We start from the raw sequence: 72,089 nt of genomic DNA on the forward strand, positions 1-72,089 counted from the left end.
TTGAAGAGTTTTTAGCAAACAGAACACAGCATGTTGTTATCAATGGAGAGACGTCTACAGACGTTAAAGTAACCTCTGGCGTGCCACAGGGGAGTGTTATGGGACCATTGCTTTTCACAATATATATAAATGACCTAGTAGATAGTGTCGGAAGTTCCATGCGGCTTTTCGCGGATGATGCTGTAGTATACAGAGAAGTTGTAGCATTAGAAAATTGTAGCGAAATGCAGGAAGATCTGCAGCGGATAGGCACTTGGTGCAGGGAGTGGCAACTGTCCCTTAACATAGACAAATGTAATGTATTGCGAATACATAGAAAAAAGGATCCTTTATTGTATGATTATATGATAGCGGAACAAACACTGGTAGCAGTTACTTCTGTAAAATATCTGGGAGTATGCGTGCGGAACGATTTGAAGTGGAATGATCATATAAAATTAATTGTTGGTAAGGCGGGTACCAGGTTGAGATTCATTGGGAGAGTGCTTAGAAAATGTAGTCCATCAACAAAGGAGGTGGCTTACAAAACACTCGTTCGACCTATACTTGAGTATGGCTCATCAGTGTGGGATCCGTACCAGATCGGGTTGACGGAGGAGATAGAGAAGATCCAAAGAAGAGCGGCGCGTTTCATCACAGGGTTATTTGGTAACCGTGACAGCGTTACGGAGATGTTTAGCAAACTCAAGTGGCAGACTCTGCAAGAGAGGCGCTCTGCGTCGCGGTGTAGCTTGCTTGCCAGGTTTCGAGAGGGTGCGTTTCTGGATGAGGTATCGAATATATTGCTTCCCCCTACTTATACCTCCCGAGGGGATCACGAATGTAAAATTAGAGAGATTAGAGCGCGCACGGAGGCTTTCAGACAGTCGTTCTTCCCGCGAACCATACGCGACTGGAACAGGAAAGGGAGGTAATGACAGTGGCACGTAAAGTGCCCTCCGCCACACACCGTTGGGTGGCTTGCGGAGTATAAATGTAGATGTAGATGAACTACAGTCACAGCGTAGGCAATTATCAGCATGAGCTGCGAATTGTAACTCAGCCCCGTCCTGCTGAATCTTCATTATTTGATGAAGCGTATTCGTCTTATTCCTAGATACGCCAGGGTAGCCGAGAGCGCTAATGCGCTACTTCTTGGACTCGGGTAGGCGCGCCGGCCCCAGCTCGAACCCGCCTGGCGGCTTAACGAAGAGGGCCGGTATGCTGGCCAGCCTGGCGGTTTCCAGCTTTTGGCGGTTTCCCACATCCAGCTAGGTGAATACTGAGCTGATCCTCACGTCCCGCCTCAGTTATACGACTCACAGACGTTCGCAGTATTTCATGGCTTACATTAGACGCAGACAGCCGGGGTACAATATTTACGTCCCAGGGGATTCGAGGTGGCAGCAGGAAGGGCATTCGGCCACCCACTGTAACCAACACTGTCAAATCCGTAATAACAAGACCGACTCCACGTTGGGGCAGGATAAGGAGCAAAGAAAGAAAGGAAGGAAATTCATCTTCTTCATACCTTCACCAATAATCAGTGCTTTTCAAACATCCTACAGGTGGATGCCGACACAATCCTAGCTCCATGACTACAGCTAATGCACCAGTTAAACTCCTCCTTCTCCAGCACAGACAATACGTCCACTGAACACCTAGTACACACAGTAAACAATTACGTCCATCGACAGAGTCCACCAGCTTTTCCCTCCATTTTCCCCATCTTGGACTACGTCATGGGAGGGCAGAGGGGGAGGGCCAACAACGGTCTCTAGTGGTGGTGTTGTGAACTAGAACTGTAGGACTCCAGACCTCATCATGACCACACTGGATGGAGCTACTATGACGACTCAAATTGCTTAAATAAACAATGCATACGGATTAAAGGTCATCACGCTTGGTCTAGCGGTAGCGTCCTCGAGTACCAATCATAACGTCTTCGTTCCTGTGTTAGTATCCAACCTCTGCTTAATTTTTGATTAATTATCAGCACTAGCGGCCGAAGACTTCGGGCTCATAAGAAGTCATCCTCATCCTTCCAACGGACTTGTCAAAGTGGGAGGAACGGACAAGGGTTAATAGCGCTCACTTGTCCTACGTTTGGGAAATCGCTTATAAATGCGGGGCGTATCAGCAATGAGCAACGGCATGAGAATGCAGAATGCAATGGAAACCACAGCACTAAAGGCACGAAACATGTATCCACAGGACATGTGACTTTTACTTGAAAAAGAAATTTCATGGTGATCTCTCCATTGACAAAAGATTCCGTGACGGGACTGCCTAGGTGGAGGTGATCATGTGAAAAAGATTGAATAATCAACGAAAGGATTACGTTCTACGAGTTGGGGCGTGGAATGTCAGAACCTTGAACGTGGTGGAGGAACTAGAAAATCTGAAAAGGGTAGTGCAAATGCTCATTCCAAACATAGTAGGGATCAGTAAAGCGCAAAATGGAAATGAGCGTATGACATTGTTTGCCAGGAGGCCCCATCCGGGAAGTTCGACCGCCAAGTGCTAGTATTACTTCAGTCGACGCCACAATGGGCGATTTGAGCGCCGGTGATGAGGATAAATGATGATGAGGACAAAACAACACCAAGTCCCAAGCAGAGAAAATCTCCAACTCGGCCGGGAAACGAACTCAGGCCCGCTTGCATGGAAATCGAGCGCGTAACCATCCACTAAGCAGGCGCACAGTGAAGTCAAATGGAAATAAGTCAAGGAGTTCTAGTCAGATGAGCGCAGGGTAATACTGTTAACACCAGGAAATGGTGTAACGGCAGTAGGACCCGTTATGAATACAAGGATATGGCAGAGAGTGCGTAACGTCAAACAGTTCAGTGATATAGTTGTTCTTATCAGAATATACAGCAAAGCAATGCAGTCAACGATAGTCCACACACACACACACACACACACACACACACACACACACACACACACATATATATATATATATATATATATATATATATATATATATATATGAAGACAAATTGTATGAGGATACTGATAGCGTAACATAGTAGAGCTCTGTCATAAATGTTAGGAAGTACTGGCAAATACTCTGCTCAAGAAACACAAGAGAATCAGGTATACTTAGAAAGGGCCCGGTGTTACGAGAAGATCTCAGTCAGATTTCATCATGGTCAGGCAGAGATTCCGAAATCAAATACTGGATTGTATGGCTTACCCAGGATGAGTTATAGAATCAGATCACAACGTAGTAGTGATGACGAGTAGGTTGACATTTGAAACGTTAGGAAAAATCAATACGCAAAGAATGGGGATAAGGAAGTGCCAATGAATGGCGACATATCCTTCAAGTTCTCTAAGGCAGTATAAGAAGCAATAAGGAATAGCTCAGTTAGCTGTACAGTTGAAGAGGAATGGAAATCTCTAGAAAGGGCCATAACAGATGCTGGAGAGAAAAACATAGGTAGAAAGAAAGTAATTGCGGAGAAACCATGGGTAAAAGAAGATATACTTTAGTTGATCCATTAAAGGAGGACGTAAAACAATGTTCCGGGAAACTCAGAAATACAGAAATACAAGTCACTGGGGAATGAAATAAATTGAAGCCAAGACGAAATGGCTGCAAGAAAAATGTGAAGATATCGAAAAAGAGATGATTGTCAGAAGGACAGACTCACTATGCAGGGAAGTGAAAACAACAAATTAAAATCAAGGGTATTAACTTTGAGTGCAACGGGAATTCCACTGTGAAATGCAGAGGAGAGAGCGAATAGGTGCAAAGAATACATTGAAAGCCTCTATGAGGGGGAATATTCGTCTGATAGAAGAAGAAAGATGAGTCTATTTTGAAAAGATTGGGAATCTTGTATTAGAATCAGAATTTAAATAGCTTTGGGGGACTTAAGATCAAATAATTCAGAAGGGATAGATAACATTCCACCAGAATTTCTAAACTCATTCTGGGAAGTGACAACAAAACGACTATTCACGTTGGTGTGTTGATTGTATGAGTCTGGCGACATACCATCTCACTTTCGGAAAAGCATCATCCATAAAATTCCGTAGATGGCAAGAGCTGGCAAGTGCGAGAATTATCACTCAATAGGCTTAACAGCTAAGACATCCAAGTCGCTTATAAGAATAATATACAGAAGAATGGGAAAGAAAACTGAGTTGCGCTAGATGACGATCAGTTTGGCTTTAGGAAAGGTAAAGAAACGGGAGATACATTTCTGACGTTGCGGTTAATAACAGAAGCAAGACTAAAGAAAAATCAAGACACGTTCACAGGATCTGTTGACCTGGAAAAAGCGTTTGACAATGTAAAATGGTGCAAACTGTTCGAAATTCTGAGAAAAGTAGGGACAACCTATAGGGAGAGACGGGTCATATAGAATATGTACAACAGCCAAGAGGAATAGTAAGAGTGGACGCCCAAGAACGTAGAGCTGGTATTAAAATGGGCGTAAGACAGGGTTTTAGCCTTTCGCCCCTACTGTTCAGTCTGTACATCGAGGAAGCAATGATGGAAATAAAAGAGAAGTTCAGGAGTGGAATTAAGTGGAAGGTGAAAGGATATAAATGATACGATTTGCTGATGACATTTCTATCCTGCGTGAAAATGAAGAAGAATTTAATGTTCTGCAGAATGGAATGAACACTTTGATGAGAACAGAATAGGGATTGAGAGTAAATGGAAGAAAGACGAAAGTAATAAAAAATAACAGAAACTGGAACAGCAAGAAATATAGCATCAGGATTGGTGGTCATGAAGTTGATGATGTTAAGGAATTATACTACCTGGGCATTCAAATAATCAGCCAGAATGACATCAAAAGCAGACTAGCAACGGCAAAAAGGGCATTCCTGGCCAATAGAAGTCTAGGAGTATCAAACGTAGGCCTTAATTTGAGGAAGAAGTTACATAGGCCTCAATTTAACGAAGAAGTTTCTAAGAACGTACATTGTATGGTAATGAAACACGGGCTGTGGGAAAACCGGAACAGAAGAGAATCGAAGCATTTGAATTGTGGTGTTACAGACGAATGCTGAAAATTAGGTGGACTGATAAGGTAAGGAATGAGGAGGTTCTGCGCAGAATCGGACAGGTAAGGAATATGTGGAAAACACTGGCGTGGAGAATGGACAAGATAATAGGACATCTGTTGAGATGTGAGGGAATGACTTCCATGGTACTAGAGGGAGCTGTAGAGGGCAAAAACTGTAGAGGAAACAGAGGTTGGAATAGATCCCGCAAATAATTGGGGATGTGGAATGTAAGTGCTGTTCTGAGATGAAGAGGTTGGCACAGGAGAGGAATTAGTGGTCGACAGCACCAAACCAGTCAGAAGACTGATGAACCAAAAGAAAAACAGGATAAAGACTTATGTCTGTCCCATACGGCAGCCCAGCATAGAGTGCATCGTTTTCTCGCCAATTTCCTGAAGGGGGGGGGGGGGGGCAGGGGTAACGGGAAGGGTAGGTGATCGGGGACTGTTGGTAGGTTAGTGGAGGTAGCCTAATTGACCTATTTTCGCACCAAAATGTCAACTTTCCGCTGTTTTGGGTCTGCCATTTTGAATAAATTTATCAGCAATTTAGAGTGGATCCACAACACTGTTGCCCTATTACTCCCATTCCCCCACACTGTCGCCTCAACTCGCTAACTGCCTACACCTGGAGTGGGGGCGCTCCACTAGTATAAACTATCACACCATCCTCATAACTAAACACTTTGCCTGAAGATGATGAGTACGACATCCATCGATACGTTGCAGTATTTTAACACTGCCAGCCTGCTGGATACTGAGACCTTTCCTCTAAAAGTACACACCAAGGGAGCCCACTTTCAAATATTAATTTTGGAAAAACATTTTCAAAGCTTAAGTCCTAGAAACTTACAAAAAATGAGACTAAATTAATCCATATGCAGGCAAAACGTCGAGTGCGGCAGTAGTGATTATGGACACTGCTGCCGGCAAGTCACATTGACTACACAGCGTATAAGTGTATCAACGTTTATAGAATCAGGGAGACATAAGGCACTGTGGATTTACCATAGGACGTAATTGTGTATACCGAAACTAGCATTCCATGATAATTCGTTATGCTGATTCGAAAGTTTTCCTACACCTGTCCTGTAGCGTAACGTAGGAATATATCAGCTTCGTACTACTGTATCCACTTTGTTTGCTTTTTCAGTATTTAGTGTATCTGATAATGACCAAAGATGGCCGAAACCAATTACCTAATAGACATACACGATGTTGGTCTTTCTTGGCATTGGAAGTGTTCACGGTGTGCTGTGGACAATATGTCTTTTATGTTTGGAGATGGGGATATTCATATGCCAAATAATTGTTAAAATTCCTGGATAAACCTGCAACTGTCATTTATTTTGCATGATTCTATACAAGTTTCGGTCAATAACCTTTATCAAGCTTAGCTGGTATTAGGTATTTCAGTACTGTATAAGGAAGTGTTTCTAATTATGGTTGATGTTGTTGTTGTTGTAGTCTTCAGTCCTGAGACTGGTTTAATGCAGCTCTCCATGCTACTCTATCCCGTGCAAGCTTCTTCCTCTCCCAGTACCTACTGCAACCTACATCCTTCTGAATCTGCTTAGTGTATTCATCTCTTGGTCTCCCTCTACGATATTTACCCTCCACGCTGCCCTCCAATACTATATTGGTGATCCCTTGATGCCTCAGAACATGTCCTACCAACCGATCCCTTCTTCTGGTCAAGTTGTGCCACAAACTTCTCTTCTCCCCAACCCTATTCAATACTTCCTCATTAGTTAAGTGATCTACCCATTTAATCTTCAGCATTCTTCTGTAGCACCACTTTTCGAAAGCTTCTATTCTCTTCTTGTCCAAACTATTCATCGTCAATGTTTCACTTCCATACATGGCTACAGTCCATACAAATACTTTCAGAAATGACTTTCTGACACTTAAATCTATACTCGATGTTAACAAATTTCTCTTCTTCAGAATCGCTTTCATTGCCATTGCCAGTCTACATTTTATATCCTCTCTACTTCGACCATCATCAGTTACTTTGCTCCCCAAATAGCAAAACTCCTTTACTACTTTAAGTGTCTCATTTCCTAATCTAATTCCCTCAGCATCACCCGACTTGATTCGACTACATTCCATTATCCTCGTTTTGCTTTTGCTGATGTTCATCTTATATCCTCCTTTCAAGACACTGCCCATTCCGTTCAACTGCTCTTCCAAGTCCTTTGCTGTCCCTGACAGAATTACAATGTCATCGGCGAACCTCAAAGTTTTTATTTCTTCTCCATGGATTTTAATACCTACTCTGAATTTTTCTTTTGTTTCCTTTACTGCTTGCTCAATATACAGATTGAATAACATCGGGGAGAGGCTACAACCCTGTATTACTCCCTTCCCAACAACTGCTTCCCTTTCGTGTCCCTCGACTCTTACAACTGCCATCTGGTTTCAGTACAAATTGTAAATAACCTTTCGCTCCATGTATTTTATCCCTGCCACCTTTAGAATTTGAAAGAGAGTGTTCCAGTCAACATTGTCAAAAGCTTTCTCTAAGTCTACAAATGCTAGAAACGTAGGTTTGCCTTTCCTTAATCTTTCTTCTAAGATAAGTAGTAAGGTCAGTATTGCCTCGCATGTTCCAGTATTTCTACGGAATCCAAACTGATCTTCCACGAGGTCGGCTTCTACTAGTTTTTCCATTCGTCTGTAAAGAATTCGTGTTAGTATTTTGCAGCTGTGACTTATAAAACTGATTGTTCGGTAATTTTCACATCTGTCAACACCTGCTTTCTTTGGGATTGGAATTATTATATTATTGTTGAAGCCTGAGGGTATTTCGTCTGTTTCATACATCTTGCTCACCAGATGATAGAGTTTTGTCAGGACTGGCTCTCCCAAGGCCGTCAGTAGTTCCAATGGAATGTTGTCTACTCTGGGGGCCTTGTTTCGACTCGGGTCTTTCAGTGCTCTGTCAAACTCTTCACGCAGTATCGTATCTCCCATTTCATCTTCATCTACATCCTGTTCCATTTCCATAATATTGTCCTCAAGTACATCGCCCTTGTATAGACCCTCTATATACTCCTTCCACCTTTCTGCTTTCCCTTCTTTGCTTAGAACTGTGTTTCCATCTGAGCTCTTGATGTTCATACAAGTGGTTCTCTTATTTCCAAAGGTCTCTTTAATTTTCCTGTAGGCAGTATCTATCTTACCTCTTGTGTGATAAGCCTCTACATCCTTACATTTGTCCTCTAGCCATCCCTGCTTAGCCATTTTGCACTTCCTGTCGATCTCATTTTTGAGACGTTTGTATTCCTTTTTGCCTTCTTCATTTACTGCATTTTTACATTTTCTCCTTTCATCATATGAACCGTAAACGTATTTCGGAAATTGAGAATTTCAGAGATACGTTCTACCCCCTGTATGAAAGGCCTTTTGTGGTTATGAAAACACCACACACAAAAAAATGACGATATTAAATGACCCAGAAATTAAAAAGATGAAAGGACCATATAGATCGCAAGAGCTACAATTAACATTTGGTCTTAACTTTTCCTGCCGTTTAAGACAGCTAAGCTTGATAATAGTCATTGACCGAAACTTGTACCGAATTCTGCAAAATAAATGAAAGCTAGAGGTTTCACCATGAGCCTTAACACCAGAAATAGGCATTACATCATCATTCATCACTTAGACTAGTGAAAAGTTCGATGACGATGGGATGCTGCTCCGGTAGTTATACAGAAAAAAAGATAGAACATATTAGTGAGACAAGTGAGTCTATGATCGGGATCATCTTCAGCTGTGGTAGTACATTTTATATCGGACACTCCCTAAAGAGCTGTATTTGAACCATTTAATTATTGGGCACTGCCGGTTTCTTGGGTTCGGCTGCGCCACAACTATAAGTACAATGTAATTTCATTTTGCGTATATGTCCATCCTATGGATGTTCCTTAACTTGATAAGTACTTCAATTGTTTCGATTAACGTGTCAAAATTTATGTAACGAAGCCCCAACATTCCTAGTATGTTCAGAGAATAGAGGGTGTGGTTTAGGTTACTCTTGTACCACAAGACGATGTTGCACTTTGAGCCAGGGACTCATGTGCCATACAATGGCTTCACTGCCTCGCGTGCAGTGTGACGAGCGGTCGTTGCGGTTTACCTGTGTGTCTGTGTTGTGTTGTCTTGCTGGTAAGCTTTCTACTAGTGGCCTCGACGACAACTCGCCTTTATTCGATTTTCTAACTTTCATTCTTTGGCTTCAGGCACGTCCTTGTAATATCCCACTGGATGTTTTCCTTTGAGCAACTCTTTATTAACTACCTGCCATGCTGGTGGAATGGTTTCAACCGTAAGGGCTGGATCTTTTATATTCAATGTGTACCATATTTTAATGTTTGCAAGTACACTTGTGTTTTTATCCATTTTCATAAGTAGGTACTTATGGCCCTGGTATGACTTTGACGTTTTGGAGTCGAATAACTATCACTGTTGCTTTCTTGTTGTTTAGATATGCAGATATGCACCATCATCATTTTATTCATTGATTTTAAGTTCTGCGGAGATTATGGTAAAACACTGAGGTGACAGAAGACCTGGAATAGCGATACGTAGACTCACAGGCAGGGGTAGTATCATGCAGACAAGGTATATAATGCAGTCCATTGGCGGAGCTGTGATTCATGTCGCAAGGTTCCCGACGTGAATAGGGCCGCAAGTGGAATGGTAGTTGGAGCTACACTCATGGCATTATCCCTCACCACAGACAACACAGTGGCCAACGGCCTTCACTTAACGACCGAGAACAGCGGCATTTTCGTACAGTTGTCAGTGCTACCGGGTAAGTGATACTTCCTGAAGTAGCAGGAGAAATCAATGTGGACGCACCACTGACGTTAGTGCTACGAAATTTGTCGTTAGTGGGTTATGGCAGGAGACGACCGACGTTAATGCCTTTGCTAACAGGACGAAATCGCCAGCACCACCGCTCCTGGAATCATGACCATATCGGTTGGGCCCCGCATGAATGAAAACCATTTTCTGGTCGGACGTGTCCCGATTAGAGTGGGTAAGAACTGGTGGTAGGGTTCGAGTGTGGCGCAGAGCCCATGGTCCAAAGTTGCCAACGAGGCATAGTGCTGGTGGCGACTCCACAATGGTGTAGACTGTGTTTGCATGTAATGTAATGGATCCCCTAATCCATCTGAGCAGATCATTGATTGGAAATGGGAGTGTTCGGCTACATGGAGACCATGTGAAACCTTTTAACAACTTAATTTCCAAGAAAATCAGGTAATTTTTGCGGATGACAGTGCGGCATGCCACTGTTCCACAATACTTGGCCACTGGTTTGAAGATCGTTCTAGACAATTCGAGTGAGGTATCTAGAAACTCCGATACGAATCCCATCTAACGTTTATTGGACATAATGTAGAGGTAAGTTCACGCACAACATACTGCTCCAACAGCAATTTCGCAAATTTTGGACGGCTATAGAGGCAGCATGACTCAATATTTCTGCAAGGGACTGGCAACGACTTGTTAAGTCCATCGGATGTCAACTTGCTACACTACGTCGGGCCAAAGGAGGTCCTACCCGACCTTACGAGGTATCTCATGACCTTTATCACCTGGTTGGGCTTTCTGTATATTTCGCCATATTCTTGACAATGTTTTGATACTGATAAGTACAGGGTTTTCATCTATTACTATAATTGGTTCTTATGGCTCTGGTATTACATGACGTATAGCGGTGCACTTGCTATTATAGTTTATTTCTTGCTCTTCAGATATGCATCTGAGGCCACGAAACAGTTTCTGGTAGAATATCGATTCCAATACAGCTGTTTCAGATATAATACATCAAATGGAAGTGAATGAGACACACAGGAACGTTTATAGCACGAAAGATCTCAGAGAATTCTAACGCTGTAGGCTGGCATCGAGAACACACCTCCGCGTGGGAGGCGCGTGGGAACTTGGGTAACCTGACGCGGTGCAGCGCGGCTCTGGCGCCAGCTTCCGCACTCGGCCCTTGTAATTCTATATCCCGATAACTGGCGCCCAGAGTAACCGTGCAGCGCAGAGCAATTTCACGTGAGGGGGCGCCAACTTCCGAGACTCGCAGCCACTTGGCAGCGTTTCTGCTCCAACTCACTTTAAATATTCCTTTCGGCTTCCTCGGCGCTGCAAACTCCCGTCCTTATTGAAACTTCTGCCCCCGCCACGGAGGCTACGAGAGGTGGTCGGGCCTCGGCAGCTGAGGGCGTCGTCTCCTGGCGAAGGGGTAGTGAGGGAGGGTGGTGGGCGAAGTGGGCAGGGGTGCAGGGACTCGCCAGTCGCAAGAAGAAGACGCCGGCCTGCAGCTAGCGCCGCGAGACCCTTATCTTTCTTTATAGATGTTCGACTTAGCGAATGTCTAAAGCTGATGAATTCCATTCTGTGCCTCGCTCAAATTTGATGCGTGCCTTCTGAATGTGCGTGACTAAAGATAAAGAACTCCGCGACGCTAAGTTCGAGAAAGGCCACTGGGCGTGAAATGGTGATTAGTTTATTTCCAGCAAACGAAGTAGCACGGTTTCCAGATTTAATTTGATTAGGGGAACTCAGTTTCTGGAGAGTGATAAATTTTCGTCACAGAATAGGTTAACAAATCCAATAAAAAGCCTATCCGGATTACAGGCTCATGACGAGGGACGTAGCAGGGTGTTCTCATTTCCGATAGGAGTATTCAGTGTGCTAAAGTTTAATCGAATCGTTGATTAAATCAGATTGCTTTCACAATTAAATAAAAGGTAAGATTACTTTTATAAACGAAAGTGCCCTGGTAATTAAATCGTACCGCTGTAAAATTCACTAGTATTACAGTTTCAGTAAGTACTCATCTATCATAATGCTCCAGAATGCTACGCTCATGATGACTCTCATACATTGCAACAGACAACGGAAAAATTGACTCTTCTGTACAAAGCTTCATTTAGACGTGAATGGAGCTGAAATAGATCCGTAAACTTCGTCCACAGACCCTGGAGGACCTAGCTCTACCGACCGGCCGCCGTGTCATCCTCAGGCCACTGGCGTCAACGGATGCGGATATGGAGGGGTATGTGGTCAGCATACCGCTCTCCCGGCCGTATTTCAGTGTCCGAGACCTGAGCCGCTACATCTCAGTCAAGTAGATCGTCAGTTTGTCTAACAAGGGCTGAGTGCATTCCGCTAGCCAACAGCGTTCGGCAGACCGGATGGTCAACCATCCAGGCGATAGCCCAGCCCGACAGCGCTTAACTTTGGAGAACTGACGTGAACCGGTTGAAGCAGACTAATTATTTTATTTTTTGAGGTAGCTACGTATCTAGTATCGAGTCTTTCTAGTCTGATGATCTAATGGTGTACGGTAAGGGTTCGAAGCTGAGTGACTGTAGGAGGCTGCAAGATGACTTATGTACAATCCCAGGTAGCTCCAAATATAGAATAATTTGAGTTAGTGTATGAAAAATATACGTACAATGTTCGAATAAACTGTTTGTAGTGTGCAGCTTGACACAGTCACGTCGATTAAATATCTAGGCGTAGCGTAGCAAAGCAGTATTAAACGGAGTGAGCATATTGGCATTGTGTAAGGGATGGCGAATGGTATACTTCAGATTATTGGGAGAATTTTGGTAAAGTGTGGTTCATCTGGAAGGAAAGTCTCTTATAGGACGCTAGTGCAGCCTAATCTTCAGTAGTCCTCGACTATTTGCTATCCGTACCAGTCGGATTAAAAGAAGAAACCGAAGGAGTTCAGTGGCAGGAAACTAGATTTGTTACCAGTAAGTTCGAGCAATACGCAAGTGTTATGGAAATGCTTCGGGAATTCTAGTAAGAAATCCAGGGAGGAAGACGATGACGTTTGGTGGAGAACACTACTGAGAATATTTAGAGAACCGCCATTTGAAGCTGTCTGCAGAACGATTCTACTGCAGCCAACAGTCATTTCTCGTAAGGACAGAGAAGATAGGACGCGAGAAATTAGGGCTCATATGGAGGCATATAGACAGTCGATCTTCCCTAGCTCCGTTTGTAAATGGAAGGGAAAGGGAATGGCTAGCAGTGGTACAGGATACCCTCCACCAAGTACCATACAGTGGTTTGCGCACTATATATGTAGATGTAGAAAGTTTTCATGCAAAGTAAATCGGTTTTATTGTGCTTATTGTTATGGTTTCTTGTAGAATCTATTACTTATTCACCCATACGTCCATTATCGGATTCACAATTTCATGATGTCTCCGGATATGTTTCATCAGCCCGTCACATCCCTACCCAACAATCTCCCTAAAGGAGCAGCTATGGTACGCACAGGCTGTAGCTACGATGTGGCCTGTAATGGGCCTCAGTTGTGACTACCGACAGCTATCCACCATGGACATGAATGCAAACAGGACCGGATGGTCAGCACTAACGTAGTTCTACCTATAACTGATGACATCAGCCACTGTTCCGTTGCTCAGAAATATCGAATGTCGCTGGATGTAGGATTGCTTCCTGAAATGAATGCTGTGGTGGCAGTGGTTCAGTGCTGCTACAAAATAGTTTGAGACTTTTGGATGTCAAGTGATTTTAGGAATTAAAGACAATCAACATTAAGATATTGTGAACGATATACCTTAACAATCCTAATTAGCGCCAATTTTCATTTAAACACTCTGTCTGAATTATTGATTCTTCAGCTGACACGAACCAGATCATAGCTGTATACCACATTGTGTTTGGAGATCAAGTTCGTCGTTAAATAAGTGTGTAAAATCATAATAGAAATCCAACGTTATGACTAACTGCAAACAAAGGAAATAAGATGGAAACTTCATGTATATAATTCTAATGAGTCTGTTTCGTATCGAATATCCACAAAAGCATTATCTGGTGTTGTTTACTTATTCTAACCAGAGTCAGTTTCATCGCAGCTAAATTTTGTATTACATTTTGATGTTGATCCCATAGATGTACATAACTTCAAAGATAATATTGTCTCATCTTCAGACATCTATACCACATGTACTTATACATAATTATATTTATCCGGTAGCTTCAGATATTGGTCGTGTGGATCAGTTAACATACACACAGGTAAACACGACTCAATAGTTAAATCTAATGATTGCAAATAACACAGGCTGCCGGTTACGAATGAAATATCTGAAATTCATATTACGATATATCAATGTAGTAAGACCATACCGCAGTATATAAAAACCGTTAGAAGGGTTTTTAAATAGGAATACCTTTAAGGAGATTGCAGTAGATCCTCTTACATGCTTTGTTCTTATCAGGGGTAGGAAAAGGGAAGGACAATAATTCTGCAAGCCAAATGCTTACAGCGGTGGAAGAATGTATGTTTGCGCTTCATATGTTATATATACCACTTTGACTGTTGGGAGCAAATGATACCAATGTCTCATAATCACAATCGTGATTACTGCGGTTGACGGGCGTATTAATTGTCTTCAGCGATCAATAGCGTAAAAGTAAGCTTATTTTCGTCCGCCCCTCGTGGTCTCGCGGTAGCGTTCTCGCTTCTCGAGCACGAGGTCCCGCGTTCGATTCCCGGCGGGATCATGGATTTTTCCTGCCTCGAGATGACTGGGTGTTGTTGTGTCGTCTTCATCATCTTCATTCATGCACATTACGGTCGGAGGAAGGCAACGGCAAACCACCTTCATTAGGATCTTGCCTAGTAAGGCGGTGCGGGTCTCCCGCATCGTTCCCCTACGCTCTGTAAAGAAGCATGGGACTTCATTTCATTTTCAAGCTAATTTTCACTATTAGCAGGTTTCAAATGTCGTACATTTAAAGAAGTCCATATTGTGACATGCGAGGTGATTTAACGTGTGTCGCACTAGGAGGAAGATTTCATGTTCTTCGTGTTCATAGAACGCAATGCCGACGATATTACGAAATTTTTGGCCTACCGCCAAATACAAAATATGTCTTTGTGTGCTGCGAAGATCTTTAGAGGTTTTGTAAGATGCCAGCTCTTGCCAGCAGAGCGCTAAGCGTTCTTGATCTCATTTGTGTTTGGAATTTTTTTCAAAATGGTTCAAATGGCTCTGAGCACTATGGGACTCGACATCGGAGGTCATCAGTCCCCTAGAACTTAGAACTACTCAAACCTAACTAACCTAAGGACATCACACACATCCATGCCCGAGCCAGGATTCGAACCTGCGACCGTAGCAGCAGCGCGGTTCTGGACTGAAGCACCTACAACCGCTCGGCCACAGAGGTCATAAATTATTTTCCCTCTGTGTCATTTTCGTATGTTCACCATCCAGTGGTGCTAGAACATGTCCATGCCACACTCTCTGAATATGTTGCGCATAGCACTCATGTAACTTAGATCAACACGTCGACAGGCTAATGGTAGAGCAACAGAAGATTGTTAAATTTTAGGTTTTTTGGCGGAAACGATGTTTGTTGAAGACGTGGTTAGTGAAATTTTCTTTATGAGAATTTGCACTTAGTTGTGGAAGCTGTGTTATGCTGTGCCTTGATCCGCAATGAAATAAGTTATCTACAGACATGGAGCTAATGTCCCTTTATTCTAGTTTTGCACGGTAACGTTTCATAGCATTGTTTCTGATGCATACGTATGGGAAAGACTTCATACCTGCATCATCATGTGCTGTTGTAGCATTGTCTGCAGTGGTTAAAGTTGCTAATTAAATTTTACGACTTTTGCAGAAGCAGATGGGCCACAAAACAGACACCAGAAGATCCTCACTCAGCAGGTAAAGTGACGGGCTCCATCCCCTTTGGGTAGGGTAGGTCAGCGACTGATCAGTGCGTAAAGCCACAAGGGATCTAAAGATCACACACTCGTCCAAAAACAAATGACCTACACCACCAGGGCGACTCTTACGGGATGGTAATCTGACCCATTCAAACCATTAACTGTCATCCAATGGCGCGGATCATGAGCAGTGATAGGGATTCTTAACCAAAAAATTGAAAATAAAATATCCGTAGTGATACTTAGTTCGACAGTATCAGCACCGAACCTCAAATCAGCATCAGGAACTGTCGATGGTATCCGTCCAAAAGGTCCATACTCCACATTCTATTCGATGTTAGTCACCGCTCACAGATTCCATTGTTCAAATATTGATCAGTGAAATCGAACACTGAATTACGAGGGCAGTTCAATAAGTAATGCAACACATTTTTTTTCTCGGCCAATTTTGGTTGAAAAAACCGGAAATATCCTGTGGAATATTTTCAAACATTCCCGCTTCGTCTCGTATAGTTTCATTGACTTCTGACAGGTGGCAGCGCTGTACGGAGCTGTTAAAATGGCGTCTGTAACGGATGTGCGTTGCAAACAACGGGCAGTGATCGAGTTTCTTTTGGCGGAAAACCAGGGCATCTCAGATATTCATAGGCGCTTGCAGAATGTCTACGGTGATCTGGCAGTGGACAAAAGCACGGTGAGTCGTTGGGCAAAGCGTGTGTCATCATCGCCGCAAGGTCAAGCAAGACTGTCTGATCTCCCGCGTGCGGGCCGGCCGTGCACAGCTGTGACTCCTGCAATGGCGGAGCGTGCGAACACACTCGTTCGAGATGATGGACGGATCACCATCAAACAATTCAGTGCTCAACTTGACATCTCTGTTGGTAGTGCTGTCACAATTGTTCACCAGTTGGGATATTCAAAGGTTTGTTCCCTCTGGGTCCCTCGTTGTGTAACCGAACACCATAAAGAGCAAAGGAGAACCATCTGTGCGGAATTGCTTGCTCGTCATGTGGCTGAGGGTGACAATTTCTTGTCAAAGATTGTTACAGGCGATGAAACATGGGTTCATCACTTCGAACCTGAAACAAAACGGCAATCAGTGGAGTGGCACCACACCCACTCCCCTACCAGGAAAAAGTTTAAAGCCATACCCTCAGCCGGTAAAGTCATGGTTATAGTCTTCTGGGACGCTGAAGGGGTTATTCTGTTCGATGTCCTTCCCCATGGTCAAACGATCAACTCTGAAGTGTATTGTGCTACTCTTCAGAAATTGAAGAAACGACTTCACGTTCGTAGGCACAAAAATCTGAACGAACTTCTCCTTCTTCATGACAACGCAAGACCTCACACAAGTTTTCGCACCCGAGAGGAGCTCACAAAACTTCAGTGGACAGTTCTTCCTCATGCACCCTACAGCCCCGATCTCGCACCGTCGGATTTCCATATGTTTGGCCCAATGAAGGACGCAATCCGTGGGAGGCACTACGCGGATGATGAAGAAGTTATTGATGCAGTACGACGTTGGCTCCGACATCGACCAGTGGAATGGTACCGTGCAGGCATACAGGCCCTCATTTCAAGGTGGCGTAAGGCCGTAGCATTGAATGGAGATTACGTTGAAAAATAGTGTTGTGTAGCTAAAAGATTGAGGAATAACCTGGTGTATTTCAATGCTGAATAAAACAACCCCTGTTTCAGAAAAAAAAATGTGTTGCATTACTTATTGAACTGCCCTCGTACATTACCAAACACCATTTCCATTCTCAAGTTAAGTAACATATAATTTTGTATGGTCAATTTAGGTAAATTGTTCCTTATCCCTGATGCTATCATTCTTTCATTGTTTACCTGACCCTATTAGGCCTCGCGACCCAGGCAGTATAGCTACAGCATGCAAGTAACTCCGTCTGGGAGCATCCGACCGCCGTGTCATCCTTAGTGGAGGATGCGGATAGGAGGGGCGTGGGATCAGCACACCGCTCTCCCGGTCGTTATGATGGTATTCTTGACCGAAGCCGCTATTTTTCGGTCGAGTAGATCCTCAATTGGCCACACGAGGCTGAGTGCACCCCGACAACATGCAAGTAAGCCACTGCATAATAGCGATTACAGGGACCTCTCTACCCTGCCACATTTATGTGCTCACGCCAAGTGTATTTGTTGATTACAAGATGAAACATTTAACACCAAATGAACAGAGGGGCACAAAGTACTACATTCTACTGATTGCGCCATCAATCTGGAAAATATTGTTACAGGCCATCTACTGTAAATGGTAATCCCCATGCACATGTGTAATGTATTTAGAAATGATAATTGGACACATGTTGCAATACTTAAAGAATTGTATCATGTAAATGCCGTAACTTATAGTGTCTGCCACATAACCGCATAATTCTTGTCGAAATCTGCCCTGTTTGTCGAAAAAAGCAAAGTCTCATCTCACTAGAATAGATCTCTGCTCCGTTGACTGGTCGCGCGAAGATGTTCACTTAACACCCACTACTTAGAATATTTTCAGAATCAATCGACACAGCACACAAAGTTATAGAACATGGAGCCTTAATTTACTCTAGGGAGTATCGTGTGTAAATATCTAGAACAAGAACGAAAGCGCACCACTTCAAGCGATATTACGAGCACGTGACCTTAAATTCCAAAAACCCAAGCACTTATTGGCAATCATCGAAAATTAAATCCATTCCTACCTGCAGTATCAGCGACCACTCTCATCCCACTTACTTCTTCAGATTCAAATCCAAACCTCTCCCCTCTCCCCTGAACTCATCAACCCAGTAAGCACTGTGAAAAAGCCACTTTGTACAAACAACTTTTTCTGTCCTTCTGCCACTGAAGACATCATCCGTTTCATAGTGTTAGTCCTAAAATGACCACGCCTTTCGGAGTTCTCATAGCCTACAGCAAATAATGTTCGACACGCACATCATCTTCCCCATTTCAATATATAGATCACTTATCCGCAAAAAGATGTACATTTCATCTCTGGTCGCCAAAGAAACTTGTTTAAACGAGACCCTAAAACATTTAACTTCCTGACTGACAACGGCGCAGTAGATAATATGCTGTGCAAATATTTCCGTTGTCACCGCTCTAATAACCATCTTCTTACGCATACCCTCAAATAACAAAAAAATTCACGTTCTCGTCACAAAAGATACATCAATCCTACCCCAACATTGTATACATATGTACTACCTACACCAAAGTGACACCAGTGATATTATCCGTGGCAGAATAACCATTATCCGTCTCCGAAATACGCCTTCTGTCCATCAACCATTCCTAAATTATCCAACTGAGCATCTCACAGTAACCTTTCCTGTTATCTACATCCGCCAAAACCATCCCACCACGTACTATTTTCTAATCCACGTTGACCAACGTTCGAAGAAGTGCTTACCTCCTAACGATCTTAACCTATATTCTCGCACACCTGTTGAAAAAACGCAGTGGTGCCAGGTTATAAACATCGTCAAATGTCATGAAACACATATCTCTACAAACATCTATCTGAAACAGATACTAACCACGAAGCCATTATTGCTGCCTCTAACCTTTCGACGCACACCGCAGTAGAAGTTCTAGTTCCATATGGGAGTGGCTGGCTCTGAGCACTATGCGACTTAACTTCTGAGGTCATCAGTCACCTAGAACTTAGAACTAATTAAACCTAACTAACCTAAGGACATCACACATCCATGCCCGAGGCAGGATTCGAACCTGCGACCGTAGCGGTCGCTCGGCTCCAGACTGTAGCGCCCGGAACCGCACGGCCACTCCGGCCGGCTCATATGGGGGTGATATCGGTCTTTTTTTCGAAGATATCATACCGTGTACCAAATGACATCGAACCCACTCCTACTCTTTCTCTCAGACATGTCCATGCGCACTCGAAAACGTATCGTGCCGTGTCTACACAGTGAGATAGCTAAGATGGGACACCCCAAGTTTATCGATGTGCAGTTTTCACCATGCTATAGCGGACAATATAGAGACTATCGTGACGACCGCAAGTAGTTTAAATCGCTTATAGGAGCCGAATGACAACGCAGGCTTAGTTTCTTTCTACTGTGTTCCAATCTCTGTCCTCCTCTACAGTTTTTTCCCTCAGCAGCTACCTCATATACCATGGGAGTCATTCTCTGGTATCTTAACAGCTGTCCTATCATCCTGTTCCTTCTCCTTGTCAGTGTTTTCCACAAATTCCTTCCCTCTTAGATTCCACGCAGAACCTCTCATCCGTCACCTTATCGGTCCACCTAATTTTCAACATTCGTCTGTAGCACCACACCTCAACCGCTTCGATTCTCTTTCTTTCCGGTTTCCCAACAATTAATGTGTCACCATATAATGTTGTGCTCCAAACGTACATTCTTCGAAATTTCTTCCTCAAATTAAGGCCTTTGTTTGATGCAGTAAGTTTCTCTTGGCGAGGAATGAACTTTCTGCCAGTGCTAGTCTGCTTTTGATGTCCTACTTGCTCCGTCCTTCATTGGCTATTTTACTGCCTAGATAGTAGAATAGGTTGCCTTCATCTACTTCGTGACCATCAACCATGGTGTTATGTTTCTCGTGGTTCTCCTTCCTGCTACTACTTATTACTTTCGTCTTTCTCCTTTCTACTGCCAATCGATATTCTGTACCCATTAGACTATTTATTCCATTCAGCAGATCATGTAATTCTTCATTTATTTCATACAGGGTAGCAATGTCATGAGCGAATGGTATCTTTTATATCCTTTCGCCATGAATTTTGATTGCAATTTTTCCATTAATGCTTCTTCGATGTACAGATTGAACGGTAGCGGTGAAAGATTACATCCCTGTATTACACTCTGTTTAATCCGAGCACTTCGTTCTTTGTTGTCCATTCTTATTATTTCCTTTTGGATCCTGTAAATACTGTATATTATCCGACTCTCCCTATAGCTCACTCCTAATTTTTGAGAATTTCGAACACGTTGCACCATTTTACGTTATCGTCATATCCTCTGAACGTATCTTGCATATGAAAGAGGCTTCTAAGAGGACATCAGCGACATAACATGTATTAACCTTGATCAGACAGGATCAGAATAACTGGGCGGCAAACCAATGTCCTGCCGTCAGGAGAAGAGATTAAACAAACTTTTCCCATTTAGTACCAAATGTAAGCAAACACATAACTCACAAGGGAACCTCCCCATCGCACCCCCCTCAGATTTAGTTATAAGTTGGCACAGTGGATAGGCCTTGATAAACTGAACACAGATCAATTGAGAAAACAGGAAGAAGTTGTGTGGAACTGTGAAAAAATAAGCAAAATATACAAACTGAGTAGTCCATGGGCCACATAGCCAACATCATGGACAATGTGACTTCTAGAGCGCTGTGGTCCCGTGGTAGCGTGAGGAGTTGCAGAATGAGAGGTCTTTGGTTCAAGTATTCCCTCGAGTGAAAATTTTACTTTCTTTATTTTTGCATAGTTATTATTTGTCCGTTCGTTCATTGACGTCTCTGTTCACTGTAATAAGTTTAGTGTCTGTGTTTTGCGACCGCATCGCAAAACTGTGCGATTAGTAGACGAAAGGACGTGCCTCTCCAATGGGAAACGAAAACATTTGATCGCAAGGTCATAGGTCAACCGATTACTCCAGAGGGAAACATGTCTGATATATTCTATACGACACTGGTGACGGCATGTGCGTCACATGACAGGAATATGTTGTCGACCCACCTAACTTGTACACTTGGCGAATGGGTAAAAAGATTCTTCTACCTTGCCCGATTTAGGTTTTCTTGTGGATGTGATAATCACTCCCAAAAAAGTGATGAAAACATAAGAGTTTGTCACATAAACTGAAAATAAAAAATTAAAATTTTCACTCGATGGAAGATTTGAACCAAGGACCATAGCGCTCCTGCGTTCTTAATGTCCTTGATATTGCATATCCTCCCATGAACTACTCAGTTTGTATAATTTGCTTATTTTTTCACAGTTCCACAAAACTTCTTCCTGTTTTCTCAATTGATCTGTGTTCAGTTTTTCGAGGCCTATCGACTGTGCCAACTTATAACTAAATCTGAGGGGGGTGCGATGGGGAGGTTCCCTTGTCAGATTTGATTCTTGTGTTTACCTGTGCGCTTGGAGTCCGTCAATTTGTGTTCTGTTGCTGTAGCAGTAAGTTAACTTTCTGAAGCGTGCGGCTCACTTCGATCTCTCGACTGTCAGTTGTGCCGTTGTGGGGCTATCTTCTTCCGAGTGCGACAAGAGGGCCCCGGCTGTTGGAAGGTAAGCTCCAAGCAGTACGTGGGTTGAGGATCCACAGTGGTTATGGAGAGTTCTCCTGAGCTGGTGGAGCCGTGAGCCTTTCGGGACAGGCGAGTGTTTTTCGCAGCCAGCCTATTTGTATACAAGGATCGCGACGGTGAATGAGCCTCGTCCAATGTTTGTGACGGTAAGCTCAAGTAAGCTTAAGAGCGACAAACTGAAATATGGGTTTGCGGCCATCCCCTTGCAGATGAGAGACCCGGTACGCAGTACGAGACTTCGGTTTACGACTTGGATTGTTGATACATTGTTGCGACAGTGCTGTCTGAACCTTGCCTCACTGAATTATAACTTTGACCTTTTATATGAACCTTGCTGTCGTTAAAATTTTGCAGTTAATGTGTATTGAGCCACAAGGCGTTCTACCAGGATAGGTCAAAGACTGTGCTTATTTAATGCTATTATGCCCGAGTGAACTTACAAGTTTAAATTACTATTCTGCTTGCTTAACTAGTTTTTCAGTACAGGGCGTAACGGTCGTCTTATTAAAGGCTACTTTTAAGAGACTGAAAAATTAGAAATCAATCCTCATTTTTGGCTTAACACAATGATCAGTCGCTGCTATGCGCCATCCCAAGGAGAAGGGAACCCGTCACTCTATCTGGCTCATCTTGTGTCTGCTTTGTGGCCCAACTGCTTCTACAGCAGTCGTAAGATTTGCACACCAAATTTTGCAACTACAGACAATGACATAATAATGCAGTTATGAAGTCTTTCCCATAACTGTTCATCACAATCAATGATAGGGAGCGCAACCGAGCAAAAATAGAATAAAAGACGGTAGGTTGATGTCTATCGATAACTTATTTCATTACAGATCAAGACAAAGCAAAACATTGCTTCCACAGTTAAGTGAAAATGCTGATGCTGAGAATTTCACTAACCACATCTTAAAAAAACGACATTACCGCCAAAAACCAAATGTTTAGCAATCTTCCGTTTATGTACCATAAATATGTCGATGCGATGATCTGAATTAGATGTGTGTTATGCGTAGCATATACAGTAAATATGGCTAGATTCAAATCAGACACGTTCTAACACAACAGGTAGTGAACATACGAAAATGATGCTGAAGGAAACAAAATTCCTTGCACAAATAAGCCCAAGATCGCTCAGTGTTCTACTCACAAAAGCTAGCATCTTACAAGACTTCTAAATATCTTAGCAATAAGCCAGGGAATAATTTATATCTGGCAGTAGGCAAAAATTTTCATAACATCGTCATAAAAAACGTTTTATGACGACGAAGAACATTAAATCCTCATCCTCGTGACAGGCACACAAAATAACCTCTCACATCACAATACAAATCGCTAATTCCTTCAAAACGCTAATATAAGAGGCAGAAACTAATTCTAACCCCCCCCCCCCCCCTGCACAAAATCTGCCGTCTCTCAAACAAATTTATTTCACACAATATAGGGAAATTTTTTGAAAAAAATAAGGTTAGGCACCATGGGTAAATACATTATAGTTTGTTACCTTGATTCCATAACAATTCTGAAAGAGAAGAAGAACATATATTGTCAGGATTCGTCGATGGTTCTCTGTGACTGTAACTGCACTTCGTTATATGAGACACTTATAGAACAGGCATTACACTCTTGCACAATCGGATTAAAATGCCACACGATTGTTAGAAAGGAAAACGTGGGCATCAAGACCCGCACAGAAACGAACGGTGAGGCGAGTATAACTGCAGTCCATTATGCGGCTTCTGCCACTGAGCTCCTTTTACATTTAAGAAAGCTTCTCTGCTGTCTTCAGGAGTGCCCATTTGACAGCATAATCGACCTAGCAAAAAGGACATGTAAATACATAGTTTTTTTTCTTTTTAATCTCTTTTTCAGTCACCAGTATTCTGACTGCTTAGATGCCGCCCGCCACGAGTTCCTCTCCTGTGCCAACTTCTTCATCTCAGAGCAGCACTTGCAACGTACATCCTCAGTTGATTGCTGGATGTGTTCCAATCTCTGTCCTCCTCTACAGTTTTTTCCCTCAGCAGCTACCTCATATACCATGGGAGTCATTCTCTGGTATCTTAACAGCTGTCCTATCATCCTGTTCCTTCTCCTTGTCAGTGTTTTCCACAAATTCCTTCCCTCTTAGATTCCACGCAGAACCTCTCATCCGTCACCTTATCGGTCCACCTAATTTTCAACATTCGTCTGTAGCACCACACCTCAACCGCTTCGATTCTCTTTCTTTCCGGTTTCCCAACAATTAATGTGTCACCATATAATGTTGTGCTCCAAACGTACATTCTTCGAAATTTCTTCCTCAAATTAAGGCCTTTGTTTGATGCAGTAAGTTTCTCTTGGCGAGGAATGAACTTTCTGCCAGTGCTAGTCTGCTTTTGATGTCCTACTTGCTCCGTCCTTCATTGGCTATTTTACTGCCTAGATAGTAGAATAGGTTGCCTTCATCTACTTCGTGACCATCAACCATGGTGTTATGTTTCTCGTGGTTCTCCTTCCTGCTACTACTTATTACTTTCGTCTTTCTCCTTTCTACTGCCAATCGATATTCTGTACCCATTAGACTATTTATTCCATTCAGCAGATCATGTAATTCTTCATTTATTTCATACAGGGTAGCAATGTCATGAGCGAATGGTATCTTTTATATCCTTTCGCCATGAATTTTGATTGCAATTTTTCCATTAATGCTTCTTCGATGTACAGATTGAACGGTAGCGGTGAAAGATTACATCCCTGTATTACACTCTGTTTAATCCGAGCACTTCGTTCTTTGTTGTCCATTCTTATTATTTCCTTTTGGATCCTGTAAATACTGTATATTATCCGACTCTCCCTATAGCTCACTCCTAATTTTTGAGAATTTCGAACACGTTGCACCATTTTACGTTATCGTCATATCCTCTGAACGTATCTTGATTTATCTTTAGTCATTGCTCCATTATCAACTGTAACCTCAGAATTGCCTCTCTGGTGCCTGTACCTTGTCTATAGCCAAACTGATCGTCATCTAACACATCCTCTGCTTTCTTTTCCATTTTTCTGTATTTGGTTCTTGTCAGCACCTTGGATGCATGAGCTGTTAAGCTGATAGTGCGATAATTCTCGCACTTCTCAGCTCTTGCTGTCTTCAGAATTGTATGGATATTTTTTTCCGAAAGGTAGATGGTACATCACCTGACTCATACATTCTACCCATCAACGTGAACAGCCTTTTTTTTTTTTTTGACGTTTCCCCAATTATTTCAGAAATTCTGATGAATGTTATCTACCCCTTCTGCTTTATTTGATTTCAAGCCCCCAAAGCTCTTTTAAATTCTGATTCTAATACTGCATCCCCTATCTCTTCTAAATCGACTACTGCTTCTGCTTAACCTCTTAAACTTCAGCCTACTCTTAATCACTACTAAATTGTGATCTGAGTCTATATCTGCTCCATTTCACCACTTATAATGCAATATCTGATTGACCTTAATGTAATCTAGCAGAAATCTAGCCTCATCACCCAGGCTTTTCCAAGTATACCTCCTCCTCTTGTGATTCTTGAACAGAGTAATCGTTATTACTAGCTGAAATATATCACACAACTTAATTAGCCTTTCTCATCCCTCATTACTACTTTCTTACACTCCTTCCCATACAACCGCATTCCTGATACCTATGAATATTAGATTGTCAGACTGCCGGTGTGGCCGAGCAGTTCTAGGCGCTTCAGTCTGGAATCGCGCGACCACTACGGTCGCAGGTTCGAATACTGCCTCGGACATGGATGTGTGTGATGTCCTTAGGTTAGTTACATTTAAGTGTTTCTAAATTCTAGGGGACTGAAAACCTTAGATGGTGAGTCCCATACTGCTCAGAGCCATTTGAACCATTAGATTTTCATCTCCCTTTACATTCCTTATTACCCTTCCAATATACTCATATATTATCTCTATCTCTTCATCTTCGCCTTGCGACGTCGGCTTATATACCTGAACTATCGCTGTCGGTGTTGGTTTGCTGTTTATTCTGATGAGAACAACCCTATCACTGAACTGTTTACCGTAATTCTCTCTCTGCCCTACCTTCAAATTCACAACGAATCCTAACCAGTTATAGCATTTTCTGCTGCTGTTGATATTACCCTATATTCATCTGTCCAGAAAATCGTTGTCTTCCTTCCATTTCACTTCACTGTGCAAACTTCAGAAATCAAAATTACTAAAAGAAAAATCACACAAAATATTACCGCTATACACAAACCAATTTTAATAGCTATGACGGGACACACTGCTTCGTCAGTGTGCCCATCTCGGCCAAAGGACGATCTCTCACTCCGTCATTCTTTGGGACAGAATGTTGGTTTGGCCCCTGTCCGCTATTGTTTTCTGCTAATTCGTTTAGGCTATGTTGTTGACTACGGTCTTTAGCTGGATTTCAAATTTCGACACCCCTCCAATTTCTCGCTCATTTAACTGACCTTGCATACTTGGTCCCAGATGGGATCTATCATTGTAATATCTGGAGCTCTGATTTCACTAATTAATCTTCTTGTATTGAAACCGGTTTCTGTTTCTACTTTCACCTACATCAACATTTGTGCGATCATTCTGCTGTGAGTTGTCACACTAATACCGGTTCGCCGCAATACGAACTATCTTATATTCCCGCGTGTACTCAAGAATACCTGCCAAAATTTGTCTGAATGACTCCAGATCGTTCTTTTAAGGACAGTGGTGCGATATCTTATTTTCTGCTGCCATCATGTTTATGAACAGTTGAATCAGCACCAATACTGTATGGGTGGTCAAGACCCTGAGTCGATTTTAGGATCTCATCGTAATTTGTTGAATAAGACTGAAAATTTGTTATTGCCAGTAGCAAAGTGGTTGTAAAGCTCAGGTGCATCCTATTGTGTTCTATACCACCAATACAGCTTCACAATTTCGGACTCAAGTTCTACGAAGCTTGTACAATGTCTTGTGACGTAAAAGATTCACAAATACATCCCTGCTGATGTGGCTACTCATGAAGTTCCTTCGAACTGGCCTGGAGTTAAGCATAATTTCATGAAGTGACAAATTCAAGTTTTAATATGCATTTCTCCCCATGCGGTGTCAGTTATCTCTCCAACAATAAGATTGGCTTGTTAAAACGCTGTATGCTGACGCAGATGCCGATCCTGCACATGATTCTGTTACAACACCCTGTTCTTTGTGATGAAGGCGAACTATTAGGCTGCGAACTCTGGCAAATAATGACCCTCGTTATTCGCTCCCATAACACTCTATTCTATGGATGTTAATGGCACCATGATTCGCGGTCGTTCTGTCTCTTTCCTTAACTCCTCTACACCCCGTCTGACCTAGGCAAACTGCTCAGTTTCTGACAACTAAAGCGGTTTGTCCGTCCAGAGATTACACTTTTTGGGGTATTGAGGTGTTAGTTACCTCTATAGTCAGCATTGTCTGAGAAAGCAATTATATCCTCTACGTTTTTGAAATTCAACTCGGCTTTGGCACTCGGCCTGGTAATGCTGCTTTCTACCATTTTCGTAACTTCACCCAGTTTTTGTTCAGCTGACTTCACTTGAAAATCGCAATTTCAGTGTTGCACTGCCACCTTTTCCCGAAACTGTTCTTTTGTCCTGTTACAGCATTTTCCTCTCTGCCTCAGCTGCTTTTCTGCCTACTTCAGCCTTCTTTTTCTCTCCTGAGCGTCTTTCATTTGTGCTACTGGTTATTTACTTTTTCATATCCTTCCCCTGCGCTTCCTTCCGGTCTGCTTCGGCCTTCCTACCTCTCTGCAGTGCTTCTTCTAGCTTCTATTTGACCCAGAATGCAATTTCCACCATAATTCTTAAAGTCGAGCTACTGTACGCCATGTTTCAGTTGTCAGTGTGATTTCCAGGCATTCAAACACAGTAGCTGCTGCTGACCACTTCCCCTAAAAAATTCGGACACGACTTCCTCCGATTCCATTGAATCATCCTAGCCAAAAACGTTCCTTCCCTCTCGATATCCCACTCCCCTAATCTTATCTATGTTTTAAGAGTGAAATTAAAAGATCTACCACACAGCTAACAATCGTCCCCAAAAATCTAACGTAAATAAATTATCCCAATCAGATGTACATATGGGGAGAAAAATATCCATACCGAAAATGAATTCACGCCACATGAATCCACCAAAATACAAGCACACACAATTCAAATAGTACATACTCCACACGTTCCACGCTAGCCTCTGAGTACAATGGGAATCATACAGCCAGACAACTGCACTTCAAAAGCTTATTCAGACCTTCAAGGTTTGAATGAACTTTTGACGTGGGTATGGTTGACTATATGGTTCCCGCAGTGTCTACAATCCTTCAGTTACTGACTGTTCTAAATTTTAACGGCAATATATGTTGCAGATGCAATCTGATGTATTAGCATGGACGCTACAATTTTTTCGAATCCTAAATGGGTCTCATTGTGCCATCCTCTGTGTATCATAGCAAAAAAAGCAAAGGTGGAATCCTGGTAAGGGGCGTGCTAGCTAACATCCCAAAGATGTTCGGGCTCACATGTGGTTCCTCTTCGACGAAATGGCACAAACTCGTTTACGTATCCTCAGCCACAAACGGCTTCTACTGGGTTTCCCCTGCCATGTAGGTTTTCGTCCGTCTCACTCGCACAATACAGCGCTTTGGCCTCAAAAGACAATAGACGTCTGTGAATTTTACCACGTCATGGTGAATCTGCACCCTTTGTGGCACACGGTTCTCGACGACAGGGTTCGTTTCACAATCCCTGTAGGCTGACCCTTTCGGCCATATATTAAAGTGAAATCGCAATGCTCGTTATCTTTCAGACGACATGGTACCGTTTTGCTTTCTGTGCTTATAAATCTGAGCCAGGGGTGCAGTATGTACTCGACCTCAGTTATGATAACACTTGCTGAAGAAATTATCACGAAATGCACAGATGTAGGGTAGATCGAAAATGTACTACAGTGTGAATTCAACGCTCGTTACCGTCTCCTTATATAAAATACCTGATCGTTATATCTGACCACAGTACTCATTGAATACAACGTCACAATGAGAACAAAAACTTCGGTATGGGTCGGTTTACATTGGTTATTTAAGGTCCTCCTAAATATGCGAAAGTTGTGGGATGATTAAAAGATTTCGAAACCTTGTCAAGACTGAGTATAACAAATATTTATTTTCTCTATTGAATGAAAGATCGGTAGAAAAACTAACAGAGGGTAAAGCTGTCGAAAAATTCAACCGGAATGACAGTACCTGAAGCTGACATTTTAGAGTGCTTCAGGTGGGGATTGTGTTGGCGGGAATTCTAATTGCTTGGAAGACCACAGTGAGAAAATGCAACAAGGTTTCCTCATCTGGGCTGCTCGCCAATTCAGAGTTAACCAAACTAAAATCGGAAGGTCAGGAATTTTCTCTGCCTCAGGATGACTGGGTGTTGTGTGATGTCCTTAGGTTAGTTAGGTTTAAGTAGTTCTAAGTTCTAGGGGACTGATGCCCATAGATCTTAAGTCCCATAGTGTTGAGAGCCATTTGAACCATTTGAAAAACGGAAATCGGTATAATCAGTTGGCAAGACAAGTTGCGTGACAGAACACATAACTTACGGCCTGTTAACACGGATATTTTTACCGCAACTGCGAAACACACATTTGTGTGCATTCGTCCTAAATCCTCCATAGACGACCAAATTCTTTATCTTACCCAAATGATCTCCCATCGATTTAAAAAAAAACATTAATGCTAAACGTCTTTAACTGGGATTGGCATTCGGACTGCTCTGCTGGGTTAAAATCTTAACACTACCAGTTAAGAATATGTGAATTATGGAATTCTTTCTTCAGCATCGTCCCACATATGTTACATGCAAAAACATGCCCCAAATTTTCAGCATTCAATGCAGGAATGCCCCAAGGCTTTAGTCCTTCCTTCTCTCCACCCCCTCGCCCCAATCGTTACATTTTCACCTCCTACATCCCCAAACCAGCGTTCCAAACATTCCACTATAATCTACTGACGTCACTGCCTACCTAGCTAGCCATCAAACCCCGTGACTCTTCCATGCTGTTTCTGCTTTGTCAACTCCAGATCGAGTATGTCATATGTAGAAACTGCTATAAATCAACAGGAAAACGAAGCCACCATCGGGATATTAGATCTCTCTTTCCTATAACAGGCCCACAGTGATGGTAATGGCCTAGTCTGAGCTGGGACCAGTGGGCTAGTGTATCGTGGGAGGCGGGCAGTGCTGCCAAGAAACCCTCCATTACGACTGTTTCAGTAGATCGATCCCAAGGCACTTATTATCAAAAAAGGAATGGAACTTCCAAAAAGAAGAGCACTTGTTCTATTTCCGTAAGCTCCACACAGTCCTCTGGGTCGGCGTGTTGGGTCTGTGGTGCAACAGAAAGCCTCGCATGACGAAAAGTTTCAAAGGATGTTGTGTGAAAGTCATGGAGACAGTTTTGTGGCCGTAGGCAGGCCAGGGGTCGTAACCAGCAGTGGAGGTGATCTCTGGTGTTATATTTGTAGCCTAACGAAACTGTTGGGGCGTAACTCGTATTAAGTGAGGTTGCTGGAGATGACAACCATGTCGCACGAGGTTTCTTCTCTGGCTGTTACATCAAGCAACTGACATCCTTTACTTCCAGTGACGGCCTTGATATATGGCCAAATGTGTGTGTACGGAATAGAGATTAGTATGTAGCCATGATGCCAGGGCTTGCTATTTCATCCACACCATGTTCTAGTATATATTTTTCCTGCTGTCGCACAGTATCTCTGGTTGACTAGGCCATTAACTGCGTTGGATCTATTCAAAGTGAGGAAGTACATATTGGCTGAGACGCGACGACAGCTCCTTATCGATTCTTCCCTGCCTTCCATAGCCGTATATGTCTATGGAGCCACATTTCCCTGTGTGTATCGATTCTCCTCGTGAAGCAACATTTCTGGTAGTGCATCGAGAATGCGGCGGAACGTAAAGGGAGCCAGAACGACGATGGCAACCGAACATCTGGGTACGGCGGGCCAGAACGACCAGAGGCCCGAGCTACCACAGCTCGAGTGCTTGTTTTGGTCACGGCCCTATGGTGTCTCACCTGCTGCAGTTTTTGGGAGACGGCGTCCTACGAATGAATTCCATTCGTCTAGATGTCCTTTGGTTCCTGATTCAAGCGCTTCACTGTTGTGTGCGACTGGGTATTTAATGCTGCCCTGACAATATTTAACTTGCCGTCACTTTTTGTACCTATCATGCGCAGTGGTCGACTACGAAAGCTTCTGGCTTTCTGAAGGTCTGAATTTAATGTGATTACTGATTGAGCCGCGTTTCTTTATTTTTTGGCATTTTTTTTATAAATTTTGTATTTGTGCCTTTTATCGCCCAGCACAGTGGCTGACGCCGTCTGCTAGATGAGCAACTTAAGTTCTCTTCTGTCTTTCATGCGCTGTATTCTCATATCAAATTGTACCCTATCCCTAACAACATCTTTCTTATTAGAGTTTTGCATTTAAGTAACTGTATTGTAGAAGCCTTCTCTCAGCCGTTACGGATTCATGGGTTATTTGAATGTGTTTCTTTTAACTGGCTTTTCCTGAGCTGCCAACGCACTGCTTTCACCTTGTATCCTGTAGAGGCACTTTGTGTTATTTTTAAAATTTTTTTTTGTAAGCAGTATGGAGGGAAATATTCTGCTCTATCAGTGCATTCGCTTCTTTTCTGGTATAGGGAACTGTAGATGCTACTCTGAAATAACTTATTGCTTTTGACGAAATTACTGGTTGCACTATAAATTGCAGAAGTTTCTGTGATTACCTGCATAACTTGGTCGAGTGCAAACTGAGTTGGGAATAGTACCCGACGCCTCATTTTCACCATTTTCTGAGTGTCAGATGCTTCTTTATCCCTGTTATACATGTTCGTCACATTTGCACTTTGGTTATTTTTATTAAGAGTCATATCATTAGTGTGCAATGTTTTTTGTCGTTATTTGAAAAAAATGTAGTCAAACGACAAATGAGAATACTATTCTGGGCCGAACCCTCACGCTTCCTTGTCTTTCCATCCTGCGTAAAGCGGCTATGAATGGTATCAGAGTATGGTTGCTTTCTGTATTAGGGGGTTATAAACATTTAGCCTTTTTGTCATTTATTGTTTGTAATCTTGTGCTAAAAGAATTTGTGTACTGTTTCAGTAAGTCACTGATGAGGATGGCGGCCAGAGGCTCTTTGGGTGTGTCATTCCTCAAAAGAGAGCACCTAGAATACGAAATGCGGGTGTGGCGTGCTCCAGTAGAACGCCGTGTTCCGGATTTGGTAGCTCGGTTGCACACAGCACTGGAACATTGGAATTGCGTCTTCATATTTCCAACCGTTGTTTCCGATGTGATGTGCTTAGACATGTCATCCACGCATGATCGATTAGTCATGGTTCAACAGCTGATGAAAGCTGACAGCATTAGAAGGGCGTGAAGGTAAAACAGTCTAGTAAACCCCCGCTCAATGTCAGCGAATTCGCGCGTTTAATGAGTGTATTCTCCTGTGCGTCTGTGCTCGACTGAACCGGGATTCAATTGGTGCACGTTTGGAAAGTTCTAACTCCTTACTACACTACGGTTTGTATCTTGAGTTAGGAAATTTGTGTAAGATGCCTCTCCTGCGCTTCTTCCCAGAGATGTCATGTGGATAATGAGCAAGAGTAGCCACGAGGGGATGTTTTGTTCAGAAATGTCTCTGAGCACCATGGGACTTAACTTCTGAGGTCATCAGTCCCCTAGAACTTAGAACTACTTAAACCTAACTAATCTAAGGACATGACACACATCCATGCCCAAGGCCGGATTTGAAACTGCGACCGTAGCGGTCGCGCGGTTCCAGACTGAATCGCCTAGAACCGCTCGGCCACACCGACCGGCCGGGGGGGGGGGGGGGTGAGTATATCTACACATATCAAAAATTATTTTGCATCACACTGGTTCCCATAACTCCTGAAGATAGACGTTGACTGTAGATATTGTATCACAGACACAGTTCATTAGACTGTTCACCAAAACCGCCGAAAGATGTAAACAACCATGCTTGAGCAGCGCCTAACAGACGGAACGAGTCCGACAGCCGATCAGTTCCAGTCATTCGACCAGGAAGGAGGTACACGGCTCATATTGTCTGTAGTTCAACCATGCCTAGACGATCAATACCGCGGTTCCATCGCGTCCGCATTGTTACTTTGTACCAGGAAGGGCTCTCAACAAGTAAAGCGTCCAGCAGTTTCGGAGCGAAACACAGCGATGTTATTCGTACATGGAGGAGATACAGAAAAAGAGGAACTGTCGACGATATGCCTCGCTAAGGCCGTCCAAGACCAACTACTGCAGTGAGTGACCGCTATGTGCGCATTATGGCTTGGGGGAACCTTGGCAGCAACGCCAGCGTGTTGAATAATGGTTTTCGCGCAGCCACAGGACGTCGTGTTACGACTCAAACTGTGCGCAATAGGCTGCATGGTGCGCAACTTCACTCCCGACGTCCACAGCGAGGTCTATCTTTGCAACCATGACACTATGCAGCGAGGTACAGATGGGCCCAAGAATATGCCGAATGAACCGCTGAAGACAGGCATTACGTTCTCTTCACCGATAAGTGTCGCATATGCCTTCAACCAAACAATCGTCGGAAACGTGTTTGGAGGCCACCTGGTCAGGCTGAAAGACTGAGACACAATGTCCACTTTTTTTGATGTGTTTACTTGTGATTTTTCTTGGCCTGTCACAGTTGTTGTTGTTAGAAACTTGTCTATCACCTTGTGGCTTGGGTGTGATTTCATCCACGAGCAAGCTTAGTTCTCGATTGGCTAGTAAAACATTTTTCTTCAAGTTTTGTGAATCCGAGAAAACAATCTTATGTTCGTGTTGCATCATTAATAACACCAAGTTTTTGCTGTTGTTAATGCCATTTGTGACATGAAGGAAAGTGAGGGGTGATCATGTTATGATACGAGGGTGTCCTTTTTACTGTGAGTTCTGGTTACTCTGAACATGAACAACGATGCTTATTTCAACAGTGCCAGTGACGAGGTGATTCCCCTCCTTCTGTATCTCCATGATGAGTATGACGAGGACAGTTCTATGATCCAAGACGACAACAGACGTGTTCACATCTCCAAGCAAACGATCCTTGTTTGACGAACACTAACACCAAACTCACACCTACGGTCTTGTTAAATCATCCGAAGTTAATTCAATGGAAGACTTGAGATTATTAGGAACACTAGGGGAACCAGACGAGTAAACATATCGGTATTTATTAAATCTGTGTGATCTACTTGTTTTATTTATTTAACGTCATCTGATTAGGTCCATCAGGCCCTTTCTTCCATGGTACCATGGTTTCACACATTTGTTACCTTTCTTAAATTTACAATTACATGATAAATATTAATTTTAATATCACAGGTGGTATTAAAATGATTTTATCAGACGTGGCAATGTGAGTAAAAGATACTGACTATGAACTAATTAAGTTAAAATTGGCAGTTCTTGCACTACTGCAACTGCTGCCATTAATACTGACAATAGCACTAATAATGACACTGAAAGTGACAATATTAACAATAGAGGTTGCGGCCGATTTAAAAAGAATTTGTAGGTGTAAAAATAGACACTTTATGATATATCGACTTCTGCGGAAACGAAATTTAAGGAGACTGCACCAGCGAAGAACAGTGGGAAACAAGGAAGATCTGCTTGGGAAAGTTCTACAGCGGCAACGAGTGCACAAGGGAAAATGGCAATGGTTTTTAAGGAGGCTGCACCAGCTAACAATACCGGGCATTGAGGAGGTTCTGCGTGGAAAGACGGATGTACCAGGATGATGAGTCAATGCAGAGACAAAAGTAATTCTTATTCTTACTTTGGTACATATTCATTAACTATCTTCAGAAGCTGGAGACGTTATTCATTTCTCTAATGTAGTGAGTGAAGTTATTAGATTATCAGATTGCTGCTACTGAGAAGAACTTCGATGAAATGGCAGAACGATGGAGTGGGACTGAAAGGACTTTCTTCTCGTAAGAATGGGTGTCTCCGCCATGTTGTTCAGATAAGAGCGTTAAGGTCGGGTCAGATATGACAGTGTTTGTGGACAGACAATAGAGAAGACAAAGGGTATGGTAATATCTGCGCCTGTCTGCACGCAGCCAGGATAGCTATGCATGTGGTGGTAAAATACGATCGAAGAGTCGAGCATCACAGATATAGCGAACACTGGCATTCATAGCAAGTTCCATGCGTCGTGAGCTTTCCTGACAAAAAAGTGGGTGCAGGATGAAATCGCTGTAATCAATTATTGAAACTATGCTTGTATATGGTTCTTTTCCAGGCCAAGAGAAAAGAGCTTTTTATATTTTGTAGGGCGTGGGAGGATGCTAATGCCTTTTGGCACATTGCAGTTATAAGGTAAGCCTAGATTTTCATCTGTTATTACTCCTAGACTGTTCTTCTGGAGGAGATAAGTTGGTACTTCTTCCATTTAGGTTCAAGATGGTGCGGATTCCCGATAATTCTGGGCAATGAGCCTAAAATGACTAAACTGGCTACTTGGGTTTTGGATGGGTTGAATTTTTTATCCCTACATCTTGCACTCCTTTTGATACTAAACACTGGTCAGTATTGTGATTGTCGATAACTGTCTCCATGTTTATTGGTTAGATACAACTGGTTGTCATTACCGTACGTGTTGTATCTGGAATAGGAAAAGTCTTGTGACACATATGTACAGTGAAAAGAGTATAGGACCTAATACCGAACCCTGGGGGACGCTCGATCTGCCTGCGTCTATTGTCACTTTAAGCTGCTGAACATGACACTGTCGCGACGTCAGACACATGCTAAACCTTTGCAATGCCAGTTTAGATTGTTAAATTTGGCGTTTAAAACGTAGAAACCAGCATCCTCAAAGGCTTTGCTGATGTCTTAAAAGCACAGGACAGTTAATTCTTGTGCACCCATGGCAACCTTCTGGTCACCTGTTATCCTTATTGAGGCAGATGTGCTGCGAAGTTTATGGAAACCTGATTTTTATTAGTCTAGTAGGTTTGTTGTTTTTAGATTATCAACTAGCGTCTTCCGCATGAAAACCACGAAGGAATTCACTTGTGAGTTGCATATGCCACCAGAAGTGCAGCTAGCATAGTGATTATGGCTAGGGATTTAGAAATAATCGCTTCCATTGTTCGAGTAGCTCCTCAAAATCCATTGTTTTCTTTTGTTGGTGTGAAGTGCATTTGAAGCTGTGCAAAAAAAGACGCCGATGGACAAGGGATGACTGGAAGCAAGTGTTCTAGTATATATTTTTCCTGCTGTCGCACAGTATCTCTGGTTGATTAGGCCATTAACTGCGTTGGATCTAGTCAAAGTGAGGAAGTACATATTGGCTGAGACGCGACGACAGCTCCTTATCGATTCTTCCCTGCCTTCCATAGTCGTATATGTCTATGGCGCCACATTTCCCTGTGTGTATAGATTCTCCTCGTGAAGCAACATTTCTGGTAGTGCATCGAGAATGCGGCGGAACGTAAAGGGAGCCAGAACGACGAGGGCAACCGAACAGCTGGGTACGGCGGGCCAGAACGATCAGAGGGCCGAGCTACCGCTGCTCGACTGCTTGTTATGGTCACGGCCCTAGGGTGTCTCACCTGCTGCAGTTTTTCGGGAGACGGGGTCCTACGAATGAATTCCATTCGTCTAAATGTCCTTTGGTTCCTGATTCAAGCGCTTCACTGTTGTGTGCGACTGGGTATTTAATGCTGCCCTGACAATATTTAACTTGCCGTCACTTTTTGCACCTTTCATGCGCAGTGGTCGACTACGAAAGCTTCTGGCTTTCTGAAGGGCTCAATTTAGTGTGATTACTGATTGAGCCGCGTTTCTTTATTTTTTTGCATTTTTTATAAATTTTGTATTTGTGCCTTTTATCGCCCAGCACAATGACTGACCTCGTCTGCTAGATGAGCAACTTAAGTTCTCCTCTGTCTTTCATGCGCTGTATTCTCATATCAAATTGTACCCTATCCCTAACAACATCTTTCTTATTAGAGTTTTACATTTAAGTAACTGTATTGTAGAAGCCTTCTCTCAGCCCTTACGGATTCATGGGTTATTTGAATGTGTTTCTTTTAACCGGCTTTTCCTGAGCTGCCAACGCACTGCTTTCACCTTGTATCCTGTAGAGGCACTTTGTGTTATTTTTTTAATTTTTTTTGTAAGCAGTATGGAGGGAAATATTCTGCTCTAACAGTGCATTCGCTTCTTTTCTGGTATAGGGAACTGTTGATGCTACTCTGAAATAACTTATTGCTTTTGACGAAATTACTGGTTTCACTATAAATTGCAGAAGTTTCTGTGATTACCTGCATAACTTGGTCGAGTGCAAACTGAGTTGGGAATAGTAACCGACGCCTCATTTTCACCATTTTCTTAGTGTCAGATGCCTCTTTATCCCTGTTATACATTTTCGTCACATTTCCACTTTGGTTATTTTTATTAAGAGTCATATCATTAGTGTGCAATGTTTTTTGTCGTTATTTGAAAAAAATGTAGTCAAACGACAAATGAGAATACTATTCTGGGCTGAACCCTCACGTTTCCTTGTCTTTCCATCCTGCGTAAAGCGGCTATGAATGGTATCAGAGTATGGTTGCTTTCTGTATTAGGGGGTTAGAAACATTTAGCCTTTTTGTCATTTATTGTTTGTAATCTTGTGCTAAAAGAATTTGTCTACTGTTTCAGTAAGTCACTGATGAGGATGCCGGCCAGAGGCTCTTTGGGTGAGTCATTCCTCAAAAGAGAGCACCTAGAATACGAAATGCGGGTGTGGCGTGCTCCAGAAGAACGTCGTGTTACGGAATTGGTAGCTCGGTTGCACACAGCACTGGAACATTGGAATTGCGTCTTCATATTTCCAACCGTTGTTTCCGATGTGATGTGCTTAGAATGTCATCAACGCATGACCGATTAGTCATGGTTCAACAGCTGATGAAAGCTGACACCATTAGAAGGGCGTGAAGGTAAAACTTTGTCTAGTAAACCCCCGCTCAATGTCAGCGAATTCGCGCGTTTAATGAGTGTATTCTTCTGTGCGTCTGTGCTCGACTGAACAGGGATTCAACTGGTGCACGTTTGGAAAGTTCTATTTCCTTACTACACTACGGTTGGTATCTTGAGTTAGGAAATTTGTGTAAGATGCCTCTCCTGCGCTTCTTCCCAGAGATGTCATGTGGATAATGAGCAAGAGTAGACACGAGGGGATGTTGTGTTCAGAAATGTCTCTGAGCACCATGGGACTTAACATCTGAGGTCATCAGTCCCCTAGAACTTAGAACTACTTAAACTTAACTAATCTAAGGACATGACACACATCCATGCCCAAGGCCGGATTTGAAACTGCGACCGTAGCGGTCGCGCGGTTCCAGACTGAATCGCCTAGAACCGCTCGGTCACACCGACCGGCCGGGGGGGGGGGGGGGTGAGTATATCTACACATATCAACCTGAAGATAGACGTTGACTGTGGATATTGTATCACAGAAACAGTTCATTTGACTGTTCACCAAACCCGCCGAAAGATGTAAACAACCATTCTTGAGCAGCGCCTAACAGACGGAACGAGTCCGACAGCCGATCAGTTCCAGTCATTCGACCAGGAAGGAGGTACACGGCTCATATTGTCTGTAGTTCAACCATGCCTAGACGATCAATACCGCGGTTCCATCGCGTCCGCATTGTTACTTTGTACCAGGAAGGGCTCTCAACAAGTAAAGCGTCCAGCAGTTTCGGAGCGAAACACAGCGATGTTATTCGTACATGGAGGAGATACAGAAAAAGAGGAACTGTCGACGATATGCCTCGCTGAGGCCGTCCAAGACCAACTACTGCAGTGAGTGACCGCTATGTGCGCATTATGGCTTGGGGGAACCTTGGCAGCAACGCCAGCGTGTTGAATAATGGTTTTCGCGCAGCCACAGGACGTCGCGTTACGACTCAAACTGTGCGCAATAGGCTGCATGGTGCGCAACTTCACTCCCGACGTCCACAGCGAGGTCTATCTTTGCAACCATGACACTATGCAGCGAGGTACAGATGGGCCCAAGAATATGCCGAATGAACCGCTGAAGACAGGCATTACGTTCTCTTCACCGATAAGTGTCGCATATGCCTTCAACCAAACAATCGTCGGAAACGTGTTTGGAGGCCACCTGGTCAGGCTGAACGACTGAGACACAATGTCCACTTTTTTTATGTGTTTACTTGTGATTTTTCTTGGCCTGTCACAGTTGTTGTTGTTAGAAACTTGTCTATCACCTTGTGGCTTGGGTGTGATTTCATCCACGAGCAAGCTTAGTTCTCGATTGGCTGGTGAAACATTTTTCTTCAAGTTTTGTGAATCCGAGAAAACAATCTCATGTTCGTGTTGCATCGTTAATAACACCAAGTTTTTGCTGTTGTTATTGCCATTTGTGACATGAAGGAAAGTGAGGGGTGATCATGTTATGATATGAGGGTGTCCTTTTTACTGTGAGTTCTGGTTACTCTGAACATGAACAACGATGCTTATTTCAACAGTGCCAGTAACGAGGTGTTTCCCCTCCTTCTGTATCTCCATGATGAGTATGACGAGGACAGTTCTATGAATCGAGACGACAAGAGACGTGTTCACATCTCCAAGCAAACGATCCTTGTTTGACGAACACTAACACCAAACTCACACCTACGGTCTTGTTAAATCATCCGAAGTTAATTCAGTGGAAGACTTGAGATTATTAGGAACACTAGGGGAACCAGACGAGTAAACATATCGGTATTTATTAAATCTGTGTGATCTACTTGTTTTATTTATTTAACGTCATCTGATTAGGTCCATCAGGCCCTTTCTTCCATGGTACCATGGTTTCACACATTTGTTACCTTTCTTAAATTTACAATTACATGATAAATATTAATTTTAATATCACAGGTGGTATTAAAATGATTTTATCAGACGTGGCAATGTGAGTAAAAGATACTGACTATGAACTAATTAAGTTAAAATTGGCAGTTCTTACACTACTGCAACTGCTGTCATTAATACTGGCAATAGCACTAGTAATGACACTGGAAGTGACAATATTAACAATAGAGGTTGCGGCCGATTTAAAAAGAATTTGTAGGTGTAAAAATAGACACTTTATGATATATCGACTCCTGCGGAAACGAAATTAAAGGAGACTGCCCCTGCGAGGAATAGTGTGAAACAAGGAAGATCTGCTTGGGAAAGTTCTACAGCGGCAACGAGTGCACAAGGGAAAATGGCAATGGTTTTTCAGGAGGCTGCACCAGCTAACAATACCGGGAATTGAGGAAGTTCTGCGTGGAAAGACGGATGTACCAGGATGATGAGTCAATGCAGAGACAAAAGTAATTCTTATTCTTACTTTGGTACATATTCATTAACTATCTTCTGAAGCTGGAGAAGTTATTCATTTCTCTAATATAGTGGGTGAAGTTATTAGATTATCAGATTGCTGCTACTGAGAAGAACTTCGATGAAATGGCAGAACGATGGAGTGGGACTGAAAGGACTTTTATCTCGTCAGAATGGGTGTCTCCACCATGTTGTTCAGATAAGAGCGTTAAGGTCGGGTCAGATATGACACAGTGTTTGTGGACAAACAATAGAGAAGACAAAGGGTATGGTAATATCTGCGCCTGTCTGCACGCAGCCAGGATAGCTATGCATGTGGTGGTAAAATACGATCGAAGAGTCGAGTATCACAGATATAGCGAACACTGGCATTCATAGCAAGTTCCATGCGTCGTGAACTTTCCTGACAAAAAGGTGGTTGCAGGATGAAATCGCTGTAATCAATTATTGGAACTATGCTTGTACATGTTTCTTTTCCAGGCCAAGAGAAAAGAGCTTATCATATTTTGTAGGGCATGGGAGGGTGCTAATGCCTTTTAGCACATTGCAGTTATAAGGTAAGCCTAATGTAGATTTTCATCTGTTATTACTCCTAGACTGTTCTTCTGGAGGAGATAAGTTGGTACTTCTTCCATTTAGGTTCAAGATGGTGCGGATTCCCAATAATTCTGGGCAATGTGCCTAAAATGACCAACCTGGCTACTTGGGTTAAGGATGGGTTGCATTTTTTAGCCCTACATCTTGCACTCCTTTTGATAGTAAATACTGGTCAGTATTGTGATTGTCGATAACTGTCTCCATGTTTATTGGTTAGATACAACTGGTTGTCATTACCGTACGTGTTGTATCTGGAATAGGAAAAGTCTTGTGACACATATGTACAGTGAAAAGAGTATAGGACCTAATACCGAACCCTGGGGGACGCTCGATCTGCCTGCGTCTATTGTCACTTTAAGCTGCTGAACATGACACTGTCGCGACGTCAGACACATGCTAAACCTTTGCAATGCCAGTTTAGATTGTTAAATTTGGCGTTTAAAACGTAGAAACCAGCATCCTCAAAAGCTTTGCTGATGTCTTAAAAGCACAGGACAGTTAATTCTTGTGCACCCATGGCAACCTTCTGGTCACCTGTTATCCTTATTGAGGCAGATGTGCTGCGAAGTTTATGGAAACCTGATTTTTATTAGTCTAGTAGGTTTGTTGTTTTTAGATTATCAACTAGCGTCTTCCGCATGAAAACCACGAAGGAATTCACTTGTGAGTTGCATATGCCACCAGAAGTGCAGCTAGCATAGTGATTATGGCTAGGGATTTAGAAATAATCGCTTACATTGTTCGAGTAGCTCCTCAAAATCCATTGTTTTCTTTTGTTAGTGTGAAGTGCATTTGAAGCTGTGCAAAAAAAGACGTTGAGGGACAAGGGATGACTGGAAGCAAGTGATTCGGAATTATGAATCGTGATGTTCCGTGTGGCAGTCCGGTGGAAGGGTTTGGCAAACACCTAGAGAACGTTATCTGTCGTCAAGTGTAGTGCCAATAGCGATTATAGAGGACACGTGCAGTATAGAGTATTTTTCGTTGTTAGGAGATGAGCATCATATTGTGCGTAAGGAAACGAGGTGTGTACTGCGTACAGTTGAAGAATAACTAGGAGACATTGCTAGTATCAGAATGAACATTAAGTCTTTTACTGACAGGCATCTTTTGAGCCACTCCTGAAATGGGCTGGCCTACCAAGATCCCGACCTCCGCCAACTAACAATCTTTAGGATACGTTACAACTTCAACTTCGTTCAAGGTCCCAACCATCTCTCGTTTCTGCCCTTGGGGGAAAATTGTCAGCAGTTCTTCTACTGTCATTCAGACATCTCACTGAAAGTTTCACCAGCAAAGTGGCCATCATGGTGAAGGGTGGCCACACCCCAAATTAATACACGCTACAGATGCTCGGACACCTCCGATTAGGCAGTGTATTAACTAACACGTTTCACATCCCTCTCCTTCATGATGGCCATTCTCAAATACATTGAGACGATAAATCATGGGATATCTAATATCGTTTACAACTTGAGTCGATGGTTTCGACAGGTGTGCGTAACACTCGAACCCTTCCTACAACTATTACCAACTCAATTCGGGACTTATGTAACCAGACCACGGTTTTCCAGTCATCTACGGTCCAACCAATAGATCACTAACCAAGGAGACGTACTGCAGGAATTTGTTTTCAAATTCGTTGTAAGCTCCTATAGAACCAAACTGCTGAGGACATCGGTCCCTAGGCTTACATACTACTTAATCTAACTTTAGGTTTAACTGAGGACAACACACACACATCCATTCCTGAGGGATGACTCCAAACTCCGACTGGGGGGGGGGGGGGGGAACCCGCGCGAACCGTGTCAAGGCCCCTAAGACAGTGCGGCTACCCCATACCCCGCGCGGCGGCACTGCAGGCGATGTCGTGTTGTCAGGAAGGCGCTCGCGACCGTCCTCTGCTGCCATAGCCAGTTAACGCAAAAAAAAATTGCCCAACTGTCCCGACGGATAAGTTGTTCATACGAGCCACATTGATTTCAGCAGTATTGCTTGTCTTTTAGCACTGACAACTCTACGCGAACACCGCTGCTCTCGGTCATTCAGTAATGGCCACCGGCGATTGCGTTGTCCATGGTTGAGGTGATCCCTGAAATGTCGTATTCCTTGGCACACTCTTGACACTGTGGATGCCGGAATGTTGAATTCTCTAACAATTTCCGTAATTTAATGTCCCATGCGTCTGGATCCTACTGCCATTCCGCGTTCAAACTCTGTGAATTCTCGTCTTGCGGCCGTAATCATTTCGAGCCCGTTTTTACCTGAATCACCCGACGAATAACAACATTTGTACAACATGGCCCTTTTGTACCTTTTGCACACGATACTACGGCCATCGATATATGTGCATCTTGCTATCCCTCGGGTTTTGTCACCTCAGTTTACGCCGTATACATGAATGAGGAATAGGCGAATCTTCCACTTGCCATTATAGTTCCTTCATCGTGAATTCTGTCAGAGCAATATGTGAGCTGTGTCAACACATTTGAATGGATCATGAACTGACCTGTAGTTTCTAATGAGCAATGCACTGAAGTTGAAGATTACACTGGAGCAGGTAGCTGAAAAGGAAAGTGGACAAGAGATTTACACCCTACAGTAGCTCGCTTTTGAAATATAAATTAGCCTTTTGAAGTCCTGCTAACAGGATGGCAATATTGGCCCCCTGGACCCGTTGGCTTAAACGTAGCAGTGCTGGGTGCAGGCAGTGGTGGGGGAAAGGGCCGCTGGGGAGTGTGTGGGTGGGCGGCGGCGAGCTTCAGCGCCGCAATCACAGGCGCCGGTGCCCGGGTCTGGGGCCCGGGAGTGGGTGGCGCTGGCGGTGGCGGCGGCAGCGGCAGCAGCTAAACTCATTACGCGCAGCGCCGCGCCGTCCGGCCTGTGAGCCGTAATAGCGCAGCCAGCGGGGCAGGCCGGCGCCGGGGCAGGCCCAGCAGGTGAACGCGCGATCCGCCCGGTTACAGCGGCAGCCTGCGCCATCACGCTGAAACTGCCGCGCTGCGGGCGACGTGCAAAACTATGCCTGCGGCTGAGCGAACCGCCAGAGATTGGGCTCGCTGGAAATGAAAAGTGGTGATGTTGACTAATACATCTGCAACACAGTAGATTGACAAGATACTTCAGTGGCAAGTGGAAAATGATATTACAGACTCAGAATTATTTGGCTTCGAAAAATCAATACCAACTAATAACAAAACATTATTTAAATATCAGCCCATCACAGGCTTACACAGGTAGCACAAAATATCTGTGGCTGGACGAATGTCAGGCGTAGAGGCAATCTATTACTCACCTAAACTTGCTACATTAATCCCTCTATCTACTGTCACACTACTGACCGTTAAAATTGCTACGCCACGAAGACGACGTGCTACAGACGCGAAATTTAATCGACAGGAAGAACATGCTGTGATATGCAAATGATTAGCTTTTCAGACCATTCACACAAGGTTGGCGCCGGTGGCGACACCTTCAACTTGCTGAGATGAGGAAGGTTTCCAACCGATTTCCCACACACAAGAGCAGTTGACCGGCGTTGTATGGTGAAACGTTCTTGTGATGCCTCGTGTAAGGAGGATAAATGCGTACCATCACGTTCCCCACTTCGATAAAGGTTGGGTTGTAGCCTATCGCGATTGCGGTTTACTGTATCGCGGTATTGCTACTCGCGTTGGTCGAGATCCAATGACTGTTAGCAGAATAGGGCATCGGTGGGTTCAGGAGGGTAATAGGGAACGCCGTGCGGGATCCCAACGGCCTCGTATCACTAGCAGTCGAGATGACAGGCATCTTATCCGCATGGCTGTAACAGATCGTGCAGCGACGTCTCGATCCCTGAGTCAACAGATGCGGACTTTTGCAAGACAACAACCATCTGCTCGAACACTTCGACGATGTTTGTAGCAGCATGGACTATCAGCTCAGAGACCGTGGCTGCGGTTACCCTTGACGCTGCATCACAGACAGGAGCGCCTGCGTTGGTGTACTCAACGACGAACCTGGGTGCACGAATGGCAAAACGTCATTTTTTCAGATGAATCCAGGTTCTGTTTACAGCATCATGATGGTCGCATCCGTGTTTGGCGTCATCGCTGTGAACGCACATTCGAAGCGTGTATTCGTCATTGCCAAACTGGCGTATCACACAGCGTAATGGTATGGGGTGCCATTGGTTACACGTCTCGGTCACCTCTTGTTCGCACTGACGACACTTTGAACAGTGGACGTTACATTTCATACGTGTTACGACCCGTGGCTCTACCCTTCATTCGATCCTTGCGAAACCCTACATTTCAGCAGGATAGTGCAACTCCTGTACGGGTCTTTCTGGATAAAGCAAATGTTCGAATGCTGCCCTGGCCAGCACATTCTACAGATCTATCACCAGTTGAAAACGTCTGGTCAATGGTGGCCGAGCAACTGGCTCGTCACAATACGCCAGTCACTACTCTTGATGAACTGTGGTATCGCATTGAAGCTGCATAAGCAGCTGTACCTGTACACGCCATCCATGCTGTGTTTGACTCAATGCCCAGGCGTATCAAGGCCGTTATTACGGCCAGAGGTGCTTGTTCTGGGTACTCATTTCTCAGGATGTATGCACCCAAATTGCGTGAAAATGTAATCACATGTGAGTTCAGGTATAATATATTTGTTGAATGAATACCCGTTAATCATATGCATTTCTTCTTGGTATAGCAATTTTAACGGTCAGTAGTGTAGAAAAACATCACAACACCAGAAAGTAATTAATATAGAGTAATTAAATTTCAGGAATACATTGGTTGGGTAACATATTTCAATGATTAACAGTGCAGGATCACAGGTTAATGTAAGCACAAAAGAAGCTACTGAAAATGTGGAATTCTGTTACATAATAACCGGTGTAGTCACCAGAATGTTGAATGTAAGAATGCAAACGTGGTTGCATTGTATTATGCAGGTGCCCGATGTCAGTCAATACAGAGACGATTGAAGTTGTACGTGGATGACACTTGAGTTGTCATCTGATGATGTCTCATATCTGCCCTATGGGAGACTTGTTACTCGATCATGTCAAGGCAGCATCTCGACACTCTCAAAGGCATGTTGAGTTACAGGAGCGGTATGTGGACAAGCGTTATTCTGTTGGAAAACATCCGCTGGAATGCTGTTCATGAATAGCAGCCCAGTAGGTGGAACCACCAGACTGACCTACAGATTTGCAATCACGGTGCGTGGGATAGCCACACGAAATCGCACCCCAGACCACGACTCCAGGCCGTCAACTGGCCTGCTTCTAGCCAACAAATGGCCGTCACTGACACGGAGACAGAACCAGCTTTCAGCAGAAAACACAACAAACCTCCACCTTGCCCTCGAATGAGCTCTCTCTTGGGGTCACTGAAACCGCAGGTAGAGGTGGTTTGAGGTCTGCGGAATTCACGCTACAGGATGTATAGCTCGCAGCTGTCCTTGAAGTAACCGATTCGAAACAGTTCGTTGTTTCACTGTGATGCGAACTGCTGCTCAGTTTGCTGCTATAATGCAATACTATGCCTGAAAGGCATACGCCAATCGTAATGGTCTTCCCTCTTGGTAGTGCCACGTGGCCGTCTGGAGTCGTCTTCTAGCGTCCATGCATTCTCGTGATCACCGCTGCCAGCAGCATGTACAGTGGCTACATTTCTGCTAAGTGTTTCTACAGCAACGCAGAAGACAGTTCCAGTTTCTCGTAGCCCTATTATACGACATTGTGTAAACTGTCAGGTGTGGGTAAGGTAGTCTTCCGTCGCCCTAAAGGCTATCTTGACTACCATCAACTCACTACATCCAGTCTCGAAGGCAACTAACGCTTACGACCTTTACAGTGTGTATTTAAAGCAAACCTGAGTTATATCTTCTTAATGCCGCTACTAGTGACCACTCTTATGCGACTGACAAAATATTTGCTTAGGCATCACATTTAAGATGTGTTAACACGCCTACCAACTTCCGTTTATGTCGCACAACTCCTTCTTGCTGCTGTGATTTTTTTTCGGTGAGTGTATTAGTGAAAATTGTATGGAAATCCCCACAGAGGTTCCTGAGATTACTTTTTACCAGACAGATAAACACGGTAGCAAACTTTAGTTTACAAGGCACTTGCCTAACAATAATGTTAAGCACTTGGAAGGGAATGAGGAACCGAAACGAAGCTGACGGTTTGAGAGGGTATGTGGGTGTTTCAGCAATGGTTATAAAATCGATTTCGTCTTATAGAGAACTTGGTAGCGTCCTCCCACACATCAATGTGACGTTGTGGCCCTCTGGGTAGGATGCATACGCGGATTCGATCTGGATGGGTGCCATAAAGCCTTTCTTATTGATGCACGCTGGGCTACTGGTGTTGCAACAGTCCGTTGGAAAGCTGGATACTGGTAATGGGACAGAGTTGACATCGAAGGTGTGCCCACATGTCGGGGACAGATACGGCGATCTCCCTAGCCGCAGCAGTATATCGATATCGGGTAGTCCATGCAGACTCATGCCGTGTGTGGACAAGCACTGTACTGTGGGATACAGCACCGCAGTATTGCCGCATGAGATGTGACAAATGACGCTGGATGTCTGTAACATACCATAGTCCTGTTGGAATTCCCTTATTCCATACCACGGTGTCCTGATATGAGACTCAATGGCTCTCCGCACCTTGCCTCCACGAGTAACTCCGCTGTAATTCTCAATAACTTTGGATTGACAAGATCTGTCCCTATGTCGCAACTGTACCCGCTGAAGAGGGTCATCTGGAGTAGCGTAGAGCTATGACTCACCGTTGAACGCAGTGCGACGTCATTTTCAGCAGTCTGTGCTCTCCGGTCAGAGTCCTAAATCCGGACACCGTCGATAGTGGTGAGGCATTTGGCAGTGTGAAAGACAACGTGAATAGAGCAAGAGATCCTGGCAGGTGACGCTAATTGCAAGATAGCGAAAACTATATACATGTATAAAAAGGTGATCCTGGCAGGGTACGGTGAATTGCAAGATAACACTTGACGGTGAAAGCTAAAATTAAAATTATCCAGGCAGGGTACGGTAAATGGAATGGTTACGAAATTTTATCCTTCTGACAGGGTACTTACTATCGGCAGCTGACGCTAAAATTCATGATATCCTAGCACAGTCGTACACAATGAAAATTAACACTCGGGGTGACTATATAAAAGTGATGATTTGATTGAGAAGGCAGGCAAAATTTGGTTTACTGACAATATTCATTTTTCCAAACACACTAAAAGCAAAAGAGACAAAGACAGGTCTAATTAAATCTAAATATATTAGTTTCGAATATTGTAAACAACTATGGTTGGTTTGAGACCACAATGGACACGGATCGTTGGTGGCAAAGGTGAGTTAAACACACAGGCCTCGCCCCCCCCCCCCCCCAAAAAAAAAAAGTGGACAACGTGATCTTTAAAGGTTCTGACGCTGTGCAGACTTTGACTGTTCAATGTACATTAGCCTATGTGGGTGCAACTGAGAGCAAGGGGCGATTGGGGTTTGTACGCTTAGACAAGGCAGGATCAGCAGTACTTTGTCCTGTTCGCTTCGTGCAGCGATGTTACTTGCCTCTGGCGAGACGTGTGCGACAGTGGCGAGTCGTAAGGCAGCACCTGTGAGTCGATCGCTTCACGAAAGAAAAGAAAAAGCTCACGATCTAGCGATCAAGCAGACGGATCGCAATTTACTCTCTACCAGAGCCCAGAAATCACGGAAGATTTCAGTGAGTGACATACCCGTTCGCTGGTCAAACCAAAGACCAATTCGGCTCACTTATACGGCAGAGCGCCCAAGGATACCGAACGTCGAGGCTAGTAAACCAAATAGAATATGTGTGCCATCGTCAAACGAGTAGTCCGAGACGATTGAAGTCTCACTGTCCATAGAGTGAAAACTTCACCACAGGCTCCCCAGTCTAACCTCTCGCAAGTTGTGTCAGTCTTAGGACAGATGCCAAATACCACCCACACATGCAATAGCTTCGACCAGGAGTTACTTCCAGACCAAAGTCCGGAGCCAGAGTGTCTCACAGACCTAAGTCCCGAGCCAGAGTGCCTAGCATCTCTCCAGATAAAATACAATCCCATTTTTCCGCACAGTACACGAACGACAACGCCTTCCATTCCGTGTTGAGCCAACTACCGAGCTTTAGAGGCGCTAAATTTCCTCTCCTACAAGCCAGCGCAAACTCACGACAAATCAGCCCAAGAGTTAAGAGACCTGCGTCTCTGGAAAAAAAACCGGCATTTAATGACTTTTTTAAGTTTTCGCGGTGGTAGAAGGTGTTTTTCTCTGAAGTAGCGTCGCTTCCCGCAGCAACAAGCGGACAGATACAACCTTACAGATCTTTATCTTAGTTGCCTTTGCCTTCGAGCAAGTTAGTCCTAGCTACGAGGTGCAATAAAGATTCTATCTTTAAACGTTTCCCAGACGCCAGAGTTTCCAATACGACCAAGGTGGCCGATGGAAGTGGGTCTCAGGTGTTGCAGTTTCGGCGAACAAGAAAACTTGTAAATCTTTATTACGCTTAGCGCAGTCCACAATGCCCGGATTAGAATCCCAGTGCGTAGACGCATCCCTGCAGTCCGTCGCCCCCAGCCGAGCTTTCGGCTGGCGACGATGCAGGTAAAGCGGACATTGCCCTGCTGGAAATCCTTCTCGACTAGGGGGTGCTCTGTCGTCCCCTATGCGGCTGTGGGCCTGTTCGGCAAGATTTGCTGAGAGATGGCTCGCCGAAACTTGCTTTCAACATCCAAATATACCGTTTCTACAAACTAAGAACCATAAAAATTCATTTTACTTTTAGCTCCATCAACGCCCGCTCAGGCGGTTAACCTTCCGGGGTATCGCACACGTTGTGTAACGTTGTAACAAAATTCTTATGAATAACAGGCGAGAGAGCAACTTTTCCGCTCAAGTGGCCTAAACATGATGCAGCAATTTGCTAGTCCAGCTACAGGGCAATGATATGTTGTTGTTGTGGTCTTCAGTCCCGAGACTGGTTTGATACTCTATCCTGTGCAAGCTTCTTCATCTCCCAGTACCTACTGCAACCTACATCCTTTTGAATCTGCTTAGTGTATTCATCTCTAGGTCTCCCTCTACGATTTTTATCTTCCACGCTGCCCTCCAAAACTAAACTGGTGATCCCTTGATGCCTCAGAACATGTCCTACCAACCGATCCCTTCTTCTGGTCAAGTTGTGCCACAAACTTCTCTTCTCCCCAATCCTATCCAATACTTCCTCATTAGTTATGTGATCTACCCATCTAATCTTCAGCATTCTTCTGTAGCACCACATTTCGAAAGCTTCTATTCTCTTCTTGTCCAAACTATTTATCGTCCATGTTTCAATTCCATACTTGTCCACACTCCATACAAATACTTTCAGAAATGACTTCCTGACAAACCTATATTCGATGTTCACAAATTTCTCTTCTTCAGAAACGCTTTCCTTGCCATTGACAGTCTACATTTTATATCCTCTCTACTTCTACCATCATTGGTTATTTTGCTCCCCAAATAGCAAAACTCCTTTACTACTTTTAGTGTCTCATTTCCTAATCTAATTCCCTCAGAATCACCCGACTTAATTCGACTACATTCTATTATCCTCGTTTTGCTTCTATTGATATTCATCGTATATCCTCCTTTAAAAACACTATCCATTCCGTTCAACTGGTCTTCCAAGTCCTTGGCTGTCTGTGACAGAATTACAATGTCATTGCAAACTTCAAAATTTTTATTACTTCTCCATGGATTTTAATACCTACTTCAAATTTTTCTTTTGTTTCCTTCACTGCTTGCTCAATATAAAGATTGAATAACATCAGGGATAGGCTATAACCCGGTCTCACTCCCTTCCCAACCACTGCTTGCCTTTCATGTCCCTCGACTCTTATAACTGCCATCTGGTTTCTGTACAAATTGTAAATAGCCTGTCGCTCCCTGTATTTTACCCCAGCCACCTTAAGAATTTGAAAGAGCGTATTCCAGTCAATATTGTCAAACGCTTTCTCTAAGTCAACAAATGCCAGAAACGTAGGTTTGCCTTTCCTTAATCTAGTTTCTAAGATAAGTCGTAGGGTCAGTATTGCCTCACGTGTTCCAATATTTCTACGGAATCCACACTGATCTTCCCCAGATCGGCTTCTACTAGTTTTTCCATTCGTCTGTAAAGAATTCGCGTTAGTATTTTGCAGCTGTGACTTATTAAACTGATAGTTCGGAAATTTTGACACCTGTGAACACTTGCTTTCTTGGGATTGGAATTATTATATTCTTCTTGAAGTGTGAGGGTTTTTCGCCTGTCTCAGACATCTTGCTCACCAGATGGTAGAGTTTCGTCAGGACTGGGTCTCCCAAGGCCTTGTTTCGACTCAGGTCTATCAGTGCGCGGTATCGTATCTCCCATTTCATCTTCATCTGCATCCTCTTCAATTTCCATAATATTGTCCTCAAGTACATCGCCCTTGTATAGACCCTCTATATACTCCTTCCACCTTTCTGCTTTCCCTTCTTTGCTTAGAACTGGTTTTCCATCTGAGCTCTTGATATTCATACAGGTGGTTCTCTTTTCTCCAAAGGTCTCTTTAATTTTCCTGTAGGCAGTATCTATCTTACCCCTAGTGAGATAAGCCTCTACAACATTACGTCTTTCCTGCAGCCATCCCTGCTTAGCCGTTATGCACTTCCTGTCAATCTCATTTTTGAGACGTTTGTATTCCTTTTTGCCTGCTTCATTTACTGCATTTTTATATTTTCTCCTTTCATCAATTAAATTCAATATATCTTCTGTTACCCAAGGAGTTCTACTAGCCCTTGTCTTTTTACCTACTTGATTTCTGCTGCCTTCACTACTTCATCGCTCAAAGCTACCCATTCTTCTTCTACTGTATTTCTTTCCACCATTCCTGTCAATTGTTCCGTTATGCTCTCCCTGAAAGTCTGTATAACCTCTGGTTTAGTCAGTTTATCCAGGTCCCATCTCCTTAAATTCGCACCTTTTTGCAGTTTCTTCAGTTTTAATCTACAGTTCATAACCAATAGATTGTGGTCAGAGTATCGCTTTGGGGTTTCATTAATTGTTCTTGGATAGCAGGTGCAGATGTGAGAAGATGCCGATGTGATTGGTGCCCGGGTTCCCGGGTTCCATTCCCGGCGGGGTCAGGGATTTTCTCTGCCTCTTGATGACTGGGTGTTGTGTGATGTCCTTAGGTTAGTTAGGTTTAAGTAGTTATAAGTTCTAGGGGACTGATGACCATAGATGTTAAGTCCCATAGTGCTCAGAGCCATTTTTTTTTTTTTTTGTGATTGGTGCACAACATGGCCATCCCCTGTTGCGGTGGCCAAATGTGATCGATCAGAAGCTTGATGACGAATATGGGAGATTCACTCTTCCATACTGTCGAATATCAAGTCACTGTCAGACCTAAAGGCATCACAAATCAGAGTATTTTAAGATTCTACCAGCCATCATAATAGAGACCCAAAGCGATACCCCTTTCAAACTTGTCAGATGATGGCATCTCCATGTTCTTCACAGTGGCCACTCAACGACCGATACCGTTCCCTCTCCTCCCGGTAACAACAATAATGCACTATTTCAGAGGTTCTACATATCACGTAGAATTGTAACTCTAATAATTTACAAATCCAACGATGCCCACTAAGAGTACGTACTTACATGTAGTTCGAACCGTGTCTTTTGCGACCTTCACTTCGTTTTATCTTGCAGTGTGCGTGTAGATTAAAGATTATTATTCAGCGTAGGAATAGAATATAATGAAATGATACTGCTATCTTCAACAGAAGATGAAGAATGACGTCATCATTAACATCACCTACCAGATATCCACTTGATAAAGGCCTCGTCTAGACCATTCTCTGCATTCTGACATGGTTTGCTTAACGTTTCCTGAGATACGAGTGTTGTCTATTGCTCATCAGTTCGGGACACTTAAAAAATTAAGCTAATAGAAGAGGTAAAGAAGACTCTGGCGGCTTTATTGCTGGCTGCGTTTTCTTCATTGTAACCTTCCTCCCCTAAATGCTACCACTGTGTCCAAAATACCGGCCTTTTTTGTGCTGAAACCGCTCTCCATGTTGGGGTTGTAGTCAGATCGCAAGGCATCGCGGAAGGTGGCAAAGTTCTTCCTATTGCGCTAAGCTTGCATGTTCATTATATGCAGTTGTCTTAGTGCACTGAGCGGGAAGACGTTGCATCTTGGCCAGATACAGTTCAATGATATGGACTGCTATTATACGTAACAGCCTACTGAATAACGGTAGTGGGAATTTCACGAGAAATGCACGTTATTATACTCATCATATTTTCGTTGGTCAAAATAGCACCACGATGGTTATCACGAAGTCATTTGCTCACATTTATCCGAAGTCTGCAATTCGCATGCTAAATAATCACGTAACAGAAGTATGAGCTGTGAGTGCGATACACGCTACCTGTTGAACTTTTGTGCCTTCCTTCCCTAGCGTCCCCTTCCGTGGCGTCTTGCTAGGATGCAGCCTTGAAGCTGCTTGTTCTCCTTTTAGTGGCACACACGGCTCTCAGTGAGGGGATCCTGCTGGCTGTTCCGCACGTTAAGAGGGCTCCATACCAGGAACACAGGTGCGGTTGCTGCTTGTAAGTGGTGGTTTTTTACCTTGGGGTGTGTACCGACGCCGTTGGGTTGGTCATTATATTCCTCAGCTTTGGCAGACGTGGGCTGCTTTTTCTGAATTGGCCGGTTCCCTCTTTCTGCTGCTTTGGTTGGTGGATGAGTACCTGTCTTCATTCTTGATGCGTCCAGGACCTAGCATAAACACAGATATAAATAGTAAATAAACATTCAACAGCATAGATAGCATATAATATATGTAATATTTCATTATTTAAGACAACTGGTTTCAACAGACTGCGTTGCCTTCTTTAGGACTTAAAAATCTTTTTGTTGTGAAACGTGTTCATTTTACGTTGAGCCTCACGCTAAGTTGTCAAGTGGAAAACATCTGCACGTTATAAAGGGTTTCTCATTACCAAAAAGATGACTTTTGTCCACTTGATAACGTGGCGTGATCGTCAACGTAAAATGAACGTTTCACAACAGAACGACGTTCAAGATCTGAAAATGACAGAAACGCCTGTCGAAACCGGTTGTCTTAAATAAAGAGGTATTTTATGTGATCTAGGCTGCTGAACGTTTTTCGGCAAGTAAAACAGATAGCTCCTCCAGTACTCTCGAAATGAGAAAATTCAATCGGCGTAAATGGTGAGCATCTTGTTAGTGCGTGATTAAGTGTTGGAAGCGATTAGAGAATGCCCCTGTTCTTTGCTGAGCCCCGTTCAGCCCTGTTAATTGAGACTTGTTATGGGTTCACGTCTGCAACGTTGTTTACCTAATGATAGTTGCTGTTGTTCGGTCCCTGTCTTAAAAATGGAACCTGGAACACGCCTGCATTATTTTTAATATAGTGGCAAATGAGTTTACATTTTTGCGAGTATTAGTCCCATTGTTACCTCACTAAGTATAGACATTGTTTTTAAAATGTGTCCCTGTGTTTTATATGAAGCGCTCAGGGGTTCAAAGCTTGTAATAAACTTCTTCTTTAAAGCAGTACTGCGTTCGTTTCTTGGAACTCTTTTAGCATTTCGTTCTGAATGATCTGCTGTTCAAATGTTTTACAATATTTGTATATCCAATTGTGTGTTTTAGCTGGTTAAAGGGTAACAATTTTCTTGTACTGAGGGCAAACGCCTGCAAATGATCCGTAACTTTTATCTATTGTATAACCTTAATTTTTATGTTTTAGAGTCTGAGCTGAGAAAAGCAGCTGTATGATGCATGACGTGAGCTCAAGTCACTAACCTTAACTTGGTTACTAAAATTTCAGTTTCCTTTTAGCTACGCTGTGAATCCATATCAAAGCACAAATTGTTTGACTTGTGATTACTTACAATTTAAATTTTTTCTGCGAAATAATAACATTAGCTGTTTTAATCAACTCAAAAGGTTGCCCGAGTTAAATAGCTTTTGTAATGTGAAGCTTTATAAGTTTCAATAGAGGACTGTCTATCATATGTAAAATTTCTTAAATGTTTCTGATTTGTTTAACTTTTGCCGTTTAAGTATAACTAAAACGGAATATCTTTTTTAAAATAATTGTTAACAGTGTTGAGTGTCTCTGGGATAAGTTATTAATAGTCTGTTACATCCGAGAATTCACATGAGTTGAATTGAAAATAAAAATGATAATAAGAATGAAATTTTAATAGTCAGAGACTTAATCCTAGCTCCTTACCACGTCCTGATTTACTCTCCCTACCATTTCATTATACATTTCATGAACAACTTAACAGTAAATACCTTCTCTAGTATATAATTGGTCTGTATTCTTCGTAGACCCGTTCCACGACGCAACGTCGCTGGGCGCCACCGAGGTTCGCACTTCACGACCGACGTGAGCGTGGTACACTCACTTGGGACACCGTTCGTGACAAACCAACAATGTGCGAAATGATTTGAGCTAGTAACTACAATTTCGTAACGAGGCTTCTGGGAAATCATTTACATTTATATAAATTCTTCATTGTCTTCTTAACTAGCCCGTAACGCCGAGCGTTAAATTAATGGCACACGTGACAAGAATGAACTTTCACACAGATTATGGACAACAACAAACCTATACAACCTTTTTTGTGTTTGTTCAAGGATTCTTGTACATCTCCTCTTTCATTCCTGTGTTGGTTGCTGTAAAAAAGCAGAGCTATAGGCAACTAAATACACTCCTGGAAATGGAAAAAAGAACACATTGACACCGGTGTGTCAGACCCACCATACTTGCTCCGGACACTGCGAGAGGGCTGTACAAGCAATGATCACACGCACGGCACAGCGGACACACCAGGACCCGCGGTGTTGGCCGTCGAATGGCGCTAGCTGCGCAGCATTTGTGCACCGCCGCCGTCAGTGTCAGCCAGTTTGCCGTGGCATACGGAGCTCCATCGCAGTCTTTAACACTGGTAGCATGCCGCGACAGCGTGGACGTGAACCGTATGTGCAGTTGACGGACTTTGAGCGAGGGCGTATAGTGGGCATGCGGGAGGCCGGGTGGACGTACCGCCGAATTGCTCAACACGTGGGGCGTGAGGTCTCCACAGTACATCGATGTTGTCGCCAGTGGTCGGCGGAAGGTGCACGTGCCCGTCGACCTGGGACCGGACCGCAGCGACGCACGGATGCACGCCAAGACCGTAGGATCCTACGCAGTGCCGTAGGGGACCGCACCGCCACTTCCCAGCAAATTAGGGACACTGTTGCTCCTGGGGTATCGGCGAGGACCATTCGCAACCGTCTCCATGAAGCTGGGCTACGGTCCCGCACACCGTTAGGCCGTCTTCCGCTCACGCCCCAACATCGTGCAGCCCGCCTCCAGTGGTGTCGCGACAGGCGTGAATGGAGGGACGAATGGAGACGTGTCGTCTTCAGCGATGAGAGTCGCTTCTGCCTTGGTGCCAATGATGGTCGTATGCGTGTTTGGCGCCGTGCAGGTGAGCGCCACAATCAGGACTGCATACGACCGAGGCACACAGGGCCAACACCCGGCATCATGGTGTGGGGAGCGATCTCCTACACTGGCCGTACACCACTGGTGATCGTCGAGGGGACACTGAATAGTGCACGGTACATCCAAACCGTCATCGAACCCATCGTTCTACCATTCCTAGACCGGCAAGGGAACTTGCTGTTCCAACAGGACAATGCACGTCCGCATGTATCCCGTGCCACCCAACGTGCTCTAGAAGGTGTAAGTCAACTACCCTGGCCAGCAAGATCTCCGGATCTGTCCCCCATTGAGCATGTTTGGGACTGGATGAAGCGTCGTCTCACGCGGTCTGCACGTCCAGCACGAACGCTGGTCCAACTGAGGCGCCAGGTGGAAATGGCATGGCAAGCCGTTCCACAGGACTACATCCAGCATCTCTACGATCGTCTCCATGGGAGAATAGCAGCCTGCATTGCTGCGAAGGGTGGATATACACTGTACTAGTGCCGACATTGTGCATGCTCTGTTGCCTGTGTCTATGTGCCTGTGGTTCTGTCAGTGTGATCATGTGATGTATCTGACCCCAGGAATGTGTCAATAAAGTTTCCCCTTCCTGGGACAATGAATTCACGGTGTTCTTATTTCAATTTCCAGGAGTGTATAAACATCTTTTTTCCTACGGCCTGAAACGTACCACACCATAAATTTAGCGTAAGTATAATCATTAAAACTATTTTTCATTCTGGTTCAAAATTGTTAACTGTTCTTTAACGAACCAACAATCATATGTCATTCATTTAAATTCATGCAACCTTATTTGTATCATAGTTTTCAGCGTTACATAAAAGTAAAGGATCACTTTAGTAACTGTTATGAATTACTGAATTATGTGTTTGGTGTTGTCATTTTTCTTGTAGAGCACGATTTATGGACACTGGGCGTGTGAGAGAAAATTGTGTCTCCTACAATTTACCCGTTTCAAAGAAGAAGGAAACAGTGAAAGGTGAATGAGGTACTATCGATTCGGCGATACGAAAAGAAAGTAGTCAGTTCTGTGTAAAAGGCATGACAACTCTGTTGCTTCTGCAGATTCAAATATCACTGTTGAAAGATCTTTATAGCGGTCAAAGACACACACTGAAGTTCCTGGATCATCCACTCTAACAGTATGTGACAGGGACATAACGGATAGAGTGGATCAAAATGTGAATCAGTACAGGAAGAATATCCGTAACTGGAAATGCTGCTGGGCCGTTTTCAGTTTTTTAATGGATGTCAGTGTTCACAATGACTGGATACTCTACCGCAAAAATGGAAATACAATAACTCATTTCAATTTTCGAAGAGAGATTCTGCAACTGTGAGTGAGGACTTATTCGACGCCACCGAAAGGGTCTGGACGAACACCCACACTGGAGCCGTGTAGTCGATGAACTCCAGTTTCATAGATTGTGGAGGTACTGGAACTCTAGAGAAAACCATGTGTTATAATAAACAGTAAGTCATCAGCACATAACTTACTACAGGAAATTTAATGTGTGACTGGGTGTTTAGTGTTTGTTGCTTATAATCAAATGCAGTTATTTCTGTATTGGCTTTTAATTTGTTGTAGTGTTTAATTTGTTTCTTTCAGCACAATGCTGCGGAACCTTTCTATTTAAATGTACTTGTATGTTTCGCCGTCAACAGTGCTTAGCGTGACATACAGAGAGAGAGAAAAAAAAAGGCCGCACTTGCGATTTCTTCTGCCAAAATGGTCCAAATGGCTCTGAGCAGTATGGGACTTAACTTCTGAGGTCATTAGTCCCATAGAACTTAGAACTACTTAAACCTAACTAACCTAAAGACATCACAAACATCCAAGCCCGAGGCAGGATTTGAACCTGCGACCGTAGTGGTCGCGCGGTTCCAGACTGTAGCGCCTAGAACCGCTCGACCACCCAGGCCGGCTTTCTCATGCCAGGTCAACACAAAGTGTATCCAGAAGAATCTGGTCCCTCCAATAGGTTTAATGGAAACGCGGTTTAAGAAACGAAACTCTGCCAACGCTATAACTGTGTGAAGCGTGGAAACAACAGATGGGATGAACTCTGCTCTTGCTGGAGCTGTCCCATTATCTTGGACGATTCATTGCCAGAGAACGGATATGGAGACTCGCTGATGTTCGAGTCGCGTTCCAGTGTAACACTTCTTTCCTTTTTTTTCGGTTAAAGCATGAAACTGAATCCTGTTTACACTTCTGTAAAGCAGTATTTGTGTATTTCTTTCTGTTCAAAAAAATGAGCACTATGGGACTTAACTTCTGATGTCATCAGTCCCCTAGAACTTAGAACTACTTAAACCTAACTAACCTAAGGACATCACACACATCCATGCCCGAGGCAGATTCGAACCTGCGACCGTAGCAGTCACGCGGCTCCAGACTGCAGAGCCTAGAACCGCTCGGCCACTCCGGCCGGCTTTCTTTCTGTTATTCGTATCTTCATTTAAACATTAAGGCTGAAGATGAACTTCTTATAGACGTAAAGGATCACTTTGTTTCGTCCATGACACAAATAATCCAATAGAAAATAATAGCGGGTGCAAAGACACCTTTTGTATACAATGAGGAACAAAAACCACAATAGCTAAGCTACACATCATTGCAAATTATGCTATGGACAATAATTCCATTCTATACGTTTGAAGTCCCGGGTTACATTCTTACAGCAACGTTCATTTTAGAGAAGCTGTTCAAAGTGACAATCCTGCATTTGTGAACACTTTGCTACTCGCTGGATCATACTTCGCTGGACGATAGGCAACAATTTTTAAGTGGTCCTTGATATCCCAGATAACGCCGGTGGGATAGATTTGACTACGACCTGGTCTCACAAATTTTCGGTTTCTGACACTGTGTGGATTTTTCTGGTTAAGTGAATCCCTCAACATGACGCGTGAATTTCATAGAGGCACGTGCTAAGTCTTAATAAATAATAAAATGCCATCTGGGTCACACCTTTTAATATCGACTTCCGGTTTCATTCTTCGCTGCACTTCATCTTCAGGTCTGGCTCCACAAAGTGCAGTTGGTTAAGAGCGGTGCAAAACTAACAAAAAATACTAACGTAAAATACCGCGATCTTCTATTTTACGTTAGTTTTACGCCACTGTTGACAAACTGCACTTTGCAGCGTCCCACCTGGGGATGATCTGCAGCGCAGATTGAAGCCACTTGCCGGCAAGAAAAAGGTGAGTTCCAGACGGTCTTCGTTTATTCATTATAAAAAAAGCTATCAACTTTGCTAAGATACGAACTCAATTTTGAAAAGAGTACCGTCCTCTAGAAAAATGGCACCACGATTCATCGCAGGAGGGCTAACAGATGAGGATGCAAAATCTCCGTGACGGATCTTTGTTCTAACAGAGTTCCCTCAATAGCTACCAGCCACGACGTAAAGTCATGACGATGGCCGCCCACACTATGATGCCGGGAGTAACACCGCTGTTCTGGCGTAACCACAAACCATGTTGAACATCTTTGGTCCGAACTGAAAGGTATTCTACACAATGTGCTAGAGAAAGTACGTGCCTAGCAAAAATATAGGAGAGGGAAAGGAGACACCTTGGTACAACAAACATATTAGGACGTTGCTGCGAAAGGAGAGAATATCCACAGTTGTTTTAAACGTAGTCACTGCCTCGCTGACAAACAGAAATTATCCGAAATGAAAGCAGCTGTCAAACGGTCAATGAGAGATTCTTTTAACGAATTTGAAAGCAATATTTTATCTTCAGACTTAAAAAATTCCACCAAAAAATTTTGGTCATGCGTAAAATCTATAAACGCTACAAATAATTCAATACTTTCTCTTCCTGACGGTACGAGTAATGTAACTGATGATGATAAACAGAAGGCCGAAATTCGAAACGTAGCTTTCCAAAACTCTTTTACGGTAGATGACTGCGGCACCATTTCCCCTTCAATTATCGAACAAACGCAAGTATGACAGACATAGTGTTCAATTCATCTGGGATTGTAAAAGAGTCAAGATCGTTTGACGCCAAGAAGGCATCTGGCCCAGACGGTATTCCCGTGAGATTTTATGTTGACTATGCTACAAATATAGCACCATTTTTATTCATCATCTAACAGAGATTATTGGAACAGCGGAAAAATCTACGGGATTGGAAGAAGGCCCAGCTCATAGAAATCTATAAAAAGGGTAGAGAATCGAATACACACAATTACCGACCAATTTTCACTGACATCGATTTCTTGTAGAATCATGGAACTTATTTTGTGTTCATACATAATGACCTTTCTAGACTCTGGGAATCTCATCTGCAGAAACCAGCACGGTTTTAGGGAACAACGGTCATGCGAGACACAACAGGCCCTCTTTGTGCATGATATACAATAGGCTCAAGATATCGGCTCCCAGGTTGACAACACATTTCACGAGTTTCGAAAGGCGTTCGACTCGTTTCCGCAATGTCGCTTGCTCTTAAAAGTGCGCGCTTACGGCTTGTCCGATGACACATGCTGTTGGATAGATAGTTTTCTAGAAGACGGGGAGCAGTATGTCATCCTGAACGGGGTTACTTCAACTGAAACAGGTGTAACTTCAGGTGCCCCAGGACATCCTAATAGGTCCGCTGCTTTTTATGATTCACGTAAACGAGCTGGTTGATGGTAATGATAGTGGCATTTGACTGTTTGCCGATGATGCTGTAGTCTACCGGAAACTAGGATCACACGAAAGTTGTGACAAAATCAGTGAGGATATTCTGGAAATAAATGCGTCGTGTAATTACTGGAAGTTACCTCTCAATATTAGTAAGTGGAACCTACTGCGTATAACAAGACGAAATCCCCCATTAACGTACGAGTACAAAATAAATGCCCAGTCTTTGGAAGCGGTAACATACGTCAAGTATCTGGGAGTGACTATTCGAAATTATCTCAAATGGAAAGAACAGATTACACGAGTAACGGGCCAGGCGAATTCTAGATTTCAGTTCATTGTTAGAATCCTGAAGCGATGCAGTCCTACAAAAGGCAATAGCTTACAATACGTCAGTTCGTCCAGTCTTAAAGTATTGCTCGTGTATATGGGACCCTTACCAGTTGGGTCTGATTCAAAAAATTGAGAAGGTCCAAAGAAGAGCGGCAAGATTCGTGACTGGTACATTTAGCCAACGCAAGAGCGTTACAAATCTCATAGAAAGATTGCAGTGGGACACACTTGTAGATAGACGGCGCGATAAGAGTAAGGGGCTACTCACTAAATTCCGGAATCCGAGCATATATTATTACCACCAACCTTCAAATCGCGCAATGATCACCATTCAAAGATAAGGGAAATTAGAGCTCGTACTGAGGCGTTAAGTCGTTTTTCCTTCGCACGATCCATGAGTGGAACAGACGGTCAGAAATATGACTTTGGCGGGAATTGTGCCCTCCGCCACACACACCACTTGGTGGCTAGTGGAGCATATATGTAGATGTAGATCGAAGATGTGAAACGAACGACCAGAGACGGCAGTGAAGAATCGGCGGTCAATGGTGCGCGGAATCGGACCGCGCAACGCCAGGCGCGCCCCCTACAAAAGCTGCACATAAACGCAGCTCCCGCTAGCCTCGGCCACACAAGATCGGCGCAAGTGTGCAACGTGATTAGTGCTGCTCTGTGAGTATCAAGTGTTTCCTCGGACTCTATGTATACTAAGAACTGTATTGTTTTCACGTCGCCTCTCGCTGGTGACAAGTATTGTCAGATTGCTTTCTGGAAATAAAATTACTGATGTTTTTTGTTTGAAACTGTTCTATAGCATTCAGAGAACGCTGCATCCCGTAAGCACACTATTAGCGACTAGTGATCAAGACCCCACAACCGCTGTGCTTCTCGAGAACATTGGAAAAATAGAACCTCTCCGCCTGTCACCGCCGTAATCGGCGACTACGGTCATCCAGGGTGCGCTCGAATTAGTTTTCTTTAGCTTCATGGTCCTTTCACGAGATGGCTCCACCGGTAAACAATATAGTGTTTGACTCTTCATGGAACGTAAGCTGCCCGCTGTTGTGGCCGAGCGGTTCTAGGCGCTTCAGTCTGGAACCGCGTGACCGCTACGGTCGCAGGTTCGAATCCTGCCTCGGGCATGGATGTGTGTAGTGTCTTTAGGTTAGTTAGGTTTAAGTAGTTCTAACTTCTAGGGGACTGATGACCTCAGATGTTAAGTACCATAGTGCTCAGAGCCATTTGAACCATTTTTTGAACCAATTCTGTCCCTCTGTTTTTTGATGAGAGACAGAGCCGGATTCCAAGCAGCATTTAAACAAAATCCACCATCTCTGTTTATAAGGATGCTTGATAGTTTGATTTCAACAGCTTCCTTAATAACACTATCCCAATAGCTGGATGTGCAAGCCAAAATCTCCGCGTTGTTGTAATCCATAGGACGACCGGTGTCAAGGCAGTGGTCGGCAATAGCGGATTTGCTCTGCTGTTATAAGCGTATGTGACGCTTATGTTCAATACACCGGTCTTCCACAGTCCTGTTTGTCTGATCAATATATGACATGCCACAACTGCAAGGAATACGATAGACACCAGCCTTACGCAAACCAAGATCCTCTTTTACGGACGCCAATTGAACATTCAATTCGCCGGTTAAAAGTTAAGGTCTCACATGAATATTGTAGCTGCTGCCAGCAGTGTTGGTCGAGTAGCTCCGTGGCGCTTTCGAACTTTGTAAATGAAACTTTAACGAAGCGTGCTGCTCATCTCTGCATCTCCTTTACTTCCTTTATCAGAAATTGAATTTATGAATCGTACAGCTTACGGATCACAAACCGGAAAGAAATATTTGCTTTTAGTCTCCACAATAAGGTGTCGCAACGGCTGTTATACTGGCGCCATAGTGCTGTGGTAGAAATAATTTAAGCCTGCGTTGTGGTGTCACCGCCAGACACCACACTTGCTAGGTGGTAGCTTAAATCGGCCGCGGTCCATTAGTACATGTCGGACCCGCGTGTCGCCACTGTCAGGATCGCTTACCGAGCGCCACCACAAGGCAGGTCTCGAGAGACTGACTAGAACTCGCCCCAGTTGTTCGACGACGTTGCTAGCGACTACACTGACGAAGCCTTTCTCTCATTTGCCGAGAGACAGTTAGAATAGCCTTCAGCTAAGTTAATGGCTACGACCTAGCAAGGCGCCATTTGTACCATTGCATGTATCTCAAGATAGTCTCACTTGTATCATCAAGAATGCTGTATACCAAAGGACGATATAAAAGTTAAGTGTTCTAGTAGCTACGTTCTTTTCTTTATCACATTCATCACGTATCCTGTTCCAGACTTCGCGCCAGTCGGCGTGTGTGTACGTGTGCCCTTTCGGCTACCCGTCTCTGTGGACTGGCTGCCTTGTCAGTCCACTACATGCGTGATAAGACGGACGGTTATTATGAGACTGACCTTGTTTCAACAAAACACCAGTCCTGAAACAAACGCATTTCGTGAGGCTGCTATTCCATTTGATTTATAGAGCTAACAACTGCGTATATCAGACATCATCAGAAATATGAGGCAGTGGCGCCGAGAACTGTTAGGGCACCGAATTTATACTGTATAGAGAACAAGCCACCTCTCACGTGAAAATTTGGGAGTCTCTTGAGCAACCATAGTTTTTGTCTCCGAAGGTGTCTCCAACTGATGGGACAAAAAGTCTATGAATAGTTTTGTGCGTCACTCAGTGCCTTAAGTCCAGACTTTTTTTACCGAAGTGAACACAATGTATCTGTATGATATGTTCCAAAACCTGGCGCATAAAAACGGAGTTTTTGCTCCTGATACCTCGTGGTCTGTTGTTGATATAATGATAGGGTCAAGTATTTTGGATGGCTTTTGGGCTAAGGACCCTTTGCATATCCAACAGAAGGACTATTTTGCTGCAACTATCCTGCAGTACAGGGTCAAAGTCTGAATATTAAACAGTTCATCTAGCTTAGGCAATGGAGCAAATTGGTTGATTCTTTTTGCACTAGATGTAGCGTTTTCTTACCATTTCTCTCCGACAGCGGGGCATATCTAAATAATTTTTCTTTAAATAAAAAGAGGTGGATCCCCTCCACGCACATACCGGCGTGATGGCCAACACAAAATGTCTACTGCCATCTCTGCACAAGGTTTAGTTTTTAATGCAGTGAGGTCTTGCAGGATGTGAGTACTGCGATGTTTGCGTACGTCTGGTTAAGGTTAACCTTCCATAAGCGCTCATCTGGAGATGGGTTGGGTCGACAGTTGGACGAAAGTTAGTGATTTTAAGGCAGAGGAAAAAAGTGCCAAGGCAAGAGCCAAAGGATAAAAAAATCTTGGTGTTAGTTGGGTCGGTCTGTAATAGCAATAGCAGTTTTCTTGCTGCCTGCGACAGGTCATGCAAGGATAAGCTTTGTTACCAGTGAGTATCATGCAGGTCGATATCTTTGATGTTGTTCGATGGTGTTATCGGCGGCTGCTGCTGGGTGCCGGTGTTTGCTTCTCGGTCAGCGTCAGCGGACCTGTAACATTTAGGCTCATGATAATTTTGTGTTCGACAGGTCATAATTCGGATTCACAGTGTAGGGCAGTGTTGGCGGTTTGTTTGTGCTTTAGTGTGCGAGCTTGTCGGCATCCCTGTTGTGGCTTGTTGGTCGGCTTTAATAGCATTAATTCAGTTTAATTTACCCAATTGTTCAAATTTTAACGGTATGTATTCTAGGCATTTATCTAGAAGTTCCTTCTTCTCGTTTCAAAATTCTTTATCACTAGTATAGAAACTCTCCGAAAACAAGGTTTTTGGGTACCAAAACCGAGCCGTGGATTCCAAGACGGCTTTGCATAGCAAATGCTGTAATTTTAAAAGATATTCCCAGGATCCCGATCCCGAGAAGCGTTGAAAATTTCCTTTATATCTTTATGCATTTCCGAGATAGAGAGGTACAACGTTATGCTACTTGTAACACGTGAATAAGCAGGTGAAGTCCGATGTGAAGCGAAAACGTAGTTTATAAAGTGACATAACACGCAGAAATATGTTGTGAAGTGTCTCCGTTGTATCCAGACAGGTTGTGCAAAAGCCGCATGGTAAGACAGAAGTACATGCAAGATTTCTGTGTCTGAGGTATAAAATTAGTTTTCCTTTATTCCACTTTCACGTTCGTAAAGTATAAAACTTTTACTAGCCTATAATGTTCTTGCCACTTGAGTGACACGCTATACTGTAGCAAAAAAAAAAAAAAAAAGACGGAAGACAGCACTAAAATGTGATTGTGCTCACATTTAGAAGATTAGCTGTAAACAGGGGTACCGGCAGCCTCATTTTATCTTACATTGCACCTTTAAAAACTTTCTCAAAACTCTTGGCATACCAACATCTTCGCCATTTTTCATTGCTGAAACAGAAGGGACTGTGGCTAAAGGAAAGAGATGGTAAAGTAATATTTACTGTTTGCATTACAGAAGAAGGAAGGGAGGCAATGGGAGTATGAGAGATAGAAAGGGACAGAGTGGCATTGGAACACGAGTGACAGAAGTCTGGTACCGCGCGCCACGAATTTGAATCCCCGCCAGACGTCATGGACGTCGAGAACCCCTACAGGTCTCTGCACCATCGCGCCGTAAGCTGTGGCGGCGCGCGCGTCCAGGCCCGCATTTAGTGTGAGGGCGCCACAGTGGAACACGTGGTTCCAGCGGCCAATAGCTGCGCTCCCGATAGTGTATTTTAGCGCCTGCCTCTCGCTCAGCCAGCGAGTCTAATCATTGCGTGAGTCTCGACACAAGGCCTCGACAACAGACAGCGTGTTTATCGTTCTTTGTTTTCATTACTAGTGGACGTCTTGGATTCGTTTGGTTGTCTCTGTCACTTCGCTGCTTCTTGCGTGTTGTCGTCGTAAGGTCTCTCTGCGTCATCCTTTGTTGTTTTGTGTACGTCCTTTCCGTTCTTGTTTGTTCGCGGGCCGCTCTCTGGTCCCGCCGCGCTTTCTCGGCCACCCCGCGACCGCTCGTGTCGCGGTCACAACGGGTTGCAACAAGAAGAGAACTAGAAAGAGAATGAGGGTGTCTGTGCCAGTGGTAGGCAAATAAAGAGGTGAAAGTGAAAGTGGGTGAGAGTCAGTGATGCAGAGAGGCAGTCTGACAACGACGGAGAGGGAGATGATGGCAGTGAGAAATTAGCACCATTGGGAAGGAAAGAACGAGACGTAGAAGTAAGGAAGAGTATGAGGACAGTTACAGTGAGGGAAGACAGTAGCTGCTGGAGACAGTGCGCTTAGAGAGGCACGAAAAGATAATGCCGCTAAGTATGGCCGAAAGAGTGAGAGAATGAGCAGGTGGGGGTGGGGCAGCTGGTACCCTACTTTTCAATGAGATACGCTTCAACCGGAGCATATTGCATTTTTCTGTGCTCCAGCAGGAGCAATTTTGTGCTGGTTGTTTTACATAGTCTTACAAGTTATTGAGTAACGATTGTTCGTTTCCCCTTCTTTTCAATGAGATACGCTTCAACCGGAGCATATTGCATTTTTCTGTGCTGCAGCAGGAGCAATTTTGTGCTGGTTGTTTTACATAGTCTTACAACTTATTGAGTAACGATTGTTCGTTTCCCCTTACTACAACAGCCAATGTCCGGTGGATTTCATTTAGCAGATTCCATTACAGCAGGCCTAGTTGGGCGGGCGTTCCTGGAAACGTGCAGGTGGTGTTAGCGCAACTGCCGCTGGCCCGGCACCGGCGCTACGCCGACGCGTTCTGCATTCAACGGCGCCACGGCGGCAGGAGCGACGCTGATTGCGACGGCCTGAAATTGGCCGCAGCAAAGGACGCCGGAGAGCCGCGCCGCGCCGTGCGGCGCTTACACGGCGAGGGCCGGGGTGGGCGTCCGCCGCTCACCTGGGATGGGCCGTAGCGACACCGACACCGGCACCGCGCCAATCCACTCCTGCCTTCCGCAATCAGCCGCCGCAAGCCGCAGGCGCAAACAGCCGCGAATGCGCGCCGTGCACTGCAGTCACCTGCTAAAGGGCCCTCTGTATTACAGTCACTAGTGAAAGCTGTGAGAAGTTACGACCTGCGAAATTTCAGGATAAGGGTATAATTCTGATCTTTGCCATTCTGACTTATCACGCTTTAATTTTTATTTTAATATTTTTTTTTTCTTTTGAGTCAGCAGCCTACTGACTTGTTTGACGCGGGGCCACGATCGACTCAAGTCCTCAGTTACATCTACGTCCAAATCCACACAGATGCTCCGCAAGTCACAGCACGGTGTGTGCCGGAGGGTACCCTACTGCACTACTCGTCATTTCATTTTCCACTCGCAAGTAGAGCAAGGGAAAAACTACCGTCTATATGTCTCCGTATGAGCCCTAATTCCTCGTACCTTATCTGCAATGTATGTTAGCATCAATAAAATCGTTATGCAGTCAGCTTCAAATGCCGGTTATCTAAAGTTCCTCAGTAGTGTTCCTCGAAAACAACGTCGCCTTCAATCAAGATATCCCTATTTTGAGTTCCCGAAGCATCTCCCTAACACTTGCATGTTGTTAGGACCTACTGGCAACAAATGTGGCAGCCTGTCTCTGAATCGTTTCGATGTCTTCCTTCAACCGACTTGGTACGGATCCCAAACACACTAGCAATACTGATGAATAGGTCTCACCAATGTCCTATATGCGGTCTCCTTTACTGGTAGACCATTCCATCTTGTTGTTGTGGTGGTCTTCAGTCCTGAGACTGGTTTGATGCAGCTCTCCATGCTACTCCATCCTGTGCAAGCTTCTTCATCTCCCAGTACCTACTGCAACCTACATCCTTCTGAAACTGCTTAGTGTATTCTTCTCTTGGTCCCCCTCTACGATTTTAGCCCTCCACGCTGCCCTCCAGTGCTAAATTTGTGATCCCTTGATGCCTCAGAATATGTCCTACCAACCGATTCCATCTTCTAGTCACGTTTTGCCACAAATCTCCCTTCTCTCCAATTCTTTTCAATACCTCCTAATTAGTTACGTGATCTACCCATCTAACGTTCAGCATTCTTCTGGAGCACCACATTTCGAAAGCTTAAACTCTCTTTTTATCCAAACTATTTATCGTCCATGTTTCACTTCCATACATGGCTACACTCCACACAAATAGTTTCAGAAAAGGCTTCCTGACACTTAAATCTATACTCTATGTTAACTAATTTCTCTTCTTCAGAAACGGTTTCCTTGCCATTGCCAGCCTACATTTTCTATCCTCTCTACTTCGACCATCATGAGTTATATTGCTCCCCAAACAGCAAAACTCCTTTACTACATTAAGTTTATCACTTCCTAATCTAATTCCCTCAGTATCACCCGACTTAATTCGACTAAATTCCATTATCCTCGTTTTACTTTTGTTGATGTTCATCTTATATCCTCCTTTCAAGAAAATGTCCATTCCTTTCAGCTGCTCTTCCAAGTCCTTGGCTGTCTCTGACAGAATTACAATGTCATCGGCGAACCTCAAAGTTTCTATTTCTTCTCCATGGATTGTAATACCTACTCGGAATTTTTCTTTTGTTTCCTTTACTGCTTGCTCAATATACAGATTGAATAACATCGGGGATAGGCTACAATCCTGTCTCACTCCCTTCCCAACCACTACTTCCCTTACATGCCCCTCGACTCTTATAACTGCCATCTGGTTTCTGTACAAATTGGCCGGCCAATGTGGCCGTGCGATTCTAGGCGCTTCAGTCTGGAGCCGCGTGACCGCTACGGTTGCAGGTTCGAATCCTGCCTTGGGCATGGATGTGTGTGATGTCCTTAGGTTAGTTAGGTTTAAGTAGTTCTAAGTTCTAGGGGACTGATGACCTCAGATGTTAAGTCCCATAGTGCTCAGAGCCATTTTTTTTGTACAAATTGTAAATAGCCTTTCCCTCCCTGTATTTTATCCCTGCCACCTTTAGAAATAGAGTATTCCAGTCAACGTTGTCAAAAGATTTCTCTCTTTCTCTAAGTCTACAAATGCTAGAAACGTAGGTTTGCCTTTCCTTAATCTTTCTTCTAAGGTAGGTCGTAAGGTCAGTATTGCCTCACGTGTTCCAACATTTCTACGGAACCCAAACTGGTCTTCCCCGAGGTCGGCTTCTACCATTCATCTGTAAAGAATTCGTGTTTGTATTTTGCAGTTGTGACTTATTAAACTGATAGTTCGGTAACTTTTCGCATCTGTCAACACCTGCTTTCTTTGGGATTGGAATTATTATATTCGATATGAAATCTGAGGGTATTTTGCCTGTCTCATGCATCTTGCTCACCAGATGGTAGGGTTTTGTCAGGACTGGCTCTCCCAAGGCCGTCAGTAGTTCTAATAGAATGTTGTCTATTCCCGGGACCTTGTTTCGATTCTGGTCTTTCAGTGCTCTGTCAAACTCTTCGCGCATTATCGTATCCCCCATTTCATCTTCATCTACATTCTCTTCCATTTCCACAATATTGTCCACAAGTACATCGCCCTTGTAGAGACCCTCTATATACTCCTTCAACCTCTCTACTTACCAGTCTGTACTTAGATCTGCGTTTCCATCTATGAACACTAATTCCTCGTATCTTATCTTCATGGCCCTTACGTGCAATGTATGTTGGCAGCAGTAGAATCGTTAAGCAGTCAGCATCAAATACTGGTTATCTAATGTTCCTCTATAGTGTTTCTCGAAACCAACGTTGCCTTCAATCCAGATATCCCCATTTTCAGTTCTCGAAGCATCTCCCTAACACTTGCATGTTGTTAGAACCTACAGGCAACAAATCTGGCAGCCGGCCTCTGAATTGCTTCGATGTCTTCCTTCAATCCGACCTCGTATGGATCCCAAACACTCTAGCAATACTGAAAAATAGGTCGCAACAATGTCCTATGTGCGGTCTCCTTTACAGGTAAACCATTCCATCTTTAAATTCCCCGATAAACCGAAGTCGACCACTCGCCTTCCTACCACGGCTCTCACATACTTGTTCAACCTCATAAATCTTTGCATAGTTATACCCAGATATTTAATCGACTTGACTGTGTCAAGCAGGACACTAGTAACAAATAGCTCTGAGCGCTATGGGACTTAACATCTGTGGTCATCAGTGCCGTATAACTTAGAACTACCGAAACCTAACTAACCTAAGGACATCACATGTCCGAGGCAGGATTCAAACCTGCGACCGTAGCGGTCGCGCGGATCCAGACTGAAGAGCCTAGAACCGTTCGGCCACACCGTTCGGCACACTAGTAACACTGAATCCAAATATAACGTGTTTGATACTCCTACTCAACCGCATTAGCTCACGTTTATCCACATTTAAGGCCCGCTGCCATTCATTAACCGACTGGGAATTCTGTCTAAGATGTATCTTCCTACAGACACTGAATTTCGACACCATATTGTGCACCACGTCTTCATCAGCAAACAATCACAGACAGATGCCGACCTTGTCCGCCATATATATATATATATATATATATATATATATATATATATATATATATATATATATATATATATATATATATAGAACAACAGCTGTCCTATCACTCTTCCCTGTGGCACTCCTAACAATACCCTTGTCTCTGATGAACGCTTGCCGTCGAGAAAAACATACTGGGTTCTATTATGTAAGAACTCTTCGAGCCATTCACATATCTTGGAACTTATTCCAAATGCTCGGACCTCCGTTAACAGACTGCAATGGGGCACCATCTCAAATGCTTTCCGGAAATCCAGAAATATGGAAACTGCCCCTTGCCCTTCATCCATTGTTCTCAGTATGTATTCCGCTCACTGTTGTCCTATACAGTTCTTACCCTATACAGCTCTCTGTAGAAGTTATTCCCTGGTGTTTCAACATATACTGCCCCATCTTCTTGTCAGTGATTTCCATACATTCCTTTCCCCGCCGATTCTGCGGCAACCACATTCCTTACCTCATCAGTCCACCTTATTTTCAACATTCGTCCTTAGCATCACATCTCAGATGCTACTTTGTTATTCTTTCCCAGTTTTCCCGCAGTCCATGGTTCACTATCACACAATGCTGTGCTCCAAACGTACATTCTCAGAAACTTCTTCCTGTAATGAAGCTCCATATTTGATATTAGTAGACTTCTCTTGGCCAGGACTTCGCTTTTTTCCTATGCTAGATTGCTTCCTCTGTCATCCAAGCTCCAACCATCATATGTTATTTTCGTGCCCAGTTAGCAGAATTCCTTAACTTTGCCTACTTCGTGATCCGTTTTCCTGATATCAAGCTTCTCGCTGATCTCATTTCTACTACTTCTCAGTACTTTCGCCTTTCCCCAATTTACTTTCATTTCATATTCTGTACTTATTCGACTGTTCACTCCACCTT

Source organism: Schistocerca nitens, chromosome 8, assembly GCF_023898315.1.
Source record: "Schistocerca nitens isolate TAMUIC-IGC-003100 chromosome 8, iqSchNite1.1, whole genome shotgun sequence".
Classification (NCBI taxonomy): domain Eukaryota; kingdom Metazoa; phylum Arthropoda; class Insecta; order Orthoptera; family Acrididae; genus Schistocerca; species Schistocerca nitens.